General features: G+C 35.4%; 4 protein-coding genes and 1 long non-coding RNA gene across 13 annotated transcripts; 3 read left to right on the top strand and 2 right to left on the bottom strand.

Moving 5' to 3' along the window:
- Nucleotides 1–15832: 15832 nt before the first annotated feature.
- Nucleotides 15833–25529, bottom strand: LOC144431377 (uncharacterized). Of its 5 annotated transcripts, none has more exons than XM_078119445.1 (10): nucleotides 24257–25529; nucleotides 23586–23677; nucleotides 22415–22502; nucleotides 22189–22283; nucleotides 21853–21930; nucleotides 21104–21198; nucleotides 20327–20549; nucleotides 19483–19686; nucleotides 18879–19048; nucleotides 15833–18371 (listed from the first exon to the last, which is right to left on the bottom strand). In XM_078119445.1, exons 8-10 carry the CDS (start codon nucleotides 19640–19642, stop codon nucleotides 18351–18353), a joined length of 351 nt encoding a protein of 116 aa, XP_077975571.1. In that variant the 5' UTR covers nucleotides 19643–19686; nucleotides 20327–20549; nucleotides 21104–21198; nucleotides 21853–21930; nucleotides 22189–22283; nucleotides 22415–22502; nucleotides 23586–23677; nucleotides 24257–25529; the 3' UTR covers nucleotides 15833–18350. The 5 variants fall into 5 exon arrangements, with proteins under 5 accessions (XP_077975571.1, XP_077975569.1, XP_077975570.1 ...); XM_078119443.1 differs by having other exon boundaries at nucleotides 20327–20482; XM_078119444.1 differs by having other exon boundaries at nucleotides 20327–20482; nucleotides 23586–25529.
- Nucleotides 25530–26722: 1193 nt separating this feature from the next.
- Nucleotides 26723–41211, bottom strand: LOC120332387 (P-selectin-like). 2 transcript variants are annotated; one of them, XM_078118986.1, is made up of 21 exons: nucleotides 41133–41211; nucleotides 38476–38560; nucleotides 37812–37915; nucleotides 37484–37571; nucleotides 37035–37132; nucleotides 36543–36630; nucleotides 36094–36191; nucleotides 35340–35418; nucleotides 35034–35131; nucleotides 34556–34637; nucleotides 32898–32998; nucleotides 32526–32607; nucleotides 31993–32084; nucleotides 31081–31168; nucleotides 30865–30959; nucleotides 30528–30606; nucleotides 29781–29875; nucleotides 29015–29170; nucleotides 28241–28444; nucleotides 27634–27804; nucleotides 26723–27119 (listed from the first exon to the last, which is right to left on the bottom strand). In XM_078118986.1, the coding sequence occupies exons 1-21, from the start codon at nucleotides 41194–41196 to the stop codon at nucleotides 26944–26946; spliced, it is 2223 nt and encodes a 740-aa protein (XP_077975112.1). In that variant the 5' UTR covers nucleotides 41197–41211; the 3' UTR covers nucleotides 26723–26943. The 2 variants fall into 2 exon arrangements, with proteins under 2 accessions (XP_077975112.1, XP_077975114.1); XM_078118988.1 differs by lacking the exons at nucleotides 37035–37132; nucleotides 37484–37571.
- On the top strand, nucleotides 33586–37801 carry LOC120332391 (uncharacterized). Its single transcript, XR_013479850.1, has 3 exons — nucleotides 33586–33711; nucleotides 36579–36703; nucleotides 37520–37801. It is a non-coding gene; the product is annotated as an uncharacterized LOC120332391 (long non-coding RNA).
- Nucleotides 41212–56272: 15061 nt separating the features above from the next.
- On the top strand, nucleotides 56273–60357 carry LOC120333137 (alpha-tocopherol transfer protein-like). 3 transcript variants are annotated; one of them, XM_078119347.1, is made up of 7 exons: nucleotides 56276–56943; nucleotides 57226–57322; nucleotides 57801–57903; nucleotides 58837–58916; nucleotides 59287–59385; nucleotides 59591–59701; nucleotides 59948–60086. In XM_078119347.1, the coding sequence occupies exons 1-7, from the start codon at nucleotides 56765–56767 to the stop codon at nucleotides 59948–59950; spliced, it is 672 nt and encodes a 223-aa protein (XP_077975473.1). In that variant the 5' UTR covers nucleotides 56276–56764; the 3' UTR covers nucleotides 59951–60086. The 3 variants fall into 3 exon arrangements, with proteins under 3 accessions (XP_039256424.2, XP_077975473.1, XP_039256422.2); XM_039400488.2 differs by having other exon boundaries at nucleotides 56281–56943; nucleotides 59977–60357; XM_039400490.2 differs by lacking the exon at nucleotides 59591–59701 and having other exon boundaries at nucleotides 56273–56943; nucleotides 59977–60357.
- A 2594-nt stretch (nucleotides 60358–62951) lies between these two features.
- Nucleotides 62952–66069, top strand: LOC120333136 (alpha-tocopherol transfer protein-like). Of its 2 annotated transcripts, XM_078119348.1 has the most exons (7): nucleotides 62952–63068; nucleotides 63256–63623; nucleotides 63900–63996; nucleotides 64494–64596; nucleotides 65239–65317; nucleotides 65711–65809; nucleotides 66030–66069. In XM_078119348.1, the coding sequence occupies exons 2-5, from the start codon at nucleotides 63445–63447 to the stop codon at nucleotides 65295–65297; spliced, it is 438 nt and encodes a 145-aa protein (XP_077975474.1). In that variant the 5' UTR covers nucleotides 62952–63068; nucleotides 63256–63444; the 3' UTR covers nucleotides 65298–65317; nucleotides 65711–65809; nucleotides 66030–66069. The 2 variants fall into 2 exon arrangements, with proteins under 2 accessions (XP_077975474.1, XP_039256421.2); XM_039400487.2 differs by having other exon boundaries at nucleotides 62986–63623.
- Nucleotides 66070–72089: the final 6020 nt, after the last annotated feature.

Raw genomic sequence — 72089 nt, 5'->3', positions numbered from 1 at the left:
GTTGTTACCGATGGAATGGTTTTTATACTCATAAAATGATGGGAGAACTTACAGCGCGCATCCTGTCCCCGTAGATGGGGTGACTTGGTCCCGCAGTAGCTTGCCCCGGTTGTCAAAATGACCACGCGCCGCCACTGCAATCTTCATCAGACATCTTGCAATCTGAATAGCTTTATTCTGTACTAGAAAATTGTCCACGGTAGAAGGCAATTAATCTTTATTTGAAATTGTCGACAGTAAGAGACAATCACATATATTTGAAATTGACCGGGAGACGATCTAAATATCTGAAATTCTCTACGTAAAAACGTTGGAGATAAATCTATATTTGAAATTGTGTAACGCACGGATTGGAGTCTCAAACTGCGCTACGTTTATACCCAACCACTGTCAAGTACCACTTCCCGGTTTTCCTACAATTTGCAATGCAAACTCGTAATATTCAGTCCCGCACTCACAGTCTTGAACCACTGAACTTTTGAACCCCAACACCTCAGAAGATCACACCAACTGAAAGAACTTTGTTGTAATATTCCAACTCGAATACACGACAGAACAATATGGCGATAATACTCCCACGTAGAGAATAGCCATTTTGTAGATTAAACAGTCAAAGGTGTAAGTTATAGTTTGAAAGCATAAGCTTGATTTCAAATATTGATAGATTCCGGGATTAAATAACTGAATAAAAAAAAACAATTGGTAAATATTAACACACAGATAAATCCCAGCATATTCTAACATAATGATTCCTACTAAATAGTGAGCTAACAGTAATCTAAAACGACTCATAATACATACACTCCTCTAAATCCTAAAAAGACCGGCAAAGTAGATAATAGCAGGTTGCACCATAACTAGCTCGCCTCGCTCACGCACAACAGAGAGTAATACAAGATACTAACTACAGAGCAAGCGTCGTCGTCGGTCGATTGCCGCAGCCAATGGCGTGCAAGGTAAACACATATTGCACCATAGCTAATTTCACTCTCTCGAATACAATAAATTTTGCGCACTTGATTAAAGGTAATTAAATATCCTATAGGCTGCCCCTTTTCATTCTAGCGGCATGATTTGAAAATATATTCATGTCATAAAAATACGTAATTAAAATCTATATTTGAAATTAAATTAAATTGTTAAATAAGTGCTCTGAAATCACATGCTGCTGTTTTTCGTATGCCTAATTTGTGGGAAATTTTAAAGCCATAGGCGCTGACTATGTACATTACTTACACTGATCGTAGGAACTTGACAATGTAACACTATCAGACAAACCACATCTTTTAAATTTGTTTGTAATAGTATATGGCACAGGAAGTGTATACTATTATAATAGCAGTAGTGCATCCTGGCTCGAATTAATTAGATTAAAAACGGGATTAATTAGAAACTTAGCCTACTATACCCGATAAATAACGATATTGTACAGTTGTCATCTCAGTTTTTTTTTAATTCCAACTATCAATTTTGCTTCGTAGAACCGCGGTATTGATGTTTCAAAAGTGTTTTAAACCCCTGATTAAACGTAACAAGTGCCTAATGTTGTTCCATTATAAGTCCGATGGTGCCTATTTAATGATGATACCAACTCGAGGTTACTTGTTATTTTGCTGTCACTAAGAAAAAAATGCGAGTGAGTCAATGTAGCAGACATTCCATTAGTTGATAGCGGGCTTTCTTTGATCAAGGACTTGTTAATATGGTGAAATAATAAAAGCAATAAAATAATGAAAAGCCATGGAATTGTAGTACTTATCGTCGTAACTACCATACTGGTACTTGGTGGGTTCCTCATAGATAACACTCTAGTAACTACTTTTGCGGCGTCTGCAAAATTTCTGGACATCATTTTGACGACGCCTATTTCTTCCGCCGATGCAGAGCGAACATTCAGCACGCTGAAGCGTATTAAAACGTATCTCAGAAACACAATGAAGCAAGATAGATTAAATTCCTTGGCTGTTTTATCCATTCAAAGAGACGTTATTTCTGGGATGCATGACTTTAATCAGCGCGTTATTGAGCATTTTGCTTCCAAGAAACCGCGGCGTGTTGCACATATGTTCAAGCAGTAGAAGTCTAGCAGCATATATATCTATGAGTGAGCGACGCATGTCCTTATCTTTGCATTACCGTTTCTTTCTTCATAGTTACGTTTTAAACCTTATTTTAGGTTTTGTCTGCTTTCCCGAAGTTTCTGTTAATATGTCATTGTATTTATCTGGGTAAATATTGCCTTTCCTTTTGTAAGAGGTTTCAAAATAAACTATGTCTATATTTATTAATCCCTTGACTTGGACCGGTTTTAAAGACACTTTCTTATCGTTAAAAATTGTCGCTTTTGCCGATTGGTTGTTACCGATGGAATGGTTTTTATACTCATAAAATGATGGGAGAACTTACAGCGCGCATCCTGTCCCCGTAGATGGGGTGACTTGGTCCCGCAGTAGCTTGCCCCGGTTGTCAAAATGACCACGCGCCGCCACTGCAATCTTCATCAGACATCTTGCAATCTGAATAGCTTTATTCTGTACTAGAAAATTGTCCACGGTAGAAGGCAATTAATCTTTATTTGAAATTGTCGACAGTAAGAGACAATCACATATATTTGAAATTGACCGGGAGACGATCTAAATATCTGAAATTCTCTACGTAAAAACGTTGGAGATAAATCTATATTTGAAATTGTGTAACGCACGGATTGGAGTCTCAAACTGCGCTACGTTTATACCCAACCACTGTCAAGTACCACTTCCCGGTTTTCCTACAATTTGCAATGCAAACTCGTAATATTCAGTCCCGCACTCACAGTCTTGAACCACTGAACTTTTGAACCCCAACACCTCAGAAGATCACACCAACTGAAAGAACTTTGTTGTAATATTCCAACTCGAATACACGACAGAACAATATGGCGATAATACTCCCACGTAGAGAATAGCCATTTTGTAGATTAAACAGTCAAAGGTGTAAGTTATAGTTTGAAAGCATAAGCTTGATTTCAAATATTGATAGATTCCGGGATTAAATAACTGAATAAAAAAAAACAATTGGTAAATATTAACACACAGATAAATCCCAGCATATTCTAACATAATGATTCCTACTAAATAGTGAGCTAACAGTAATCTAAAACGACTCATAATACATACACTCCTCTAAATCCTAAAAAGACCGGCAAAGTAGATAATAGCAGGTTGCACCATAACTAGCTCGCCTCGCTCACGCACAACAGAGAGTAATACAAGATACTAACTACAGAGCAAGCGTCGTCGTCGGTCGATTGCCGCAGCCAATGGCGTGCAAGGTAAACACATATTGCACCATAGCTAATTTCACTCTCTCGAATACAATAAATTTTGCGCACTTGATTAAAGGTAATTAAATATCCTATAGGCTGCCCCTTTTCATTCTAGCGGCATGATTTGAAAATATATTCATGTCATAAAAATACGTAATTAAAATCTATATTTGAAATTAAATTAAATTGTTAAATAAGTGCTCTGAAATCACATGCTGCTGTTTTTCGTATGCCTAATTTGTGGGAAATTTTAAAGCCATAGGCGCTGACTATGTACATTACTTACACTGATCGTAGGAACTTGACAATGTAACACTATCAGACAAACCACATCTTTTAAATTTGTTTGTAATAGTATATGGCACAGGAAGTGTATACTATTATAATAGCAGTAGTGCATCCTGGCTCGAATTAATTAGATTAAAAACGGGATTAATTAGAAACTTAGCCTACTATACCCGATAAATAACGATATTGTACAGTTGTCATCTCAGTTTTTTTTTAATTCCAACTATCAATTTTGCTTCGTAGAACCGCGGTATTGATGTTTCAAAAGTGTTTTAAACCCCTGATTAAACGTAACAAGTGCCTAATGTTGTTCCATTATAAGTCCGATGGTGCCTATTTAATGATGATACCAACTCGAGGTTACTTGTTATTTTGCTGTCACTAAGAAAAAAATGCGAGTGAGTCAATGTAGCAGACATTCCATTAGTTGATAGCGGGCTTTCTTTGATCAAGGACTTGTTAATATGGTGAAATAATAAAAGCAATAAAATAATGAAAAGCCATGAAATTGTAGTACTTATCGTCGTAACTACCATACTGGTACTTGGTGGCACCTATACATTCCGGTAATTTCGACTATAAACATTATAGCGTTGGACTAATTCCCCAGGCAATTAACGACAGTGTGCAAAAGAAAACGTAAGTTTACAGTAAACACTTCCGACACTATCGTCGTAACTACCATATATACTGGTACTTGGTGGCACTTATATACACCGTTCATTCCGAAGATAAACATTATCGCGTTGGAATACCTCCACCAGGCATGCGTGAACGTCAACTTTGAATTGGCGACAAATGTTCACATAAACAGCCAACAATTTTAGCAGAGATTCACTTCTGTAATAAAAGAAACTGCTTACGACCACATCTGCATTTCGTCATACATTTCAACAAATCTATCCATATTTCCAAAGACATGATGATGCTCACATTACTTTGATGACTCGGAACTTTCATTGGATAATATTTGACAGCGCATATCAATATCTGTTTCAAGATGCTCTGAGGAAACAACTGTTAAAAAATTGGTTGGTAATTTAATGTTTCCAACGCAATAGCCCAGTACTGATGGTGAACTTCTTCATATTTACGCTTACTCTTCTGTTAAACAGTCTTTTTTTCTTTGGACAAACGAGCGTTTCCGATTTTTTGTATCTAACTATATAAGTTTGTGTGAAAAAACGTGGTGTCTTGCACTGTAAAACTTGAATATCACGAATTGGTTATATATTGAGCAACGGAAAACGACTATTTAAACCAGTTTTTCCTAACCTTTATATCATCGTGGATCGGTAACATCAAATAAAATGACCGTCGATTTGATATTGAATTAGGTGGAACATAAAATAATAAACATGTGGTTCAGTATAACATACTGTAATGTTTTTGACCCCAAAATACAGTTAAAGCAACAAATGATCAATTACACTCAAATATTCACGTAGACAGTGAACAAGAGTGCAAAATTATGAAATATATGAATGCGTTCGATGATGACGTTTTATACGAGAGATTCGATTAAGCGTAAGGTTTTAAAAACATTTTATATGATAGAAGCTGGTAAGGAATGGAGAAAACTTTAGTGTTCAATGGCTAAGAATGATACGTCTGGAACGGGGCTATTCAAATTCGTTCGAACGACCCAGCATATGGTAATGGCAAAAGTAAATTAATCTTTTGTACAAAGCAAAATGTTACTAATACAAAAAAGTTAGATCTGAAAAAAACATCCCTGCTACGTTTTTAAATAACAAATTAGTAATTATGAAAATTTGAATATTCAGCGTAATCTGCATTTCTATTGCTCACCATAATCATAACTGTAATTACTAATTTTTCTATTTCGATCGGTCACGGGGATGTTTTTTTTTTGGTGGGGCTTCGTACAGAATATCCAAATTGATTTTTCACACTTCTTATAATTTGCAGTGTAGAGATCCAGCGAGCCACCTTTCTTTCGGGTTCTCGAAAATTTAAAAGCCACTTCAAGGCACCATGATCAGTGCGAATCAAAAAGTGCTTTCCCTCCAAATAATGGCGAAAATATCGTACGGATTGAATCACTGCCAACAACTCCTTTTCAGTGGTACAGTATCGGCGTTCCGTCTTGAATAGAGTTCTGCTGGAATAAGCAATAACACGTTCTTCCCCATCTTGCAATTGTGATAACGCAGCACCAGTACCTGCACCACTTGCGTCGGTGTCCAAAATAAACTCTCCCTGAACCAATGGAAAAGCCAGGATAGGAGCAGATGTCAAAAGACGCTAATGATTCCAAATGCTTCCTGACAGTCACCACTCCACTCAAATTTCACATCGAAAGGCGGCGCTATAGTGGAATAACCTGGTACAAAACGTCTATAATAGTTGGCAGTTCCCAAGAAACTTCTAACATATGATACCCCCTGAGGTGTTTCCCACTCGACTATAGCTGCTACATTGTGAGAGTCACAGCGAACACATTCAGCAGAAATTTCGTACCCCAGGTAGGTAACTGATCTACGAAACAACTGGCTTTGAGTCGGCTTGAGTTTCAAACCAGCACTCTGAAGTCGAAGGAAAACTTCCCGCAAACTGCTCAATGAAGTGTCAAAATCGGATCCGTGGGCTAAAACATCATCCAAATAATTAGAACATCCTTTCCCGATAATTCCACCCAACACTCGATCCATCATCAGCTCGAAGGTTGCAGGTGCATTGTATAGACCAAAGGGCATGACTACAAATTGATAGTGTTCTTTTTCCGGAAGACTGAAAGCAGTTTTCGCTCTGTCCAACGGATCAATTTCCACCTGCCAGTAGCCGCTAGCCAAGTCAAGCGTCGAGAACCAACTTGACCCGCTAAGGGACTCCACGATGTCATCGTTACGAGGTAAAGGGTAAGCGTCCTTGTACGTAATTGAATTAAGTAAACTGAAATCGATACAAAAACGAGTAGTGCCGTCTTTTTTTTGATATCAGAACAATGGGTGACGAGTATGGGCTGTCACTCAGCTTAGTAACCCCTTGATCCAGCATCTTGTCAACAGCATCCTCTGCTATTTGTCTCCTCGCCCAGCCCAGACGTCGCGGAGCCTGCCGAATAGTCTGCGGTGTTGTAGTTACTATGTGATGGCGAGCAACCGATGTACGCCCGAGTTCTCCATCGGGGCCGTCAACTATGCCCTTAAACTCTCTTAACAAAGAAGACAATTGTCGGTAATGATCAGCCGAAAGTCCTTCCTTCGATGTAATCCATTGAATTCTTCCGACTTTTCAGAGACTGGCGTCACCATTGTTTCACGGACAAAGTATGGTTGAGCTATGCCAATTAAAGATCCTGTTGGTAGAACAGCATCATAGTCCGTCTCATTGTTTATCCAAACGTTTACCTCCATCTTAGATGGGTCAACCAACGTCAGCCAACCAACCAACGTCACCAAATTGATGTTGCCTATCTCCACTGGCTCAACAACGGCTACTATGTTAGGTCCCTGGACGGGCCACGGCTGCTGTAGCCGAGCGAGTACAACAATTTCAGAGCGGGCCGGTATAACCACATTCTCCTCTACAGTCACACGACAGCAAGGAACCGATGTTTGGTGCTGCACAGTAACATCTTGTTCCTCAAGAACAAAGCGACCCGACGAGGGATACAGAACACAGTCCCATTTGCCAAGATAGTCCATACCTAGAATGCCCATCCGTGACCCTAGATCAGCGACAACCAGCTTTCAATCGTCAGGTTGACATCAAGTGCACCATGAGACACTAAGGACTCACCACTTGCAGTACGCAGTGGTACTTGAAAAGAATGCAGTTCTGGAATGTCCGAATTTTCCTGTAACATCGAGTAAACAGCGGTGTCAATGAGCGAGACACCCGCACCGGTATCAATCAAAAACAAAATAGGCACGTTATTGACCAAAGCCTTGACATGCCATTCATTAGTCCATGTAAGAGAAGAAATCATAGTCGAGAGAAGTGGGTCCATATCATCATCTAAAATCATGTTAGCAGGGAGTGCGGACCTCATCCCTGCTGTTCCGAGTTTAAAGACTGGTTGGGAGTGGAAGCACTACTTACTGGTCTTTTATTAGTGGTCTGGGAACAGTTTCGGCTAATATGCCCTGGTTGTCCGCATCGGAAACAAGTCGGCTCACCCGTGTTGTTTGGACAATCTCGAGTCCAATGACCTCATCCCTGCTGTTCCGAGTTTAAAGACTGGTTGGGAGTGGAAGCACTACTTAGTGGTCTGCGAACAGTTTCGGCTAATATGCCCTGGTTGTCCGCATCGGAAACAAGTCGGCTCACCCGTGTTGTTTGGACAATCTCGAGTCCAATGACCCGTTTGCTTACAGCGGGGACATGGTGTAGACGGTAGTGTAAGAGCTTGTGGACTGCGACAATCACTGATCCTATGCCCCACCTGTCTGCATCTGAAACAAGAGGTACGATAAGTCGGAGATACGTGGGATTTCGACGTTTCCGCAACTAAGGCCTCCAGTTGTGCCAGGCGGTTTAAAATCTCCAGGATTATATCAGCTCCAAATGTCACCTCGGCCTTATCGCTAGAAATCTTTGCAACAATAGCCCTTGGTTTGATCACCTCTTTGGCGGGTTCCCATGACTTCTCATAATATTGATATCTGGTAGCCAACGACATTGCATCTTCCAATGTGCCGGGTTGCAAAAGACCAATGTGCAAACGAACTTTGTCGTCTAATCCTCGCAAAAATTGCGATTTTGCCAATTCATCTCGGTCAGCGGGTCTCAAGTATGGATAAGCTCGCCTAGCAAGCTGTCTCAATGCAACGCCAAATTCATTATAGGTTTCTCTTGCCAACTTTACGCGCTGACTAAAAGCGGCTCGAAGCTCTTCAATACTTCTTCCAATTCAAAATACTTCTCAAAATGGCGTACGATCGACACAAAACATTCACGCTCATCCATAGACAATTCTAATAAATGACTCAGGGCATTGCATACCATGCAAAGGCCTAATCCCCTTCCTATCGTGTCCATATCCCAACCATTAGACTTGGCTATAGCTTTAAAATGGTACAGAAATGAGCCCCAAGGCTCCGATCCATCAAACTTCTCCGGCTGCCTTTCTGGCCTGAACATAATCCCACATGCACTAGTACAACCATGGTTAACCGAATATAGTTTGCTCACGCCTTTTTCGTCTTTGTTTATTTATGTAACACTGTTCTCTCGTTACGCTTGAGCGATGCGTTATGGTATTCCTGGCGCGTGCGGTCCTGGGCTATCGGTGAAGATTTTATGACAGTATAGATAGGATATTTTTATGGAAAATTATGGAGCGATTCAAGTTTGGAGAAAAACTTTATATCTATGATAAAAACACTGTATAGCAAGATTAACGCTGCTATTCTCACGAATGGATACTTACTGACTTATCGGAGAAATTTAGGATCGAGTAAGAGGATTGGAACACTGACTACTGGATTAATAATGAAAATCACAGATTTTATTTTGCGACCTTTAAAGCAAAACCAACTATTTGGAATTGGTGGGATTACCGTATCTAAAGATAAAATAGGAATTCTTGGTTAGTGAATGGGAAATACTGAAAAAGAGCAAGAAAAATATTTTGAGAAACAGAAATATGACCATGACTGGAAAAATTATTAAAGCCAAGACTTTTATGTTATAAAAGGTATGGTACCTATCTGCATTTGAATGTGTCCCAATGGATATTTCAAAAAATGTCACTGAACTAATTTGGAATTTTTTAGGGAACAGTGGGATGGAAAACGTAAGTTAGTGACTAGGATAATATATTGCTGTAGAAAACTGTATTGTGGACTAGGTTGTATGGATATGGTAACTCAAATTAAAAATATTCAAATTAAATGAATATTTTGGTTACTAAAATGCAGTGGCGGCGCGTGATCATTTTGACAACCGGGGCAAGCTACTGCGGGACCAAGTCACCCCATCTACGGGGACAGGATGCGCGCTGTAAGTTTTCCCATCATTTTATGAGTATAAAAACCATTCCATCGGTAACAACCAATCGGCAAAAGCGATAATTTTTAAAGATAAGAAAGTGTCTTTAAAACCGGTCCAATTCAAGGGATTAATAAATGTAGACATAGTTTATTTTGAAACCTCTTTCAAAAGGAAAGGCAATATTTACCCAGATAAATACAATGACATATTAACAGAAACTTCGGGAAAGCAGACAAAACCTAAAATAAGGTTTAAAACGTTACTATGAAGAAAGGAACGGTAATGCAAAGATAAGGACATGCGTCGCTCACTCATAGATATATATGCTGCTAGACTTCTACTGCTTAAACATATAAGCAACACGCCGCGGTTTCTTGGAAGCAAAATGCTCAATAACGCGCTGATTGAAGTCATGCATCCCAGATATAACGTCTCTTTGAATGGATAAAACAGCCAAGGAATTTAATCTATCTTGCTTCCTTGTGTTTCTGAGATACGTTTTAATACGCTTCAGCGTGCTGAATGTTCGCTCTGCGTCGTCGGAAGAAATAGGCGTGGTCAAAATGATGTCCAGAAATTTTGCAGACGCCGCAAAGGTGGTATACTAGAGTGGTATCTATGAGGAACCCATAGAGCGCGCAAGTTGATGCGATGTTCAAAAAAGTTTGATTGGTGTATATGCATCGCAATTCATTTTCCAATTTACCCACATTTATCATGGGGTAAAATTTGGAGACAGTAGCCAACAAATGGATGGAAAATTGACGTGCAAATTTTGAAAAATTTTTGGGGTTTATCAAAGAGAACGCGGCAAGGTGTTCAGTGCGCAGACGATCGCCTATTTGATTCACCAGAATGTCACAGCATTCCTTTGCAGACAAAATCAAACGCTGCGTTGTTTGCCCGCGGCGTAAAGAAGCACTCCATGTGTCGTCGTATTTTATTGTTTCCCGGATACGAGATACAGCTTCGCAGAAGTCTGAAATACACGACTGCACAGACGCTCTATCCATTAGCCTTGACTGCAATGCGCCGTATATCCACGTGAATGAATATTGTGGAGAAAAAATGAAAACTCACCATCTTCTAGCAGACGCTTCAGACCTGCCGCCTCCCTCACAGAGCGTTCGTCCCAAACCGGAGAGCTCTGAATGCCATTGAAACACTCAATGAGCTCAGACCTAATCGGACACGCCCTGCACCACACGTGATTGAAAGTTCCAACGTGTTGGTGCACAAGCTGGGAGACGGCGGCTACATATCTGGCGAAGGAGGTCAGAGCGCTTCGGCGAAACGGAAAAAAATGAAGAAAACCCCGAAACTTTTGCAAAAAATATACGGACGAGAGGGGTATCAAGACACATATTTTTAATAACGAAGTTAAATTGGTGTGCATAACAATGTAAAAAATGCGCATGAGGAAAATCTTCTTTTATATAAACTTGAACACCATGTCATAAGTTTGAGCTATCAATTTTGACTTCGCGTTGTAAGGCTGTAACACTTCTTTCAGTACAGCCGATATCCCGCAAGCCGTGCGATCAACGATTGGTACAAAGCTGTGAAATCTCTCGGTAGGTTTACCATCTTTCGCGAACCGAAAAATCACAGCCAGTTGGGAAACGCACGTGATGTCAGTTGTCTCGTCAGACTGAATCGAAAGGAACTGGCAATTCTCAATTTCCAGAGCCAATTGTTGTAAATAAATTTTATACATTGAGTCGAGCAAATCATTTTGGATATTCTTAGATGTCCCTTTCGAAACAGTTGCGGCATCAAGATGATCTCTCAATACTGTATCTAGGGATGCGGTGTATTCCATCATATCCAAAATACCCCTCTATTAGAAGAGCCAGCCCGTTCATCGTGCCCACGGAGGGACAGCTCGTGACAACCAATGAACTTCTAAACATCTATCAATCGACCGAGAACATGGCGGTTTTTCTCGACGTTTTGGTTGTGCCGACGAATAGGAACCGCGCGTCCTTCATCCAACTGTGCTGCAATATTAACTTTTCCGAATGTTCGGTATTTTACTGCATTGTACAGATGCTCCATAGAAGATTGATAATCCCTGGCACGCTCGGAAAGATGTTTAAGATCTCTAAAACCAAATTTACACCAACGTGAGTCACGGGCGGTAGCAAAAAGTAGACAATAAAAACAAAAAAGTGCATTTTTGTCCTCGATGTAACACAACCATTCGTGTTTTTTTATTCCAAGTTTCTGCGCAGAATGTTCGCCGACGCTTTCCTCCGTCATGGGATTGTTCCAGTGAACAATTTTTTGGTTGATAAGGCCCAAGACGTTGTACCTCTAATTTTTGTTCCAGCGGCAGCTGCGAAAACGGAGTGCGAAGTAGTGCATCAACCTTATTCATTATGAGGTCTAAGGCTAATAAATGCGAAGCCGGAAAGAAGTGAGAAGCTCAAAAGGAATGTGGAAAATCGAAAGCAAATGGACTGAAGGTCTCTAACTGATTCAAATAGCGAAACAAGCGACAAAAACGAAGGCGAGGAAACTATCAACTCTTCAAGCAACCAACGAACGAAAAGGAATGCGCGAATATGTCAACACGTTGTTGTAAGAAACGTCGGCATTGTGTCGTCATAATTTCGGGGCTAGCCCGGATGATTTAGTGACAGAAACAGAAAACAAACAAGACGCGGCGAGTGGAAGATAAAAGAGAGAATACGATATACAATGAGCAACCGGGGCAAAATCGGCGTCGCCCCGTCGACGTTCGGCGAAGGCTTTGCGAGCGAAAAATGAACCATGTCGGGAGAATATGGCTAGTGTAGACAGTCTGTGCAACCGATATTGAGGTATTTTTCAAATATTTTTTATTATACCGAAAAGCCCCGGTTGGCCCTATTGACGCGCCGCCACTGCTAAAATGTAGTAGAGCTCCAGAGCAAGTGTATTTATAAATAATTATGGCAAACGGCTGGTAACCTCAAATTTAAAAACGCTTCATCTTTCTAATCATAATTTAAAAAATAGTAAAATTCCCAAATTTTATACAACCATTGTTTAACATTTTGCAAGTTTGAACTTTCAAGAAAAGTTGTATTTGATAAAAATTAAATAGTGAATGAAATATTATGGTGGAATCCTCTTATCCCATTGTCTATTCACCCAGAACATGTAGGGAATTGGATAAAAGGAAATATCATTCATGTTAGAGACATTTTTCAAAAAAAATTGTGTTAATGTTGCTCCAAATTTCATTGGTCATGTTGAGTGGAACTCATTGTCTATTGATAGTAAAATTGTTTATGAGAGAAGAATTTTTCGATATCATACTGTGTATAGTAGAAGATTTACTGATAGAATAAAAATTGTTATTAATAACAACTCTATGCGTATAATGTATGAAAAAAAATACTGGCATAATGGACACTGGATAATTTAATTAATAAGGAAGTAATGCATATCTCTCAGGTGTTCCTAGCACCTCGTTATTTCAACATTAGGACTATAATTTTCATACAAAATGTGTTACCAATAATAGGACTAATCAAAATTATATTCGAGCAAGAGGATACTTACCAATCAACCTTGCGAACAATGATCAAATGCAAGCTAAAAGCTGCAATCAAATATATGGAGAAGAAAGAAAATTGAAAAGAAATGAGCGATGAATCATTGATGTGTTACTTGATAAATCTGTTATGCTTAAGTTTGTATAGTGTTATTTCATTTAATTTTCAAAGGTATCTATTTATTGTGGATCAGTGACATGAAATGTTTCCTATTCCTAACAAATTTTTTGAACAAGTCTCTTTTTCCATGCAAATTAATTATTGATAATGGTAATATAATTATATATTGAAATGATGACATGTATCAACTATACTTGACTTTAAATGGGCATGGATGAAATGAGTGCAGTATATATTTTTGATTGATAATTTGGTATTTTATGTCTTTATAACTTCTCTGTTTAATATGACTTTTCAATTGGGGGTAATTAAATAAATGATTAATAATCATGATCTAATTCAGAAACTAATATGAGAATACTATTTTATTTGGGCGCTATCTACCGTAATAAAAAAAATTATGTTAAGCAACTTGAAAATGCTTTGCCCAGGGTCACAAATGAGCTCTGAAGCTTGTTCAGCAGAGAGGGGGGAGGTAACACCACGTATGCGGAAGCGAATGGTTGGACAACAGTGTGCAATGATCCTCTCGCGAGTAAGAAATCAAGAAAAAAAATCAAGTGAGTCGTTCATTCACGTGTTTTCCTTGCATAGCGATTCTGCCTATCTATGCAAGGATAAATCCCAACACAGTGGTCGAAACCTTGTCGTGGTGTGTTGGCTTGTTACCAATATCGACCGGCAGTTTAAATACAAACATGTTACCTCCATAATACCATCTATTCAACCCTCATATTAGGAATAGAATAACTATCCCTTTTCGAAGGGCCAACATCTTATTCGAGTCCGCAGTGGATTCAATTGAGATACAGTTTATTTCGGCCAAAGCATTGTTTTATTAGCGAATTGAAAAGAAAGCAAATAGATCCCAGCATATGTAAAAAAAGCTTTTTTGAAAATGTGTAAGACAATATTCGAACCAACAGGTTAACACCGTATAACATCACTCTTTCTATATTATCGGACAATTCTCCATCACACTGCTTTTCAAAGTGTATTACAAAGTTTCTGAAATATTGTCCACCAGAAACATCTGCACTAAATATTATTGGGATTTTCACAAGCTTCTTTGGAAAATTTAATGTAGATATGCTGAATAAATAACAAGTATTCTGGAGATGAGCACAAGAATGGAAGTGAATCTGATCCTTTGTTCATGAGGGGTACCAACGAGCCTTGAGAATTGTGGCAGGCAGTCTCTGGATGACCGCGGAATTCTTTTTTTTTTACGAAATTGCACCTCCAAGGAATTCTAAGATATCATTTCCAAATCTAGTTATTTCACTCGCAATTTTGTCGGGCGTTTTTCTTTCTTTGTTATCAACTTTTTCTATGATTTCGTTTGATGAATTTGCAGCTTCTGAGCCTGTCAGAACATGAAAGTTGAAGAAATATTTTGTTTTACAACAGTACTTTGGTATCTGACCAACAAATAACTCCTGATTTTTATTGCATCCATTCTTTTAATATAGATACTCTAAAATTTGAGAGCTGCATATTCGAACCTTATCTTAAGCTCTGAGGCCTGAGGGGCTGACTGCATACCAGATAATCTGGAAATATACAGTACCAGTACTTCTGTAGGCCCGGGAATATCTAAATTCTTAGTACTGTGCTATAATCCTGGTATAAACTTTCAATTACTATTCAATAAATCGCAAAAAAGCAGAATTACTATGCCCCTACTCCCACTTTCAGACTTTCACAACTTACGGTACGGTACCGACGCAGGGATGACTGACAGATGCCACGACCCCTACCTTATCCTAATGCCTCAGTATATATTTTCAGTTATTTCCATCAATAAAACCATTCCAAATACGCAAATAAATTTGAAAGGAAATCTTCCACCATAAGCTTCAGTATGTAGCAAACTGATGACGTAGTAACGCATCGCTCATGCGTAGCGAAAGCGCCGTGGGCGAACTATATTCAGTTAACCATGGTACAACCCTTTGTCATAGGGGTAGAAAAACCAACCGGATACCTGGGCATGATAGGTGGAGACTCCATTTCCGGCATCGGTCTACTCCCGCAGTTGTTGTCAGGTGGTGTAACTTTTGACTCAGTGTGCTCTGCCTTGCCACTCAGGTCCTCCTTCATCACATAACTCTGTGGTGCCATTTCGCCTGCCCCTTCAGCCATTCTTCCGGATTCGTTCAAACCGACTTCGGCAGTTTTGCTTTTCACTAATGTCTCAATCACGTTTTCCTGAAGACCATGCAGTGTCACTTGCAGCTCCCTCTTGCCAATCTCTCACATCTTGACTAAGTACCATCACACTGTCATAACACTGTTTTACATCATTCCCAAGTTCATCTACTGCTCCTTCGATCCCTTCTACTCGCGCTTCCATTGTTGTCCATTTAGCCTCCAGTACCTTCATTCGAGCAACGAAGTCATCCTCTCTCTTCATTTGAGCGTTCTTTCTATTTTTGCGTGGCATGTTATGTTTAGAAGATGTCCTGGCGCGCTCTCGCCAAATTTTGTAGCGTACCGGCAGTCTATGTAATAATTATCCATGTTCAGAATATCTTCCAATATGACCTGACGTCAAGTTTCCTTTCAATATTCACTTCAATTTATACTATTTTGTTCTATTTATTAATTACAATCTTAATACAACCAAACACTCCAATGAAATCAATGAAACAAAAAGCATACAATAAAAATAACAAATACCAGGCAGTACAATATGAGAAAACAATAAAAATTAAAGACGGACCCTGAAATCGAAGACAACTTTCAATAGCAGCCAAAATAACCCATATAATCCGGTACACTAAACCAGCTACTTACAATTTGCAAAATAGTCTGAGAATAAGATAAGATTTTTTAGGAAAATATTTTATTTCGATTCATTCGCAAAAACAAAATAAACATATATACACAAAAGATGAAGGCGAAGAATCTGGAAAGTGAACAAAACCTAATAAAATAGGTTTAAAACGTATTAAACGCGTTCACTTACCAAAGAAGAAAGAAACGAGTCACAAACACAAACAAATAAACATGAATATTGACGGCAGTCATTACTCAGGCGTTTCACTTGGTAATCAGGTTGCGTGCAATCTTTTCAAAAACAAAAAAGTGAATTATATATCCGCTGTGCGTGTGATGCGGCATGTAAACAAACAGTCCGAAAAATCCTAGTAGGAGGTGCGAATGCATGTTTCCGTTCCATGCTCAAACATATATCTAGTAAAATCTACTAAAACGTTAACACACCAATGTAAAAATCGATCGTAAAAATCGAATTTTCAAATATCAGTTCGTGCAGTTTAACCGTAGTAGTATATATTTACGGTTTAACATTTGTATATCCGGTCTTCTCCATATTTGAGCAGAGCATAATTTCGTCCATCACAAAATCTTCCATTTTGCACCCATGTTGCACATTTCCAGTCCATCATTAAAAAATCTGGTATTTCTGTTATTTGTTTATTGATGTCACTAAGTCTGGGTTTCACTTCTCGAATGCATATCTTCGGCTCGAGGTAGCCACGTCCGCACGCGACGGCGGTCGGTAATAACCCATGACGGGCACTTTAAAACAACCACAAACAATTCCACAGGTGCACAAGATTTGAACAGCGCTGTTGATAGCCAATTTCAAGAATAAACTAAAAATACAACGCCGAAACAACTGTAATTGCACTGTACCGGTACTAAAACAATAATATCATCCTACTGTCTAGCATCAAAATATCTAACACTCCCAATCCAATAGTCATAAAACCAAGAGAAACATCTTTGATAACCTACTTGAGACTTAGAGGCACTTTTACAGATATAAAATACCATTAAACACTCGAAATCTAACTGGAACAATCACAACTGCACTGCTGCAAACCACAGCATAGACTAACAGGATACTTAAAAACAGATCGACAGTGTCACAGCGCCCTCAGGGTCTTCAGTGTTAAAAATACAAAATATGGCAATATTATCACATGACATCATTTAAAAGACAAGAGAGCTATGCTCAAATATATGGACACGTAGCGCCACGCAATGGCAATAATTTTGATGACGTCATAGCGAAAAAAAAAGTATTAGCCTTCTGGAGAAAAATTTTATCTTTAACCACTGAAAGTTTCAAAGCAATTGGTCCAGTATTCGAAGAGAAAAGCGACTTTTTAAAAACGTTTCATAGAACAACAACAACAACATAATATTGAAACGATCGTTATGTCCACTACGTGTCCAATAAAACAAGGGTCGTCACACAAGAAATACAATGGTACTGTACAGTAAAATTCTTTAAAGTCTCTGCTGGAAATATGCTTAGTTCTAGCACGACTGGAGTTCAATATATTACCCATATAAATTGCCGAATGTTCATGTATTGTAAACTTTCTGCAATAAAATCATTCAATTTATTTAATATATCATTCCGTAAAGAATAAGTTGCAAATGTTACAAAGTTGAAAAATCGAATAGTAAATTTTGTTTCAGTAGCAAATTTGTTTCCATAGAAAAACTGGTTCACGTGAGCTGCTGTTGAGTAGGGCTGGGCATTTCGAATCGAATATTCGAATCGAATCGAATAGTAAATTATTCGAATCGGTTCAGACTGGAATTTCGAATCGCCGCCATCTTGTTTTTATCTTTCCGCTAATGGTCGAGGTGAATTCCCCAATTTTTTTTCATTGAAGTCATATTTTTTCAACGAAATTCTAACATATGACTATTTTCTGTAGTGAGTTATTGATAAAACGTGTTTGTTATTCTGTGTGAACGCTCGGTAATCTATCTGAGTGATTTATTTTATGTCATCAGTAATTCATTTGTTGAGAGGACCAATTACTATGATAAAGTCGCTTACAATTTTATATTTTCAAGTATTCGAGATTCGATTCCATTCGAAAAAATTATTCGATTCGATTCTGAAATCACAAGGTATTCGAAAATGCCCAGCTCTACTGTTGAGTCCAAGTCACCAAAAGCAGATGCAGAACAGAGCTGATTGAAAAAACCCAATAACCATTGTATTGATTGCAATCAACAATGGGACGATTGGTCTTTTGGTCGTAGAATTCAGGAGGACATCCAGGACACCGGACTCGACAATGAGCTGTACTTTGGATAAGAAGCAACAAAGCATCCTCTGCTACAAAGACCAACCACGGTTATTCCAGGCTTACAAGTTGCTAAACACAAAATATAATACAGTTATAAAACCAGATGTGAAAAAATATATTATAAATAGAAATGAACAAATTGCACAATAGCACAAAAATATTGAAATCTTTTCAACCATTTGAGCATTAATTCAAGAACGAAACGATACCAAATGCACTAATCTTTTAACACTTTATTGTGGTTTAATTTTATAATGTTGCATGGGTACGCAAAGTCAACATTTGCCGAATTAGGAGAAAATACAATAATATTTTTTTCCTATATTGACGTTGGATTGGTTATATTATAGAAGTAAAAAATATATGAAATAATAAAAATTTATGTAAAGGTCACTGATTACCGCTGAATACACCTGTAATTTTGGGCAAAAAATTACAATTGTAACAACTGCGTGGGCGGAAAAGCATACTTCGTCATTTGAAGTCAAGTAAACACAGGTAAGGTATATATAGTGGAGAACATTTGTATATACTGGTTTCAATAACTTTAAGTTGAGGCAAAGACAAAATAAATACCTTCTTCTCTGCACTGTACTCTTCGTCCAAATCGATCGAAAAACTGTAATAGCATGTTGGTCCGCAACCGTACACACGACACTGAGCTTGTGGGAAGTTTGCACATCCAACTCCGTCACACATATATCCAGCACAATTTGGGTTTGGTGGAGTGTGAGGTGGACAACCACCTGAGCAGTTACAATATGACAAAGTAAGCTAAAGTAGTTACAGAATTGCACTGAACACAAATATATTTTACAGACATAAAACATTTCCCACGGCTTCAGAGACTGGACTGACAGAGAAAAAGATAATCTATTTTATTATTTTTTTTTATATAATGATAAATTATCTGTAGTAGAATTGGTTGGAATGAGCGAACCGGGAACTTGTATATTTGATGATAAGATATAAACAAGATAATTTATTTTAAAGAATTTATTCTGAGCCATGGTATAAGAAAATGACAACACACAGGACCAAATTTCAGCTATAATTGATGTCACGTTTGTGGGAGTATCGTCACAAATGCAATCATGCAAAGCTAAAGTACATAAATCCATTAAAAATAACTTTTTATACAAAGAAAATAAGTTAGAAAAACATAAAACCAGTCACTTACAATGAATACTTTCTTTCTTATTATAGGGGTTATAGTAATGTGCTGTACATTCATTGCAGCCTGTTCCACAAAACGCATTGAGATATCTTGGACAAGTTGAATAATAACATGCATTGAAATTTTTACCACATCTTGGGCATACTGGTCCGGGGCGCTTCATGGAGGTAGCCAGCAATAGACCAAGCAATGCCTTTTTATCTAAATCTGAAAATTTGTAAAAAAGAAATATGTTATAATTCAGTTAGAATTTATATTATTATATCTATTTATTTTCATAAACCTAGTTTCGCTTGGCTCGATAAACTAGGGCTAACACAAAGTAAACTCAAAGGTTAGTCCGCAGGAGAAATGAATCGGATGAATTTGAATCCAAACTTTATGTGAAGTTTGTGGTGTATACATATGAGATCACCTCGTATATGTGGTATTTCAGAGACCTTTAAATTTGCGTTGTTTTATCTGAAAGCATTTGCGTTATTTTATCTGAAAGCTTGCTACCTTTGGCTCTTAAATCAAAGTTTAGCTGCTATGCTTCATCATAAGCATAATAATAATATTAATAAGTGCCAAGAGATTTGGAAGACATAGGATTTTCAGTAAATATCTATACCATTGGTGAAATATATTTGCTCTTTAGAGTCTCAGATGCAATATTGGTTACATACATAAATTTAATTTAAGTCTCAAAAACTGCATCAATTCAAAATATTAATTAGGCATTTATTTAAAAAAAAAATTGAGCACAATCAAATCAGATTAACGTTTCTGTGTTGCGAGCCATTTTCAATTGCATTTTATAGTAAAGAACACAAAAAGATAAATACCGAATTGACGTTTTACTTACTAAGTAAGGGCTTTTTGGAAGAAACCTTGATTTTTTTGCATGTAAGTCCACACGAACTTTGACAACAAACTTCGGATTCATCACAGTCAAGATTGTTGTTACAATTATCAGCACAAGCTAGAGGATCGAGTGCATCTTCACACTATGGATCAAACACTGCAAAACCACACATTAGTAGGCTAATTACTGTGGTATATTTTTACAGCATAATGAAAAAATAGAACTGTACATGAAGGGTATAGTATCAAATCACGAATGGAATTTCTAAGTGAAATGGAATTTCAAAGTGAAATGGGAGGAGTGGTATAGGATATCCGGTAGCAACATCTTCAATGCATTCAGACACAGAGATAAAAGCATTGAAAAATATTTATTGGACAAAAAGGTTACGACATGATTTCTTTTAACAAAGCAAGGTAATTTTTCAAAAATGCTTTCGTTTCGACTCTGAAACGACTCTGACCACCACTGACAAGAGATGTAACCCGAGCAACTTCAGTGTGGAAGCGCAAAATGCCAATAATTAATATCATATGAGATTAAAATTAGAATAAACATCAAATAGTTTGAGTTAACCCACTATGACAAAAACATTATCTTGGACCTTGCTAAACATTATTCCAATGAAGGTTGTAAGGATACCTACGTCTTACTTTCTGATCTTAAGATGACCGACTCCGAAAAGCATATTTCTTTAATTCATACACAAATGAAATAAAATTGCCCTGTATGCTGAAACCCTGGGCCAAGTTATTAGTAAATTAGAATAATACTTACTCTTGCATTCTGGTACTGGATTAGACCATTCTCCGCTGGCTAAACAGGTTATCTCTTCAGCTCCATAGAGTGTGAGTGGAAAACTGCACGTGAACCTTTTCAAAAACAATACACAATTGGTTGTAGTCGTGGATTGCTTTTACAGTGCTTATTAGTAATTACATAACGTGAGTTGGTAGACTTTGAAAACTATTTGTATTTGATCACATACCTTTATCCAAAATGCCATGTAAATTGGAAATACAAAATACAAATATTGGGTTTCGTGATAGAAACATAAAACATCTATATTATCAGAATCAACACCAGCTGTTAACTAAATTCAATTTAAATAATAGATTATATTAATCAATTTTAAAAAGAAATTTGTTTTACAATCGATGTGTAATAGAGAAGAGATTACAAACGTGTTTTGTGTAATACCATTCTTAAAAAATAATATGATTAAATGATTGTATTTTAAAAATGGTTCCACATATATATATATATGCATTAACACAAGTTTCTAATTTCTCAAATAGTTGGTTCTGTATTTATGTAGTCATCCATACATGCAAAAATCTGTAAACATTGTGACGAATTCTGTATAATTGTTAATCAATTTTTAATTAAGAAGTGAAATCAAGCTTGTCTCAATGAAATGCAAGCCTAACAAAGTTGTGATATTTGCCTAATATCTTGAAAATTTAAAAGGTGTCGAAAGCAATAATCCACAAAAACGACGAGACAATGCATTGATTTATACTTACATGCACGTGCTGCTATATTCGTTTTTTCTGTGCACTTAACAGTTCCATCATCAAAAGACAGGGATGAACAAAAAACGTCTAAAACCAAGTTCGATTACTTTGATAATTTGCTTTGTTATCTTTTATCTATCCATAATTTTCTTTGTTGTTCATTACACAAATCGGTTTTATGATTTTATGGAGAGCTCATATGTATTTTAATTTAATCACTTCTAAGATTGCCTGATTGATGATATATCGTAATTGTTCAGACACAAGCATAGTAAGGAGTAAGGGGTTACGAAGCTTTAATCAACTTATTTGGCACTAAAAAATATAGAACATGTATATAAATACCCTTGCATGTCGGTACAATACCATCCCATTCTTCAATTTCCTGGCATTTCAAAACTGCCTTTCCCGTCAAATCGTATCCATCGTCACAAGTAAAACTTAAACAATTAAAATCAAGAAAATATTAAAAATCGAAATAATTATTTTTGGATACAAAACAAAACTATGGCCTATTTTGTTAGGTAGTTATGTAATATTTAACTGAAATAATACTGTTTCTGTTACTTACCAACAAGTACTATCATAACCAAGATCAGGGGGGTCACAATAAATTGTTCCAGGTTGATTGCTAAAATCGAGAGCGCCGCACTTGATTTCTGATAAAGTAAAGATTATTCAAGTATATATTGAGATGTTTCACACGGAATATCTTGTGTAAAAATTGATTTAAATAAAAAAAAATGGTGTTGTGATTCAGTACTATAGGGGATTAACGTAGCCTCCCAACTCTGTGTGTTCACACTCCCGTGGGCACATGTTCACTAAATGCCATAAGTACTTCTAGTTGTGTGGCACAAACATTTTTGCATATGTTATTCCTAACCCCCACATGGCTACGTCATCCAAAGATTACGTCACTACGACGTCACAATCACGCCATAGAGCTTGCCAAAAAGGGTACAATTGCTCGAAATGGCATCTCCGCTGACGATAACGCACTCGTTCGCTAACGCTAGCGATCTCTCTTATATCGGGATCGTTACGCGGAACAACGAGAGAAATAGCTTGCTTGGTTTTGAGTGTTCGTCTGCACACTTTGTACGATGATTCGTATACTTTGACAAACCTTATTTTGTCACTGTGACGTTGAGGTGATTTGATTTTTGGATGACGTAATCAGGTGGAGCTTAGAAATGACATATGCGAAAATGGTTATGCCACGCCAACTAGAACTACTTGACGGCGTTTAGTGAACTATCCCCGTATATTATAATGCCAGATGTCCGCAAAATTGTAAATTTGCACAATCAAATTGAATCCACACGGATATATTAAAATATACAATTGAACCTCATTAATACAGTTAGTTATACGGTCGAAATCCAAAAACATTAATCCACACAAAACTTGAAAAATCTTATATTTTAACTCCCGGACGTAAACCCGGAAACACGTAGCAAATTGCTCGATACAATAAACGTATTGCCCAGGCTTTTCGCTTCTCGCGATAAGTCTTTACCAAGGAAATTGAGCACTGAATATTGAACTTAAATACTATTGATACAAATGGGTTAAATAACATTATAGTCCATAGTTATATCCACATTCGCTACACTACAGAATTTGTTATAACAACAATGCACTTAGAAAACTGGATATCAACCCACTAATACCTAATATAAAGTTTTTGATTTTAGAAAATTGCAATGCAAGATTATTTAAAATAAAACCAGGCTTACTAGAGCATTCCAGAGAAGGTTGGCTCCATTCTCCATTGAAGATACATTCCGAATTAGATTGCTTTGGTTTGTAACCCACGTAACACACGACACTGAGTACAAAAAAGTATTATTATATTTTGTCTAATTATTCATCCAAAATTTTAGTTCTAGTACGCAGTGAGATGCCTAATACTTTTCTATTTTTTCAAAGAAATATCGACATAGTTACATAAATAGACCTAATCATAGAAGCGGTATGATTCTTTCACCAATATAAAATTGAATATGCTAAATATGTATAGATTGTCTTGCAAAATTTCTGGCATAATTAATTCCAATGTCTAAATAAAGGATCATCATTAAGAAGAGTAAAACGATATTATTAAGGAAGACACGTACTGAAAGTGCATATTATAAAATTTTGAAATTTAGTATATACCAATTCGGGCGCTCCGAAAGTATTCGTACCAAGATGACGCACAATCTGAACAATTCTAACACGGTACACATATTATGTTCAGGTCGTGCGCCATCTTAGAGCACCCCAATTCCATTGCCAACAAAATTATTTTATCAATAGTAATACTAGGCATTTCAAGTACAGTGCTTTACAAAATTATAAGACCCACCGTAAGCTTACAGTAATCAACAAAAAGATAAATAGAAAGAAAATATGAAGAAGGACTAACATGTTTAATCCTTGTTATAATCTTCATTGCATTGCTCTAGGGCTGATTATGATTAAAAAATAAATACTCTATACCAGCGGTTCCCAAACTATGGGTCGCGACCAACTGGTAGGTCGCAAAAGGAATCTTAGTGGGTCGTAAAAAGATGAAGAAAGTTTTGATTAATTATACTAGTTATTAGGATCGGTGGCGACTTGAATACGTAAATCTTCAAAAACAAAATAAATTAAATTGAATTTAAATTCTAATCTGTGAAAGTTTCCTTTTTACGATCTTCTCAAAGGGACAAAATTTGCTATACAAAGGATGACTATGTGGCTTTTTTACGCATAGCAGTTTTGTACAGCACTTCTTACCGTGTTTCCCAAAAATTTAGACAGGATTTAGATTTATTTTCTTTGAAGAATAACACCATGGTTTTTATTGGAAGAGGTCTTTTGTGCTCATTTATCAAAAATAAAATTACATTGTAGAAAATCACGAGATTTTTCAAAAACATTATATAAAACCGACATTCAATGTTTTTATTTGTATTTGCTATACAAAAATTAAGTGACAAATATCATAATTGTGATTGTGACATCACACAATCCTGAATAATGATGATCTTCACCTTACTTCAGGTCATTGAACCTTTCCTCTCCCACACATTTTAAATTTATTTTAAGGGTAGGGTTTAATTAAAATCATTTTAAAAACTCAAATTAGGTCTTATTTTCAGGCCAGGTCTTATTTTCGAGGAAATACGGTAGTTTTGCAATGATAAGCCATTGCTGTGTTCTGTGTTATGACATAAAAAGTTAAATGGGTCGCCATAAGCTGTGGTAATAAATAGTGGGTCCCAACTCTAAAAAGTTTGTGAACCACTGCTCTATACACATTACTATGCTTCTAATAATATTAACCGCGTCTCGCCAAGAGTGACAAACAGAACAAACTCTGTACTTCTGTTGTTGCCTGGAAAACGCTACTATCTTATGCCTGTACCTTCCCTTAACGCAAATAATATTAATTGCAAAGGAAAATGTATTTATGCCTATCTAAATCGTACGATTGACGTAAAGCTTGTAAAATATTATGCCTCGCTGATTAACAAATAAATACGCTCAGACTGTGAAGTAAACTTAATATAAATGTCTGTTACCATCATTATTAGTGTATTTAAGTTAATCCTTCGTCCGGTACTTTACATTGGAGCGTTTTCGCCTGCGGGGCATACTAGGCCCCAGTTTTGAATTACGTAAGTCTGTTTATGGTAAAATTATCAACTGTAACCAACGGATTTAACACCAGACCAAAGATAGACGACGATATCGTGATATATTATCGATAATGGGTGATTGATCTACTACTTTTATCCTCAGTTAATGACGCCTGGAAATATACGGTTCATGCATGACTGTCAACAGATTACTAAATGATAAACAGATTCTTTCATGGTCAAGTTCGAGACTCTGATTATGCCAATAATTGGGACTATAATTAAATAATTAATCTTTCACATGTGGCAATTAGTGGGGTTTAAAAAATTGAACATTGATTATCGCATTATGTTAAAAATACAAATCACCGATTCATGGCTCAAGCTCAAAGCTATACGATTAAAAATAATTGAAAATTACAGAAAAATTGCCTATGACTTGAGTTGATATAATAAAACTGTATCAAAAGGTTGCCTATTATCGACAGGGAAAGGACTCGGAATTATCTATTATTTTATTTCGCGATAATTCAACACTAATGTTACACTGATCTGGAATTTAAATTTACAAAATGGACGAAGTTAAACTTTTGTGATAGCATCCAGTTTCATTGTTTTTGTACAATTTAGTATTCCAAAGAAGAGGGTAGTATAACTTCTTTAGCAAATTGGTATACACCTACGAAAGTCATCGTCAAGGACTTACTGTGCGGCGTGCGCTTCTGTTAACCTTGGCAAATGCGAATGCGCATTTATGCCGCATTGAGGGAAATAACTTCTGATTCTCGGTTTAAAATTTCGACTCCCAACTCAAACTACGGAAAACAAGAAAACCTGCGCATGCAAGCCTTCAATATACTGTTGAAAACGCTCAGTGAACTTGATGCTTATCAAGTTTTTCGCCTCCGACTTCTACGCCATATAGCTTGGTTTATGTGGTATTTTTTACAATCGTTAGGTGACAGCAAATTTCGTTTTCTGTATCATTTTCCCTTCCTCGTTTATTCTTAAGTTTACACTGGTTCCACTTTCTTGAAATATGTATTTCACACAGAAAGTACTAAAAAATTGTACTAATTTATTCTCAATTATTTACCTTATATTTGCGTTATTTCGTATTTCCCTCATTAAATTTTAAAGAAATATAATTGTCTTTTAGCGTAACTTTCTCTCAACGTTGTGCTATTTGCTTTGCGCTATTTAAAATCTTTGTTGGAAATATTCTTAATTCTAGATCGCTCGGAGTTCAATATATCACCCAGTAATAAGTTGCCAAATGTTCATATATTGTAAACTTTGTGCAATAAAAATATACAATTTATTGAATATATCACTTATTAATGAATAAGTTGAATAATCCAATAGTAAATTTTTGTTTCAGAGCGAATTTGTTTTCAAAGAAAAACTGGTTCACGTGAGGTGGTATTGAGACCAAGTCACCGAAAACAGAAAACAGATGCAGAACAGAAACGACTGTAAAACCACATTACCCATTATATTGATTGCAATCAACAATGGGCCGATTGGTCTTTTGGTCGTAGAATTCAGGAGGACATCCAGGGCACCGGACTCGACAATGAGCTGTGGGATACTTTGGACAAGAAGCAACAAGGCATCCTCTGCTACAAAGACCAACCGCGTTTATTCCAGGCTGACAAGTTGCTAAATATAAAATATAATACAGTTATAAAACCAGATTCGAAAAAATATATTATAAATAGAAATGAACAAATTGCACAATGGCACAAAAATATTGAAATCTTTTCAATCATTTGAGCATTATTTCAAGAACGAAACGTTACCAAATGCATTCATCTTTTAACACTCTATTGTGGTTTAATTTAATAATGTTGCATGGGTACGCAAAGTCAACTTAAACATTTGCCGAATTAGGAGACAATACAATAATAGTTTTATCCTAAAGTTGACGTTGAGTTGGTTATATTATAAGAGTAAAATTATATTAATTATTAAAAATTTTATGTAAAGGTTTCTGATTACCGCTGAATACATCTGTAATTTTATGCAAAAAAATACAATTGTAACAACTGCGTGGGCGGAAAAGCATACTTCGTCATTTGAAGTCAAGTCAAAACAGGTAAGTTATATATAATGGAGGATATTTGTATATACTGGTTCCAATAACTTTAAGTTGAGACGAAGACAAAATAAATACCTTCCTCTCTGCACTGTACTCTTCGTCCAAATCGATCGAAAAACTGTAAATAGCATGTTGGTCCGCAACCGTACACACGACACTGAGCTTGTGGGAAGTTTGCACATCCAACTCCGTTACACATATATCCAGCACAATTTGGGTTTGGTGGAGTGTGAGGTGGACAACCACCTGAGCAGTTACAATATGACAAAGTAAGCTAAAGTAGTTACAGAATTGCACTGAACACAAATATATTTTACAGACATAAAACATTTCCCACGGCTTCATAGACTGGACTGACAGAGAAAAAGATAATCTATTTTATTATTATTTTTTTTATATAATGATAAATTATCTGTAGTAGAATTGGTTGGAATGAGCGAACCGGGAACTTGTATATTTGATGATAAGATATAAACAAGATAATTTATTTTAAAGAATTTATTCTGAGCCATGGTATAAGAAAATGACAACACACAGGACCAAATTTCAGCTATAATTGATGTCACGTTTGTGGGAGTGTCGTCACAAATGCAATCATGCAAAGCTAACGTACATAAATCCATTAGAAATAACTCTTTATACAAATAAAATAAGTTAGAAAAACATAAAACCAGTCACTTACAATGAATACTTTCTTTCTTATTATAGGGGTTATAGTAATGTGCTGTACATCCATTGCAGCCTGTTCCACAAAACGCATTGAGATATCTTGGACAAGTTGAATAATAACATGCATTAAAATTTCTACCACATCTTGGGCATACTGGTCCGGGGCGCTTCATGGAGGTAGCCAGCAATAGACCAAGCAATGTCTTTTTATCTAAATCTGAAAATTTGTAAAAAAGAAATATGTTATAATTCAGTTAGAATTTATATTATTATATCTATTTATTTTCATAAACCTAGTTTCGCTTGGCTCGATAAACTAGGGCTAACACAAAATAAACGTTAATAAATAAAGTTTGCGGTGTATACATATGAGATCACCTCATATATGAGGTATTTCAGAGACCTTTTAATTTGCGTTGTTTTATCTGAAAGCTTGCTACCTTTGGCTCTTAAATCAAAGTTTAGCTGCTATGCTTCATCATAAGCATAATAATAATATTAATAAGTGGCAAGAGAGTTGGAAGACATAGGATTTTCAGTAAATATCTATACCATTGGTGAAATATATTTGCTCTTTAGAGTCTCAGATGCAATATTGGATACATACATAAATTTAATTTAAGTCTCAAAAACTGCATCAATTCAAAAAATTAATTAGGCATTTATTTAAAAAAACAAATTGAGCACAAACAAATCAGATTAACGTTTCTGTGTTGCGAGCCATTTTCAATTGCATTTTATAGTAAAGAACACAAAAAAATAAATACCGAATTGACGTTTTACTTACTGAGTAAGGGCTTTTTGGAAGAAACCTTAATTTTTTTGCATGTAAGTCCACACGAACTTTGACAACAAACCTCGGATTCATCACAGTCAAGATTGTTGTTACAATTATCAGCACAAGCTAGAGGATCGAGTGCATCTTCACATTTGGGATCAAACACTGCAAAACCACACATTAAGTAGGCTAATTACTGTGGTATATTTTTACAGCATAATGAAAAAAAAGAACTGTACATGAAGGGTATAGTATCAAATCACGAATGGAATTTCTAAGTGAAATGGAATTTCGAAGTGAAATGGGAGGAGTGGTATAGGATATCCGGTAGCAACATCTTCAATGCATTCAGACACAGAGATAAAAGCATTGAAAAATATTTATTTGACAAAAAGGTTACGACATGATTTCTTTTAACAAAGCAAGGTAATTTTCAAAAATGCTTTTGTTTCGACTCTGACCACCACTGACAAGATATGTAACCCGAGCAACTTCAGTGTGGAAGCGCAAAATGCCAATAATTAATACCATATGAGATTATAATTAGAATAAACATCAAATAGTTTGAGTTAACCCACTATGACAAAAACATTATCTTGGACCTTGCTAAACATTATTCCAATGAAGGTTGTAAGGATACCTACGTCTTACTTCCTGATCTTAAGATGACCGACTCCGAAAAGCATATTTCTTTAATTCATGCACAAATGAAATAAAATTGCCCTGTATGCTGGAACCCCGGGCCAAGTTATTAGTAAATTAGCATAGTACTTACTCTTGCATTCTGGTACTGGATTAGACCATTCTCCGCTGGCTAAACAGGTTATCTCTTCAGCTCCATAGAGTGTGAGTGGAAAACTGCACGTGAACCTTTTCAAAAACAATACACATTTGGTTGTAGTCGTGGATTGCTTTTACAGTGCTTATTAGTAATTACATAACGTGGGTTGGTAGGCTTTGAAAACTATTTGTATTTGATCACTCACCTTTATCCAAAATGCAATTTGAATTGGAAATACAAAATACAAATATTGGGTTTCGTGATAGAAACATAAAACATCTATATTATCAGAATCAACACCAGCTGTTAACTAAATTCAATTTAAATAATAGATTATATTAATCAATTTGAAAAAGAAATTTGTTTTACAATCGATGTGTAATAGAGAATAGATTACAAAATTGTTTTTTGTAATACCATTCTTAAAAAATAATATGATTAAATGATTGTATTTTAAAAATTGTTCCACATATATAAATATGCATTCACACAGGTTTCTAATTTCTCAAATAGTTGGTTCTGTATTTATGTAGTCATCCATACATGCAAAAATCTGTAAACATTGTGACGAATTCTGTATAATTGTTAATCAATTTTGAATTAAGAAATGAAATCAAGCTTGTCTCAATGAAATGCAAGCCTAACAAAGTCGTGATATTTGCCTAATATCTTGAAAATTTGAAAGGTGTCGAAAGCAATAATCCACAAAAACGACGAGACAATGCGTTAATTTATACTTACATGCACGTGCTGCTATATTCGTTTTTTTCTGTGCACTTAACAGTTCCATCATCAAAAGACAGGGATGAACAAAAAACGTCTAAAACCAATCTCGATTACTATAATAATTTGCTTTGTTATCTTTTATCTATACATAATTTTCTTTGTTGTTCATTACACAAATTGGTTTTATGATTCTATGGAGAGCTCATATGTATTTTGATTCAATCACTTCTATGATTGTCGGATTGATGATATATCGTAATTGTTCAGACATAAGCATAGTAAGGAGTAAGGGGTTACGAAGCTTTTATAAACTTATTTGACACTAATAAATAAAGAACATGTATATAAATACCCTTGCATGTCGGTACAATACCATCCCATTCTTCACTTTCCTGGCATTTCAAAACCGCCTTTCCCGTCAAATCGTATCCATCGTCACAAGTAAAACTTGAACAAATAAAATCAAGAAAATATTAAAAATAGAAATAATTATTTTTGGATACAGAGCAAAACTATAGCCTATTTTGTTAGGTAGTTTAACTAAAATAATAATGTTTCTGTTACTTACCTACAAGTACTATCATAACCAAGATCAGGGGGGTCACAATAAATTGTTCCAGGTTGATTGCTAAAATCGAGAGCGCCGCACTTGATTTCTGATAAAGTAAAGAAATTTCAAGTATATATTGAGGTGTTTCACACGGAATATCTTTTGTAGGTGTTGTGATTCGGTACTATAGGCCTAACGCACTCGCTAACGCTGGCGATATCTTATATCGGGATCATTACGCGGAAAACGAGAGAAATAGCTTGCTTGATTTCGAGTTGTTCGTCTGCGCATTTTGTACGATGATTCGTATACTTTGACGAACCTTATTTCGTCACTGTGACGTTGAGGTGATTTAATTTTTGGATGACGTAATCAGGTGGAGGTTAGAAATGACATATGCGAAAATGGTTATGCCACGCCAACTAGAACTACTTCACGGCGTTTAGTGAACTAGCCCCGTATATTATAATGCCAGATGTCCGCAAAATTGTAAATTTGCACAATCGAATTGAATCCACACAGATATATTAAAATATACAATTGAACCTCATTAATACAGTTGTACGGTCGAAATCCAAAAACATTAATCCACACAAAACTTGAAAAATCTTATATTTTAACTCCCGGACGTAAACCCGGAAACACGTAGCAAATTGCTCGATACAATAAACGTATTGCCCAGGCTTTTCGCTTGTCGCGATAGTCTTTACCAAGGAAATTGGTGCTGAATATTGAACTTAAATACTATTAATACAAATGGGTTAAATAACATTATAGTGCATAGTTATATCCACATTCGCTACACTACAGAATTTGTTATAACAGCAATGCACTTAGGTAACTGGATATCAACTCACTAATACCTAATATAGAGTTTTTGATTTTAGAAAATTGCAATGCAAGATTACTTAAATTAAGAACCAGGCTTACTAGAGCATTCCAGGGGAGGTTGGCTCCATTCTCCATCGAACATACATTCCGAAGTAGATTGCTTTGGTTTGTAACCCACGTCACACACGACACTGAGTACAAAAAAGTATTATTTTATGTTTGCAGAAATACAATCTAATTATTTCATCCAAAATGTTAGTTCTAGTACGCAGTGAGATGTCTGATACTCAAACAATTTTTAGAAATATCGACATAGTTACAATTATGAAATTTAGTATAAATATACCAATTCCGGCGCTCCGGAAGTATTCGTACCAAGATGACGCACAATCTGCATAACCCTACCACGGTACACATACTATGTTAAGGTCGTGCGCCATCTTGGTACGAATACTTCGGGAGCACCCCAATTCCATTACCAACGAAATTATTTTATCAATAGTAATACTATAGGCATTTAAAGTGCATTGCTTTACAAAATTATAAGACCCACCGTAAGCTTTCAGTAATCAACAAAAAGATAAATAGAAATAAAATACGAAGAAGGAGTAACATAATAAATTTAAAGCAACCTGCAAACTTTTTCGTATGTTGTACCATCATCGCAGGATGCGCTGCCACCTTCTACTTCTTCGTATGGACCACAGTCGACAGCTAAAAACAATGAAACGGTATCTATGTATTCTATTATAATTGATGTTGTGTAACACAGGATAGTTGGATATTGCAGTTTTGTCGACGGTACTACTTGCAACGGCGAATTCGTTGAATACTTTTCTTGCCTAATCTCTCATAAACAAAGAATATTCTTCATAGCAAAATCACGAATCAAAGTAAAATGATGTGTTGATGTGCGCGGCAATATGTGAGTTACCCTTTCCAGACTTGTTAACCCAAGCACCTACAATTACTATTTACGGCATATGTTAAAATTCTCTACTTACGGTCACACGAAGATGGCATACTGCCGGACCATTCTTTGTCCAATTCACATGTCATTGTCAGCCCAGGTACGTCAGGTTTGTAACCCACAGGGCACTCGAAACTAGTGAAAGAATAAAAAAATTTATAAGGAAAATATCTCCACCAGTAAGTACTATACTGTAGTTACTAACAAAGCATGTTCGTTTATTCCGTGTAAATTGAAAGCTCGTATCGTGATATAGACTGGAACAGGGTGGTTCAAACCCAGGCCCGCATCACATTTGCTGGTATAGGTAACAATTGGTGATAACCAAAAAATCTTCTGACACATTGTCGCGCCATTAACGTCGTTTAATTTACTTGTGACATGAAAAGAGGAGCCAGTCAGTCAGTTGAATGACTTTAAACTTGCACAAATAAATTTCTATCTTCTGCCTCGGGAAAATGAGGTAACAATATTCCAATAGCATACATAGAAAACTAAATATCAGCCTTCTAGCCTACTCCCTGTCGCATTGTGTCTCGAGTTAGATTGTTAACACTGCAGTTAGTTATTTTAAACGGCCAACATAGTTGTTGATTTTAAATTATGGATTAATGATTAGTTCGAACATTTGACTGATTACTTTTGGTGTGTTTACGTATGGTTCACTGCATAGCGATTATTTGCCGATTACTCAATTACTTCTTATGTTTAACTGTCTAGTACTTCAGTCTGTGTTTAGATCTGTTCACAAAAACTTGTTATTGGTGCTATTGTCATTGGGTATGAATAATCTGTTTCTTAAGTTTCTTACATTGAGGTTATCAGTTCTGACAAAGTCGCATTCAAATGTAAGTGAATTGGTATATTCTTGCTCTGAATTATGCCTGGTTGCGTGTGCTTATTTTAATAGTCATCTTTATTGTTTGTCAGGCCAGTTTGTCTTACTGATATCTGGATTAAATCAATTTGGGAGAAATCTATTCGTTTCATTTCGGGATATTAGTTAAAGAGACATAGTGGGCAAGGGTGATTGGTCAATGGGCAGAAATCCAAGTTAATGATAAATAATAATCAAATGTCTTGGGACTAATGTGGCCCGCGAACAACACAGAATTAATATTGTGGCCCCTGTCGTAGACAATTTTGGAACACCCTGGCTAGGATAGGAAAATTCCTTCACTAAAAATGTATTCATTATTCTGAACTGTAACACGTTGATGTATATGTCAATTTCAAAGTTTGGTTGAGATTCTTACTTAAGTGTTTAACATTATTATTTACCTTGGGAAGTTAATCAGACTATTATAAAAATAGTGGCAACCAATAACCGTATTTCGGCGCTCCAGAAGTATGTGTACCAAAATGGAGGTAACTAATTTTGTTCGCCTACTTCACATCAAGTTGTGTAACGGAAACCTATGGATATGGGGTATATTCATTTGACTAACACGAACAGTCCCCGTACTCGTAATATAACTAAAATAAGGAAAATCGGAATAAACTTATGCCCTAACCCAAACCTGGTACATATACTACGAGAGTACTCGTATTTCTATCCAAAATATAGAGATGAAAATGATAGATGATAAATTTTAAGATCAATTTGAACCGCAGCTTTACTGGTAGAAAAATCAGCATTAAGAAATTTTATCTTTTAATACTGGCCAAAGCTAGTAACATTAAATATGTCACCTGCACGTTGTCTCGTAATCATAGTTGTTTGGTTCACAAACAACGCTTCCACCAGGAAACGTCAGTGACTGACACATCCTGGCTGTAAATGAGAATTCACAATAGATTAACGTCAACGAAATTTAGATTTATATGTAGATTAAACCATACATCGGAATGAGCGATCGGAATAAATATTATACTTAATGTTAACCAGCGCATTACTTTTTATTTGTGCAATGGAAATTTTTTCGTTCATAAAATTTTTCATATACGTTACACAAATAAGTGCGGTTCATCTCATATACACAAAACTGATGTCCTCGTTAGTTTTATTGGCGGTAATGTAGCATCATTAAAGCAAAGCAATATGCCAACACGCAAATTGAATACGGTAATGTAGCATCATTAAAGCAAAGCAATATGCCAACACACAAATTGAATACGGTAATGTAGCATCATTAAAGCAAAGCAATATGCCAACACGCAAATTGAATACCTTCACACGTAGGTACAGATGCAGACCATTGCCCATCTTCTTGGCAAATAATAATACGTTCGCCTGACACTATTTCTTCTCCTTCAGGGCATTTGAAACTAAAGAATAGTTGATTATCATATATATATAAATATACTGAAATGATATTTGGATCTGGATTACAGTTTGTGCAGAAACAAATGTGAAGTTGGGTCAATGTATCAAAATATGTGCATTTCTCATATTCTTTTAAATAACGGTTGGTTCAAAGCAAAGTTCAAAACTATCACATGGGAGTGCAAATAAACACTATAATAAATAACTCACGTGCATGCATGAGGATGAGGGACTGGGGGGCCCGCCGTACAAGTTATTTCGCCTGCAAAGGTCAAATCCTCGCATAGGGCTGAAAATGAAGAGTTTTTTTAGTTGCTTTTCTGGAAATTCAACCAAAATGATATAAGAAATAAAATAGAGTAGTAAATAAACATTTTCAACAAAGTATTGTATACTTCACATCGTGTATGCATGGATATTTACTCAAACACACAAAATTAGAAGTGTGATACGATTTTTCCGAGTGTTGTTTACCCTTTTGTTTTTCTGTTTGTTTTTGTGATTTGATTATTGCTGGATAATAATGATTTCCGCCGAACGTGAAGGTAGGGAAGCATCGTCTGCCACTGTGGCAGAATCGTTTTTTTTTTGTCTGGGAAGGTTCTGTTCGAGTTATTATTGTCCACTTTGAGTTGTATTTCTGATATTTGACAATTAAAGCCGCAGTCGAACCTCGGAACCTCTAATTTTAGCGTAGTGGATGCTTTTAAAAGATAGAAGGAAAAAGCTGCGTCAGAAGCAGCAGCAATTTAATTGCAGTTTTCTTTCAAACAATTCGTATTTGGTAATGGAACTTTGAGATACTGAAACAAGGAAATGGTTTCAAAACCTCATTAGATTTATCTACAATAGACAAGGGCAACTTTTATTCTTCAATATCAGGATTAAAAAAAACAAATGGTAGAACCGAATACGATGTCTGATCATTTGAACATTTTCCCAACGTCTAAAGCAAAATCTTTACGTTCACAAGCTGTTGGTAGTACACTGTCCCATTTCTTATCTTGCTGACAAGTTACAGCTGTATCACCGTTTGCTTGATATCCTGCAGAGCACGTCGTTCTGTATAAAATTAAACGTTAGCTCTGATAAAAATTACAATTGGATATATATATCAAAATATAATAAATTTTCGAGCAAAACGAATAATTCGAATTTTTTTACCTCAAAATTAAAGTATTTCGAATGAACACGAATTAATTTAGTTCTCATAATATAGGCCGTTAATTTGCAGGTAGATTTCTGTTTGAAAAGTATTCGGATCTTACCCAATTGAGCAAAAAAATTTATAAGCAAATTGCAGATTGAAAAAAAAATGTAATGACTTCATGACAGAATAATAATTGATTGATAAAAAAGATTGTCGTTCAAATTATTTTGTGGAATATTTTTCTGATTATTAATAAAACTCACGTGCAAATGCTATTGTATTTGTTTTCATTGTCACAGGATCGTGTTCCGAATTCATCATCAAAATTCGGAAATGGAGTACACTCAATTGCTAAAACATATAAACCATGGAGTTAAAAGCTGAAATGTCAACATACATGATTTACTAACAAATCTTCACAAAAGTCAGTATTACCACATCATGTTTCGTACAGAGTGTAGAGAAACATTCAACTTTAAATCGTTCTCTGTTCGTGTTAGTTATATTTCACTTCAACTTATTATATAAGTTTATAGCAATTTAATTGCAGTTTTCTTTCAAACAATTCGTATTTGGGAATGGAACTTTGAGATACTGGAAACAAGGAAATGGTTTCGAATCCTCATTAGATTTATCTACAATAAACAAGGGCAACTTTTATTTCCCATTATCCAGTTTAAAAAAACAAATGATAGAACCGAATGCGATGTCTGATCATTTGAATATTTTCCCAACGTCTAAAGCAAAATCTTTACGTTTACAAGCTGTTGGTAGTATACCGTCCCATTTCTTATCTTGCTGACAAGTTACAGTTGTATCACCGTTTGCTTGATATCCTGCAGAGCACGTCGTTCTGTATAAAATTAAACGTTTGCTCTGATAAAAATTACAATTGGATATATATATCAAAATATAATAAATTTTCAAGCAAAACGAATAATTCGAATTTTTTTACCTCAAAATTAAAGTATTTCGAATGAACACGAATTAATTTAGTTCTCATAATATAGGCCGTTAATTTGCAGGTAGATTTCTGTTTGAAAAGTATTCGGATCTTACCCAATTGAGCAAAAAAATTTATAAGCAAATTGCAGATTGAAAAGAAAATGTAATGACTTCATGACAGAATAATAATTGATTGATAAAAAAGATTGTCATTCAAATTATTTTGTGGAATATTTTTCTGATTATTAATAAAACTCACGTGCAAATGCTAGTGTATTTGTTTTCATTGTCACAGGATCGTGTTCCGAATTCATCATCAAAACTTGGAAATGGAGTACACTCAATTGCTAAAAGATATAAACCATGGAGTTAAAAGCTGAAATGTCAACTCAACATACATGATTTACTAACAAATCTTCACAAAAGTCAGTATTACCACATCATGTTTGGTACAGAGTGTATTGAAACATTCAACTTTAAATCGTTCTATGTTTGTGTTAGTTATACTTTAATTCAACTCATTATATAAGTTCATTTCATTTTTATAAATGTGATTAATTTACACTTATTGTAGTAAAACTACATACGGTTGCATCCAGGGGGCTTTCCGTCCCAATATGCGGAGTAGTATGGGCCGATACACTCGATGCTTGTTAGTCCATCGAGCAAATAACCGCCTGAACAGGTGTATCTATAAAACGACAACACATACATTTTCGTAGTCTCTATATAATACTGAGTTTACCAATCTAAATAGTTGTTCATGGTGAAAAATACCTTCAAATATCACAGAACATCATTTTAAGACAAAGAGTATTTGTGGAGTTGGTTAGTTGGTTATTGCTGTTATTGGGTTAATAATGAAGATGTGGGTATGCATCTGCAATACCCTATTTATTATCTCTTTTTACCAGATTTCGGAGCCTGTTTGTCTGACATGTAAATTGATATGAATTTTGCAATATGTATAATAAAAATTTAAATGTTTGTATGGACGGTACATTTACAGTTTCATTCTGGAATCCTATATTGGAGTAAAAAATTAAAAAACGGATAAAGTAGTTTTCAAAAATAAAAATTCATCTAACGTGAAAATAATGAAAGCAGAAAAATCAACAATAAATGCTCTCAAAAGTAGACATGAGACAGACCAAAATGGTTTAGTAAAATGAGATCAGAAATTGCTGGTGAACAATGCCTGCAACAACATTGCGCGTCTAACCATACTTCATCGAACTAAAATATACTCACGAGCAGACACTCCCGTGAAAGTAAGATTTGGTACAATCTTCAATGAGTCCCGGTTTTGAATATCCAGTTGGTGAACAATGATGTCCTGGATAAATTGATAAATTTGCAAGTAAATTGAATATTAATATTTCATAATTTTTTTCGACTTTCTGTGACATCTGGTCAATTTTAAATATTAAAAAGTATAATGCATATGGCTTCTAGGGCAAAAGCAGCAGACAGATCAAGTGTAAAATAGTGGGTGCAGGCCTTGATCGAAGAAAACGAATCGAATACAGTATGGTTAAATGATAAATAGGAAACCACTAAATCTCAGCTGTTGCTAAATGTTAGATTATTGAACAAAAAATGTAGACCTATAGATCCTTTTATAAAATTGTTAGTGTGGTTTATCATGTCTTTGTTAGTTTTTAAACTGATAATGATAAAATCATTTTTATGTCAAACTGTCAGTTTGAAGTACTCAAATTGAACGTGTTTTGATTTATATGACAGATGCGTAACTCAAGTGTCGAGTATATTTCAGGACTACCAGTCACAATTATCCACCTAAATATGGATAACAAAATCATTATTTTCAATACCGCTCACCTTGGGGTATCGCGCTGAGATATTTAGATGTACTTTTCGAATATTATAGAAAAATAAATTATAATATGATTTGAAGATCGGATTTTGTATAATATGTCATCAATGTTTTAGTAATTTTGCTCAAACCCTAATATACTACCAGCTATAAATGAGAAAAAAAGAAGCGAATATATATGCCAGTTTTTATAAAAAGATTTTTCTTACAAATTTTTATAAATTCCACAAATACAGTTGTGAATTCTCGGTAACGATTTTAGCTATATTAATGGTTGTGGTAATGTTTTGTTGGAAAATCACATGAAAAAACGTAAAAATCAATCAGATGTAATCAGTTATTAACCCTCTACTATGGTAGTTTACTTTAGACACAACATCTCTCAAGATCGAGTTTTTTTTTCAAATTTTGGGGCATTAGGTCGCATAAGTAGACTATTATTGGAGAATTACTTTTTAAAGTTATATACCCAAATAGAACACTAGCACACGTTTTAAACAATCCATGAGTGAAGATTTAGGGACTAAAAAATTTGAAATGACTTATGCAAAATGACCTCAGGAAAGAAAGCGCCCGAGAGGAGTTTTACAATTAGAAACTGCTAATACGTGTTTTATGGTGGAAATGTTTGAGTTTAACTCGAGGCCATATCACCATCAGGTTATAAAGAATAAAGGTCAAAATTAGTTCAAGGCAATTTCCACTCATTTAGTGACGCAATACAATCAAATATTCACCATTCAAATACCCGATTTTATTTATTTCTAATATTTTCTTGAGGCAAGGTTTTTGTGTATATCTAACTTTTCGAAATGATACTACTACTTTAAAACTACACAATTCAAAAGTACTGCTGCATACTAAAAACAAATTAATTTCTGTAACGTTTTGTCTGACTAAAATTAGACTTCCTCAGACAAGCAGTTTACAACAATGACAAGAAAAGAATAATCATGCGGTTTAATTTGATTTAAACATTATGCATGATATGCATACAAATCCACTAGTGCAAAGGCATTGAGAAATAAATGGAAGTTATAGTCGCGCGCAACCTCTACTACTACTTTAAAAAACTGCAGTTTGAATCGGGTCAATTGAATTTTTTTTGCAAAAGCAGCCTACAACCCCATCGCTCAATGTCCGGACCAGACAAGGCTAAAAAATCAGTCAAATTAGTACTCATATCTCATTTAGTAACTTTCGCTTTATTTTACCTCAGTCTCAAAAATACTGTAATGAACATTAAACTAGGGGATTATACATTTTGTCATTCATCTGCAACATAATCTTATAACATGTAAACAAGTTGTAACTTGTCCACTGGAGCAATATAAATTAACTAGTGGAATATTAGACATTTATTTAGCATGAGCTGCTTCTACCATTTAACCCGCTGACCATTGGCTCTAATATATTACGCGATACCACACAAAAACACTGTCGTACACAGCTATAAAAATCCAGCACCACTCGGCATTTTAGCGCTATATGAATCATTTTCGAGCATTTCACGGGGAAGATGTTTTTCACGTGTGATTGGTGATAAATCAACCTTTTATATCAGGAAAAAGATTTTTTGCGCAAGGTGTCATATCACGTTATCCAGTTCTCCGAAAATAGCATATTCAAAACAAAACCAATAAAACTTGCCTTAAAACAATAGTTTTTGAACCTATTTGTGACGACCACTAAAATGCGCAAGAACTAAAGAAACCGAAGAGAATTATGATGGTGCACACCGTAATGGTAAATGCATGTATGGACGAGCAAAATCCGTCTAAATGCGGGCTTGTTCATCTATAGATGCCCAGGTAATTATCTATACCGAGAGGAGCTAATGGCTGTTAATCAATACCAGGTAATACAAGAATTACCCAAATAGCATTGCAATCAAGCAATTCATTGCTTCTAAAATCAATATCGAAATAAAAAAACAAATTTGTGTAGTAGCATATTCCAATCCATATATTATTAAATTTTTTAGAACGTATTTATTTTTTTTAAATGGATGAGATCATTTACGTATTTAAAAAAAAATGCATTGCCAAAATTGAACTAACTAAATACCAACCTTCTGTTAGATGCAAAACTAAAGCAATCAAAACGTAGGACACTTCCCAGAACTTCTTCTCCATGATATTAGGCTATATCATGCTCGTTATCAACTGAGACGTCGTTTATAAACTCCATTATAATGCCAAAAAAATTTCTTCCATGTGCAATTTTGCTTCAGGCAAATCCAAAAATACGTTGATTTCATTAGAATTTCTCATGGGAAACGTGAAAAATATAGGTAATTTTTGTACATGGAAGACATGGAAGAATTTTTTTTGTCATTAGAACATATATATCACTCATTTGGTTTTCTGTAGAAGCGCACTTCCGGCGGTCAGGACATGTCAATAGCAAAAATAGTGTTTAATGCGGCACAGCACATATAAAAGAAGTCTTACAGAAACTTTTACACTCAGTAAAGTGCACGGCATTTGTAGCCATTTCCAAACATGGCGTAATCGGTCTGTATTGATTTGAAGGCAAAAATGAAAAGCCCGAAGCCCCGAACAGTGAATATGGAACGCTGCGCGATGGTTCTGTGGAAGTTCTGGACAACACTTGGACGAAGGATTTATCAAAATGACCAGTTATTTCAAAAAGATGGTTCATATGATGTTGTATGTTATATAAAAAAAATACGGTGCACTTTGCGGTATTGAGTGGTATTATAACGATATTTACAGACGTTCTCAATTTTCATTCTTTAGAATAATGTAACAGTTTTGAATCAAAATTTAATTGATTAAAGGTAATTAAATCTCCCATAGGCTGCCCTTTTTTCATTCTAGTGGCATGATTTGAAAATATATTCATGTCATAAAAATATGTTATTAAAATCTATATTTAAAATTAAATTGAATTTTTTTAATGTGAAAAGTATTTAAATTTAATTATAACTGGCGAATAATAATATACAATGTTTCGAAACTTAAATAAGTGCTTTGAAATCACATACTGCTGTTTTTCGTATGTCTAATTTGTAAGAAATTTTATAGTCGTAGGCGCTGACAAGGTACATACATTACTTACACGGATCGTAGAAACTTGACAATGTAACACTATCAGACAAACCACATCCTTTAAATTCGTTTGTAATAGTATATGGCACAGGAAGTGTATACTATTATAATAGCAGTAGTGCATCCTGGCTCGAATTAATTAGATTTAAACGGGATTAATTAGAAACTTCGCCTACTATACCCGATAAACAACGATATTGTACAATTGTCATCTCAGTGTTTTTGTTTTAATTCCAACTATCAATTTTGCTTCGTAGAACCGCGGTATTGATGTTTCAAAAGTGTGTTAAACCCCTAATTAAACGTAACAAGTGCCTTAACAATCATTTTGTTCCAGTATAAGAGTCCGATGGTGCCTGTTCAATGATACTAACTTGTTACAGGTATTTTGCTGTCACTAATGAAAAAATGCGAGTGAGTCAAATGATAAATAATGAAATGAAATAAAATGAAAAGCCATGAAATTGTAGGACTTATCGTCGTAACTACCCATACTGGTACTTGCTGGCACTTATACATTCCAGTCATTTCGACGATAAACATTATAGCGTTGGTATAATTCCCCAGACAATTAACGGCAGTGTGCAAAAGAAAACGTAAGTTTACAGTAAACACTTCCGCACTATCGTCGTAACTACCATGCTGGTACTTAGTGGCACTTATATACACCGTTCATTCTGAAGATAAACATTATAGCGTGGGAATAGCTCCGCCAGGCAGTCGTCCCATATGCGTGAACGTCAACTTTGAATTGGCGACAAATGTTCACATAAACAGCCAACAATTTTAGCAGAGATTCACTTATGTGATAAAAAAAAAAAACTATTTACGACCACATCCGCATTTCGTCATACATTTCAACAAATCTTTTTTTTTCAAATTTTTGACCACAGCAAAAATCCACATTTCCAAAGACATGATGATGCAAATACCCACATTACTTTGATGACTCGGAACCTTCATTGGATAATATTTGACAGTGCATATCAACATCTGTTTCAAAATGCTCTGAGGAAACAACTGTTAAAAAATTGGTTGGTATTAATGTTTCCAACGCAATAGCCCAGTACTGATGGTGAACTTCTTCATATTTACGCTTATTCTTCTGTTAAACAGTCTTTTTTTCTTTGGACAAACGAGCGTTTTCAATTTTTCAAATCTGATTATATAAGTTTGTGTTAAATGAACGGGGTGGGTTGCACTGCAAAACTTGGATATCAAGAATTGGTTATATATTGAGCAACGGGAAACAACTATTTAAACCAGTAATTCCTAACCTTTATATCCCCGTGGATCGGTAACATCAAATAAAATGACCGGCGATTTGATATAAAATTAAGTGGAACATAAAATAATAAACATATGGTTCAGTATAACGCACTGTAATGTTTTTAACCCCAAAATACATTTAAAGCAACAAATGGTCAATTACACTCAAATATTCACGTAGACGGTGAACAAGAGTGCAAAATTATGAAATATTTGAATGCGTTCGATGATGACGTTTTATAAGAGCGATTCAATTAAGCGTAAGGTTTTGAATACATTTTATATGATTATGTTTACTTTATCTATCATCTGATAGAAGCTGGTAAGGAATGGAGAAAACTTTAGTGTTCAATGGCTAAGCATGATACGTCTGGAACGGGGCTATTAAAATTTATTCGGACGACCCAGCATATAGTAATTGCAAAAGTAAATTAATCTTTTGTACAAAGCAAAAAGTCACTAATGCAAAAAAGTGAGATCTGAAAAAAACAGCCCTGCCACGTTTTTAAATAACAAATTAGTAATTATGAAAATTTGAATATTCAGCGTATATTTGCCAAGAATAGCAATAGTACCAGCACATGCATATCGGGGTCTTATATGAACAATGTTTGAAAACAACTACTCGAATTAATTTTGTCTTATCTCATTCCATCTCCCTTCTTCTAAGCGGCGATTCGCCGACTTATATATTCGACAGCACAGATGGGCCGCCAAAACGTGTCACATCGTTAACACTCATTACTTATCGATTTTAATCGGTAAGTATGTTGATAGGTATATATATGTCTGTCTGTATGTATGTTTGTCTGTTAGTTGCACGCGATATCTCACGAAAGCAATATTGAAGCTGCTCCAGATTTTGCATGTGCATTCATCTTATCTCGGACCAGAAGCCTATTTATTTTGGGCTAATTAAGTCGTATAATTAGCGAGTTATTAACTAATTAGTGATGGAACACAAGGTGTCACTATGGAGTGAGAGCTCTGTTTTGAGGGATCCCCTAACTTTCGATCGATAAGTCTTCGGTCTCTGACCGATATTCTCGTTTTGTTGTCGCCCCATCTGTTTAGTCGATCTAATTAAGGTTGACACTACAGGCTCCACTGTCGCGGCATTCGCACGTTTAAGTGACGTTATATTAAACAACAATAGAGGGTGGCCCACTGATACCAGCAGTGACTCGTCCTTTTATGGTAGATTTTTATAACCGTAAGCTTGGGAAAACATCGACTCCACTTAAGCGAGGCAGGCCATTAGGCCTGATCAAAGTGACTATAAACCAAAGGAGGACATGCATTGGTAACGTTATAAGCGGTCGTGTGACGTCACACCAGCCATTTTGTGTCCAGGGTTCTATCGCTCTATGAACCTAACTAAGTGATTTAAACCTGCGATCGTTAATACAGCTGAATAAAAAAACGATGCTCAATAATTCGAACCAAACTTTGCAGCGGCAAAACGAATGAACATTCTTCTGAAAAATTAATTTTATCAACACCCAATAAGACCAAAATATTAAACAAAAAGATACACATTTTATTATAAAATTATTATGAAATTTCTGATGTAAGTATCGCTACTTGCACAGAACCTATTTTAACAAACCGACATAACTACAATACAAATTATACTACAGAAAATTGCACTATTATTGCGGTACATATCATGATATGCGTATCGCAAATTTTCAACAAGGTGTACATTGCCAAAATAATATTAAAAAAATATACTACATGCATGGAATGTAGAATAACTGCGTATATCAAGTTTACCAGAACATCTAATAATCTGGAGTGTATAAAATAATATATTATCTATTTGACTTGAGCTCTTGCCGCAGGTCTACTAGCATACCGTTTTTCAATAATTTTATTTGTCTCCTCTTTTGCGTGAATATTTAACCTTAAATTGAGGAAACGTTTCAAAATTTTAAAAGCGATATTGTGGCAAGATGAGAAATTATATTTTAAGCAAGTTAACTGTCAGAAAAGTAACAGGCGAACATATATTATGAAAGGCATTAATATTGGCGCGAAATATAGTTTATACTTCGCGCAAAATACGATAGCTTTTGTGGATGGGTGGCATAAATATTGGGTTAAACTATTAATTTTCAAATATTTAACATAGTGTAAGACCGAAAAAGAGTTAGTAACGATTGTGGAAATTCATCGGGATTGACACTTGCCATAGAAACAAACAAACAATTTGAACCCCGTGTCTTTATACTAGGGTTCCCCCGGAAACATCAAGGCTAATTTTCCACTGTTGGATATCGATAAAATTACAATTAAGTTTTATCAACGAAAACGTAGAAGACCTGATGGCGTCGCTAGATAACCTAGTGGGTATTTTACATTTTCCGACGCAAAATAATCGAAATATCCTGCCAATAATAAGTTGATAAGAGCTGCACCTTTGTACCTTATAATGTACATGCTTCGATGAAATTAATTAGGCCGCACAATGTGCTAGTCATGAGATCGTTTACATTCTAAGATTTTTGGAGCAACTGTTGCAACAGCTCGTTAAATTAGGAAAATTTTTTCCGAGAAAATTCATTTCATCAGCTTCTGGAATGATTAATGCAAAATGCAGGCTTCAAACTTTCGGCATGGTCTGAACAGGTATCATAATACCAGTTCAAATAGTACCTAATTTAAACATATGCATCAAGTTAATGACGTTTCACACTTGCGAAGGAAAGCGATATATATTATATGTGTTTTTCTTTTCATACGGAACGTTGCGAATTGCGTTACGTAATTGCGTAACGAAGTAATTAGGGAACGTTGTTGTTCAACTCAAGTTGGCGTAGTGGACATGTCAAGTATTGGAGAACATTGAATGAAATAACTTATACAATTTTACTGGTGCACGATAAATTCTATCTAATGTCGAAAGCTATCTTTAACCTCTGCAGATGTGTCGATGTCATATTAGGTTAAAACAGGAACAAATCGAAGATTTTGTTATTTAATTCAAAAGCTTTTCAGAAAAATTCCACGCTGTCCAATTTCGCCGATTTTTGCGACATTTTATCTCCATCTCATAATTATAATTAGTCTCCTAGATTGTCTCTCAAACAATATAAAACTTATCTGCATATAATATAAGGTTCGTGAGATATGAGGTTTCGAAGTTGCATAACTCACACGGGGTGATAAGATAACTATCGCAACTTTCACGTAACCGCATGATACCAGTATGATTCCACGAGGCAAATAGCAGAAGAAAAATAATGAAATAACCCGAATAAAATGCAAAACAGTAAGAAATCTTCAAACAAATTGACGAACGAGACCTTCTGACGAAGCTAAAACAAACCGACGCTGTTGCGTTCCCCCGATTCGCTGGACACAAAATGGCGTCCGATATGCATCGTTGAAACACATGTCTGCACTTGGTTTATAGTCACTTTGGGCCTGATTACATGTCCGCTGGAACCACCACTGTGAAGCTAGTAGCAAACCTTCTTCTAATTGTGCGCAGCGGTGCGTTAAGTCTCGTTTTTGTGCTCATTGAGGAGTGATATTACAGTTTTGTGCTTATTGAAGGGTGATGGAGTAAAACGTAGGCGATTTACCTGTCTACATTTTTTCAGTTGTAAATAATGACACGCCTATAATTCTGCCAAGAATTTTAACCTTTTCGCCTCGCCGCACACAAAGGTCAAATTCTACTAGCTTCACAGCGGTGCTGGAACCGGTCTAGCAGACCACATATTCACGCTTCAGTAGTTCGACTGCGATTCAAATACGTGCTATCGGTCCAGAACATCAGACCTCCTACAGAGGAGGTCTGGAAGTAAGCTGCACTGGTCTTGCTCAGTTGCTTCGCCGTGCTACTCGATAATCGTGAATCGCCGTGATCGAAGTGGTACCGGTACGGAAGTTGTTTGCTATTTCATCTCTGGTAAGTGAGTTGCTTTTTTCAGCAAATAAAAATTTAGCTAGATAGTGCAAGTTTAATTTAAACCCATTCCGCATCTTTTGTGTCGCTGTTGAACACAAATTTGGAATACCGGTCAGGGTTGCCATATTGGCTTTTTTAACGCCAAATTTGCCATTTTTAGCTTTTTTCAAACGCATTTGGCGTCAGAATTTCCGTTTGGCTTTTTGGCTTTTAGCTTTTTTCAAGTCTATTCTAGTGTCTATTATTAAAATCATATGAAATACAATATTCAGTGTGTAACAACTGAACAATAGCCTATTACCTGTACTTATTAGCTACTTATTATTAGGATTTCGTGGTGCATCGATTTCCTTGTTTGTTACATTAACTCTTAACCATACCCAATAAGAAATAATTGCAGTTTCCGCAGCTGCTCAGACATATGTTCAAGCAGGGTTGTGAACATTGCCTCGTTTTTACAGTTATGCGTGTTATTTGTCAGTTTTACGTTCTGTTCACAAAAAATAGTGGTATAACTTAACTTTCATAATGCCTGATATGGTTTATGTGATTAACTACGCTAAAATTACTGAATTAGATATCAGTGGTCCACCTGTGAGCGATAAGATAATTTTTTAATAAATTTGATGGTTTATAAATTTTAAGAGTAAAAAGATATTCAATAGTAAAGTAGGATATAGGGGGAATTTTTTAAGGTAGCCTATATCACAAGTTTAAGTAGAAACATGTAGGTATATTACATACTGACAGACTGAAGCGGCACCCTGTATTGTATATATTGAATGGTAAAATAATGCTGTCCGCTTGATATTTATTTTACTTTTTACAGTTCTATAGGAACTTTAATTTCTATTTGAGTGCCTCACTAAATGAACTGATGGCTCTACATCATCATCAGTACGTTGCCGAGGGCTTAAAATCTGACAAAACATGGGACTTTTGTACTTAGTAAAATTGTTGGCTTTCTCCTGGTTTTTGTTTTGTCTTGATTTGGCTTTTTTTGATCGCTGGGGTCTGGCAACCCTGATACCGGTACTGGTGGGATTCCGGTGTGGAGTATTGGCATGACAGGTTGTTTTTTCGAAACAGAGAATTAATGTTCAAAGATCCATTGATATAAACTGAGCGCAGTACGACTTCTGTTGATAAACTTCAGTTTGCATTGGGGATTTTTTTGGAATTTCATCATACAGCCATACCCTGGCACCGGTACCCTTACTGTACATAGGCCTACCGGCACAAATTCAAAGCTTCAGTGTCGGTAACGTTGCAGTAGTAGGGCGAGATTAAATAATGAAAGTGCTTCTGTTTACATATGATGAGCTCACTTCACACAAAGTGTTTGATTGATAAAATGCAACTGTTTTAATTTGGTTTCCAGAATTTCAGTAGACTACGGGTAACTGTAGGCCTACCGTAATTTTTTGAATGGGTCGTGTGGCGTAAGGTGCCAGTACTCTGCAACGTTGAACGCTGGGGTCTGGTATAGTTTAGCACCACATCCACTTCTAGCTGGCATGGCTCAATTTTTGCATATGTCAATTCTAACCCCCACCTGACCGCGTCACCGAAAAATTACGTCATTCCGACGTCACAGTGGCATAATAAGGCCCACCGAAGTATGCGAATGGTCGTCCAAAACGCGCAGACGATAACCCGAAATCGAGCAAGCTATTTCTCTCGTTTTCTCGTCGCAACGATCACGATAGGAGAGAGATAAAATCGCCGGCTTCAGCAAGTTCTTATCGGCGGGGCAAATGCAAAAATCGTTATGCTACGCCCACTGGAAGTACTTGTGGTACTAAACTATACTAGACCTGAACGCTGAATAGTCGGCCGAAATGATTTAAGTCGTCTATGTTTTATGCCCCCAAAAAGCTCTTGTACAAGACGACCAATCCTATCTTTTCAACTGTTGTAACGTCGCTCCTCAAGATCTGCCTTTCAAAATCGGTAACAGCAAAATGACTTGCAGCTGACCATGCAGTTTAGAGTGACTGTTCTGTACCATTGACCGACAAACAATTCCATTATGACAAGGTATTACAAGTCATCGTTGTATTAAAATCTCCAGTTCGCTGTATCAAATAGGCACGGTGGTAAACACCTGGCCACACATGATTTTTTTGCAAAAAAAAAAAATGTATATGAACGAAGTACACTAGCATGCAAAAAGTACATAGTAATCAAGAATAAATATAATATCACAACAACTGCTATATATCATGCACCAAACTAATATTCCGTTGTCAGTCATTCAATATCCAGAAACGTTATGGAGATATTTAGAAGAATTTTGAAAAAATAACCTATTTTGTTTTTGCCGATGGGTTTCAGAATCTAGTCCCATTTTTAGATAAGGGAAAAACCAATATATAGATTACGAATGTTGCTTGGTGCGAGCGTCTCCTGTCGAAATTTAAATGAATTTAAAAACAAATTATGCTTTTTTTGAGTTTATCCTAAGATTTGTACGTAACTGAACGATGCATTATTAGGAAATTAAAAAAGAGGGGCAATATTACATAGTAGAATATAACTTGTGTATCTTCAAGATTTGCCAGTATGTGAGAGTAAATTTCTTTCTTATTTACTTTCAGTTTCAGACCAATCGCTCATTCACTTCCTCATGAAGCATTAAAAAGATGTACATAAATTCTCAGTTCGAAAATCATATACAAATACAATCCTTGTCGATCACCAACGTATTTTACCATACTCGCACTGCTTTTGATTGTAGTTTTGTGGACGTAGGCCTACTTAGAATTGCCATATGTCGCTAGTTCACTTGAGTTCAAGAACTTCAACTAACTTGTTTGCTGAATTTTCGTTGGCATCATCATACTAATCAAATTGCTACTCATGATGACATTTGAAGGCAATGTGGGCAAAGATTAACACTCACTTAGAGACCATCTTAAAATGTTTTATATTCATGAATTGTAATAGAAAACCATTTCTAGTGCATAAGAGTTCTGGCTGATCAACAAATTTCTAGAGATGCAACCAATTTGTCATTTTTCCCATATTTACTGTGTCTACTTTTTTCCAGATTGACCTTATGCTTTTCTGGCAATATTTACTTGTCTTATCCTCATTGAACCTTTCATTCTTCAAATAACAGATTTCCTTCCACATGTTTTTGAACGACTCAAAATTATGTTATATACTATAAACTTTCCATTTTAATGTTCTCAAATTTGCTTGCAAAGTTTTCTATTTCTAGATTTTTGACAGACTTCCGTACACGTTCAATGATCTCCTGTCAGCATCGTATTTTCCCAAATCTGTGATTAGGAAAACAAGTATATCTTTCTAACAAAATATTCGACTAGGTTAAAAACACATAATGGGTCACGCATACTTTATTTGATCTAAAATGCATCTTGAGCAAAAAAGAATTTTGTTGAATTGGGTTAAGAAAAATACAATATTGCACCGTTTTGAATGTTTCATATTCATTTATCGATATAGATAGGACCTTGCTTATGGAATTACCTCATTTTTTTTTGTTAGCTTCCAAGCGAAATCTAAATAAGGTATTCAGTAATCAAGCATGTTGTTAAGAATATGGTACGTGTTGGTGAATCAAATGGTTTACATCAGATGCATATTTAGTTAATTTTCTAATTGAGCAATGATAGGATGTAGAGAATTGATTGGTTTGAATACCTTAATTTTTAATGCTCAAAACGAAACTCAATCAGGTATTCCTAAAACAAATGGATATTTGACATTAATATAGTTGTTCTATAAATTATATTCACCTTCAAGTAATGAATTGAACTTTGGCAACTTCATTCAAGAGCATACAGTGATTGTCCAATCGTTCAAATAAAACTATTGTTATACAATTTATAACCAAATATTCACTGGTACAACGAAACAACATAAAGAAATTTTTATATATGGGTTATGGTTAACGGGACAGATATATCAGCCCACCCTGAAAAAAAAACTCACTCCTAATAATATCACAGAATGAAGATAAAATTACCTTGGCTTTCAGTTGCGTTTGTCTTTCACTGTCCTCTCCAACTAAAGTTGGGATGAACAGGAATTGTCACCAGGTTATTTCCCACCAATCTGCCGATGAGAATTTATGAGCGCAACATGTTGGCTATTCCGAACAGTGTCGCTGTTTTACCGTAATATCGTTCCGCCGCTAACTTACCTTTACTGCAAAATCCTGTTCTGTCCCACTGTAGAGGACTATCACGAATGCTCCATATATTTTCATGTCTTTCAGAATTAGTATTGAGATACTTTGCATATAAGTGATAACATTATCCTAAAATATTTCTTTGTATACCATATCTCAGAGCCTTTCTACTACATAACAAGAGAGCAATTCTCAAATATATGGACACGCAGAACAATTCTCCAAGAAATCATATTCGGTGACTTACCAGTACCTGTATAAAAAACGCACCACATCACAGGAATCAAACAGACAAAAACACGGTGGTAGCAAATTGGTTGACAAAAATATTATCGACATATTGGAAATGCGCACCCCCCAATTCTTCCTCCTTTAAATGTAAAAACGCGAAACCTTTAAAGATGGTTAAAAGAAACACAACTCTACCCACCTGCCAAAGTTCATCTTCTTATTTCTTTTCAAGCTTTTGACAGCTACGAGTTAGTTCAGTGTCACCGCGCTACCAGAACTTCTCTATCTTTGAAAACATTGGGCTTATAATTGCATTTCTGACCGTCATATATTTTAAGAACACGATTATTTCGAACAGAACTCAAAATTATAAACAAAGCACCACATCACAGCAAATAAACGGACGAAAACACGGTGGTCGCAAATTAGTTGACAAATACTGACATAACACAGTATCAGCATTTGCAAAGTTATAACTGTATGATTTAAATATTTATTCAGTTCAAAATTTTGTTAGGCAAGGATACCTGTACCGGTATGTCAATTTTAGTTTTTGTCCGAAGTAGGCAAATCTGGTGAATGAAATTCATTTCACTACCGCTACTAGGCATTCTGACATTTGATATATTCCAGTATTCGGATACCGGTACAAATTTTGGTTTTCGTTCGAAGTAGCCAAATCTGGTAAAGGAAATCCATTTCACTACCGGTACCAGGCATTCTGACATTTAATATATTCCAGTGTTCGGCACTTACCGGTACCGGGTAACAGCGTATGGTACCGGTGTTAGAACTCAGACAACGCAGTTACCGGTACGGTATTAGGAATAAAATATTTAACATGTTTCCTGTTTATAATACAATAACTGAATAACCGTATTGGTCTAGTTACGGTCTACATACCGGTACATACTTGGTCTACATACCGGTACTGGTCTACAAGACATACCACAGTCTACAAATATACTGACACCAAGCAAGCAGTCCATGATTTCGAAAAACAAATACCGGTAGCGAAGAGCGAAGCAGTATTTCCCTTTGACGCCACCGGTACCCACAAAAATTCCGAGTTTCGCGTAGAAATAATTTACAGAATCAAACCGGACAGCCAGTGTTCCTATGGATAATTTTTTTTATTTTTATTTTAGACGAAATATCAGATTTCATGCGAAATTTAGAAATAAATAAAAGTAATAGCCTTCTGGCAAAAAAATCAATCTTTACTCACTGAAAATTTCAAAGCAATTGGTCCAGTATTCGAAGAGAAAAGCGATTTTTTAATGATAATGACGAATAAAAAAACAAGAGAGCAACGCTCAAATATACGGACACGTGGACTAGAGCGAAGCAGGGTTTACCTTTGACGTTACCGGTACCGTACCCTCAAAAAGTTCCGGGTTTTCAGTCGCAAGAATTTTCACAGTCAGCCGTCACGCTTGGCGGATTAAAACCCGTGTTCCCATAATTAAAAAATAATACAGCGCAATTTTGGATGAAATATTAGATCTCATAAGATTCATAGAAAATTCAGGAATAAATGAAAGTAATAGCCTTCTGGCAAAAAAATCAATCTTGAACCACTGAAAATTCCGAAGCAATTGGCCCAGTATTCGAAAAGAAAAGCGATTTTTTAATGATAATGACGAAAGAAAATAACAATAACAACAAAATTTTGAAACGATCGTTATGGCCACTAAACGTGTCCAATAACAATAACAACAAAATTTTGAAATGATCGTTATGGCCACTAAACGTGTCCAATAACACGTCCCGCCTCCTTATGTACGAACTGAATTTACCTTTGATTTGAATCGATAACTAAAACCAACTTCTCATCGCTCCTGGCCGAGCAAACATAAACTATATATGACGTCATATGTCTTATCTGCAAGTTTGCATATTTTATTAGGGTTAAATATACTATAACAGTGTCCCAAGTCCCAGAAAAGTTTCCGGTGAATTATTGGAATACAATATGATTGATATACAATAGCGAAATTTTTTTCCTGGTAATCCTCCAATCCTGATTAAAATATAACCTCGTTAGAAAAGAGAAATTCATGATATTTATTTGTAGCCACAACTTAGCAAAAATAACTACAGGAGAGATAGCTGGGACTTAAAACTGTCGTCAAAGACCAGAGTTTTTTTGCTAGAATTCCAAATCCAACATTCTGTGGTGATAGTTGAGGGTAATGTTGGAAATCACGAAAAGTTTCAGACTTTTTGCTCAAGAGATTCTTAAATAAAATAAAGCCCAAACAATTTGGGCGGCAGCAAAATGTGGCCCAAATATTTCCGTCGCCCGAATACAGCGAAAATAACATCGTGTTGTCGACCAAATCGATAAAATAGGAATATATATATATATATTGTGACATTCATCACATATATCAATGCATACATGATTTTCAAGTAAATCCCCAAAAATATGATTGGCCGATTACACCAGGTTTATTTGATTAAAGTAAGAAATTGTGCAACGATCGCCCTTTTGAAATAATCCGTGATTTTACACATTATCTAAATTGTGATAACATCTGCTAACTAAAAATTCAATTAATTTGCTATTGAAGAGACAAAAAATCAAATGATCGGAAAATTACCACTCAATTTATATACAAGAATTGTGATTAATTAAATGAGAAGATGCCTTAAAATTAACCCTTTCCCTGTCCTGTGCATTACATGTGATACACATGACATATTGCTCTGACGTCCGTGCATCACATGTGATGCACAAAAGCTAGTTTCTTGAATCGCACAGAAAACGTTCGAACTTATCGTAGAAAAGACTTTTATTGCTCAGAACGTGTGTAGCATGTGCATTTCACCATATCTACATGTACTGCACAAAACGAATGCTCTACATTGGCACATACAATCATGAGGGGGGAAAATATGCGAACGAAAGCTTTTAATTAAAAATATCAGCCCAACGTCAGGGGCCTGATCAATGGTTCTCATGTAAATCACTAAAATATTTCAAGCAGAAAGATTTTAGCACTCCACGAATTCTGTAGAGACTTGTTCTGCTTTTGCTGCTGCCTCTTGTTGTCGGTCAGAACTTATAGAAAAAATTTCATAACAGCGATGGCATCTCTTCCTGGAGTTTTTTCCATCTGTTCTTCTGGGGATTTAGCCTAGACCTAGAGCATGAGATTTGTTTTTGGCCTGTGTGTGAAACGTGCTGTCCTTGTTGTGAGATATTAAGAACTGAAGAAAGACTTCTATTGGTGCAACATCATTATTGTCGCCATGCACAATATTTTAACTTTAGTCACCCTCTACCTGAAAACACAATTTGTGCTTTTGCTGTAACGTCTTCTTTCCAATATGAACAATTCTGTATTTGCGTTTGTTGGGGGTAGGGGAACAGGATTGGAAAAATTCACTTTTGGATTTGAGAAATTTGGCAACATCCACTTTAGTCACTGTTCGACCCCACTATAATCAGCATCAGTTTCTCCCTTACGCTTTCCATAATATCTAGCAGTATTCATACAAGTAATTGCCACTACAAAATTAATAAGTTTCGCAAATAACCCGCACAAACAAAGAAGTTTATATAAAAAGTTAACAAAAAGCACGTGAAAAACGTGCATCATATGTGATGCACAGAAAATGTAATCAATTTTTTTTTACAAAAATGTAGCGTACATTACATATGATGTACACCTTCCTATGTGCAATACACATCTCATGGTCTCAATTATAAACTGTCAAATTTTCAGCATCCTACTTCAACTGAAAGTTTAAAAAGTACTCTGGACACATGAGTAATTAGTAGGAAAACCCCCTGGACAAAGAAAGGGTTAAAAGTGTTAATCATATGAAACGCAGAACAATATTTCAGAATGTGAATTTGTTCAATTCGCACACACTGGATTTCTAATGATATAATGCTATATATCATTTCTTGATTTTATTTTGGATGTCCGATTTTGTGTACAAACTATTATCCTACCCCGCGGCAACGTATTTTAGAATATTATCAAGAGAAATTTAAAACTCGAAGTTATAGTTGAGATATAGCAAGGTTCCGTACATGAAGATTTAGTAATATTTTTCTTAAAACAGTGGCATTGCCAGTGGATAAGAGGTGATAGAATTGTCTCATCTAGCATGGCATAATATAAATGGAACAGCAAAATTTTGGGTGCATATTAGATCCCTTGAAACACAGAGGGAATTTAGGAATGCAAGCAACAGCCTTCCAGCGACTTCAATCATCTTTAATTACTGAACATTTGAAATCGATTCGTCGATTAATTGTGTGAAAAAGGAAACAATAGAAATCAACCAAACAATAGGCCTGCGAGAATTGTCTGTGAAAGTTGATATCACATTGTTTCCTGCGAATTTATTTTGGTGCATTTGACATTTTATTGGCAAAATAACGGAAATAACAAACTCAATATGATTTGCGTTCAAGCAAAAAGTTTCATCTGTTCTACATTGCTATTGGATAACTTAGTAGCACGATTCAAACTCAGCTAGGCATAAATACACACCCATTGATAGGCGTCGCTGCTTGCGTAGAGAAGTCGAAGCCTTCATTTCTTTGTTTATGACTGGGTAAACAACATTGTATTCAGCAAATAAATACGGCGTTGCGACACTCTTTGCATGGTAATGAAATAGTATTGTTGCCAAACTGAACCGATGTGTATGGTAGAAAGTGGATAGGTATAAACAAGCGATTATATAGATGCGAAAATATGGTGGGTATCGTCTTTGAGAGTATATTCTTGTGTATTATACCTTAGTGTGGTTTCATAGATTACCAGTGGGCCTTACAAAATTTAACGACATTTTGCTGCTTGCCTACGACAACTTAGAATATTCTAACACTCCACCATGTTTATGCAGCCTATCAGTTAGCAGAGACGCTTAAATAAGTTAGCATTGAAAATAGCAAATACTCGCTAAAACACTATGGGGGATGAGAGAAATAATATCGAGCAATAAATATTTCTGTAAATGATTAAATATTTGGAAAATAATATATATATATGCAGAAAGCGTAGTTTTGGATAGTTCTCAACATGGCTTCAAGATACCAATGTTCGCTTCCAAGCGACGTACTAGAAAAAGCCATTAAAGATCTTAACGAGCCTGAAAATATTGATAAACGCCTCGAAAGCATTGATAATTTGAAAGCTAGGTTCAAGGAAAAGTGCGACAAATTTGAGCTTCTGGACGAAAGTGATGAATTCTTGTTACGGTAATCATAAATATAGAATTTGTATCGTCGTTGAGATAATTCATTCATTGCAAACTCATTAATGTATAAAACTATTCGTGAAACTATTCTGCAGATAGCTGCAAACGGTGAAATAACTTAGCAACAGTACGTTTGTCTTCGACAAGAAGTGTGAATTATTCCACTAAGCTGACGACCCATAAGTACTGTATATTTTGAACATATAAAACTGCTTTGAGTCTCGTGCGTCTAATGTATCATCTCCTAATACTGTATTTCTCAATTCATCTACTCTTATTTCAGATTTTTAAGATCTTGTGAATTCGACCTAGAATATTCGCTCAAAACTTTGGAATGTTATCATAAAATTAGAAGCGAATGGCGAGAAGTTTTTGATTTGGTAGGTTCATGGATGGCACTTTCATGCAATCATGCAAAAGACTGACTAATTTGTAATCGCCTATTAGTTTTTGCTAAATTTATGCAGGCGATAGCATGTATTAATTAAGAGTTAACCCATGGTAACCCCGATAAAACAGAATCAATAAATTTCTCATTTGAAGAAATTTAAATTTTATTCACATATGATCATCTGTTTGTGTAGGATCATTGATTATACACATATATATGTGTATATAAAAGTTTCGATAATCTGGGACGCCGTGCAAAAAAGTTTGGTTCATTCTAGAATATGTTGCAAATGGTCCCCTTGGAGTCGGAGACAGGCTTGCCGCCTTTGCGCAAAATTGTCAATCACTCTTACGCATTTTTTTTGCAATTTTCCCAATTTTTGCTACAGTTGCCGCATTGAGTTCACCAATTGTTATTATTAGTTAATGGAATAGCCGTGTTTGAAGATATAATTTTTTTTTGTTCAGGTTGAAAACAAGAAAAACATACGGAAGTCATTTGCTTCAGGACCACCGATATTCTGGGGTGGTAGAGCCAAAGATGGAAGCTTTATTTTATTACAAAGACCAGGTTATGATTGAGATTAATCCGATATTACTTCAATAGTTTTAGTTTTGCATTATTTTGTATTCTTGACGTTTACAACCTTAGGTGAACGTAATATGTTAAAACAATGGTGTAGCCTAATTAAGTGTTTTACCTAATTAGTTTCACAAACCGCATCCTCCCTCAAACGGGAACGCTTCGTTCCTCTGGTGGCAACAACAAAGGCCTTCTTTTGCTTTCAGCTGTATTTTTTATTTTAATAAACGTTGGGCATAAAATAATAACTTAAGTAAACCAGTAAAAGCAAAGATAAGGATTTAAAAAAAAAACGTGACCACAAGTGTTGAGAGGAGGCCACGGATCATTAACGTTTGAAAACCACTGGTTTATGCTATATCTTGTAGTTTTTCAAAACTTTGTTCGGATTGACTCTTTGTTTAACGCAGTCCATGAAAAAATTTGTTATATAATCTTTGTGAAACTTCGTTTCCCAAATTAATATCAGCACATGCTTTAATAGTATACAAATTATAATTGTATTAGATATAACTTCTATAGAATTCAAAAGATACAATGGGAGATATAGTAGATAAACCAAGTATAAAACTGACTTCCTGGGTGACCTCTGTTGTAGTCTAATTACTTATCGATCTTCAGATCGGTAAGTATGTTGATGGGTATTTGTCTGTTTGTCTGTCTGTCTGTTTGTCTGTTAGATGCACGTGATTTACATGTGCATTCATCTTATCTCGGACCAGAAGCCTATTGATTTTGGATGAATTATGTGGTATAATCAGCGATTTATTAATTAATCAGTGATGGGACACGCGGTGCCACTATAGAGTCATGAATCAAAACCGCAGTTTCGATCGATAAGTCTTCGGTCTCCGACCGATATTCTTGTTTATTTTTTATCGTTTTTCATATTTAAAAAAAAAACAATGTGTCTGATTACAGGACTTGGGAATTCGTTGGCCAAACTTATTGCTTCCGTTTTTCTCTCCTATGAAAAAATGATTGAAAACGAGGAGGCCCAGGTACTCAATGATTCTACTGATATTTATTAGATCAGAAAATTTACGTTTGCAATAAACGGCAAAAAATTAGCAATGTCAGTTTCGAAGAGATTATTTTCAACTTTAGTTAGTTTCAATGGGTTCAAATTGGTGTCGGATTTCGATTTGATCAGATGGCGAATTTATGTGTTTATTCTATAGTTGACAAAGTTAAAATATATCAGTATAATCTTCCTGAAAATATGTGGCAAGTTTTTGCAATATTGGATAAATATGAACACACCACCAATGCATGTCCTAACACCTATCGCAAAAATCATGATATGATCAACTCCAAACTCATTTTAAATCATCTCATATCAAAGTTCATCAAGGTACCTTTTTTTTACAGATATTTGGGATAACAGTAATTGTCGACCTATCGCACTTGGGTTTTAGAATGGGAATGCAAATGGCTTCCATAGGTAAACGATTTCTTCGAATGCTTCAGGTAAATTTTACATATATAAGTAGCTGTATCACGTAAAAACGTATCAGAATAAATACTGATATATTTTCTGTGTTCATTACCCAATAGGCCTCGATTAGAAATAGGTGATAGAACAAAATAAATCAACAATGTTTAACAAGGCTCATGACATATACTCCCTAAAGTTATCTCTGCTTTCAAATTATTAATAACCCATATGTTGCAGGAGGTTCTGCCAATCCGGATCAAATCCATTAATATTGTAAACGAAGCTTATGTGTTTGATGCGATGTTTGCTATTGTGAGCAATTTTATGAGCAGTCACATCAAGCAAAAGGTACGTTGTGTGTAATTCACGTTATGAAACCTTAAAATTAAAAAAAAATAGTTTTATTACTCCGTTACGAAGGTTATCTTATCTTAATTTACACAATTCCAAGTTTATATAAAACAGTTTTCCATTTTTGAATCTTCACAAGATGTATGAAATATTTCGATTATATAAATACGATCATTTGTGTTTTACTAGATAAAACTAACACTTTTTCAACAGTTCATCTGTTGTCAAAATTAATCTTTTCAGTGATCAAAAATGTTATGTCATTTTATCAGATGAGATTTCATCGCCATAATCTTCATGAACTTCACGAATCGATCGACGCAAATTCGTTGCCACCATTTTTAGGGGGAACCGGGCAGGAAATAGATATTGAAGAGTGGACTAGAGAGGTTATTGACACATAGTATGAGCAAAAAACTTCAAATTAAGCTTTTGATTTATATGATAGCTCGGCATGGCCAAAACACAAGGAAGATCGCGTTTTCAACAAGATATACAGCACGGCACAGTAATATATTAATCGAAGACATGCACTGTGAAAATTAAAGGGTTTTTGTATATTGAAGCATTGTGAAGTATTAGCATACAAATATAATGTTGCCGTTTCAAAATAAATTAACCTTAAATATAAATTCCATGTTTGAGCAACGGTATCATATTTTTGTACATATATATTTGATATGTCTCATTTAATCAATCTTCTGGGAGCATGCAAATCTAGAAGCTTCAATATAAAAGGTTAAATATACAGTTAATAATATTCACATAGATTTGAATTATTTCGCAAATTCTCCGTAATGCGTAGTAATGTTTTTTTTCATGTGATTGAGTCTAACATTATCAATGTGTATATTGTAAATGTTAAAAACGAATTTTCTGAGAGAGTTTCGATGATAAATATTTATATCATATTTAGCTTATATGGATTGCATCTTCGATATATATATTGGAGGAAGTAGTGTAGTGTTTTGGTTTAAGATTCATTTCAAATTTAGGCTACTCAACCATAATCACAGCACTGCGTGATAATATCCGTTATTTTCTCTGTAAAATTTGAGAATGGTACCACAGCTCAGTCAGCCAGAAATGGACCCAATAAGTGCTGGAATCTAAACCAAGTTTGTGTGTTTAAAAATTTGGAGATGTCATTGTTTCATTTTTTTCTCATTTTTTATTGACATTAATTTTTGTGCATACTAATTCAACTTGTATTCTGATAACAAAACTAACATATGCTAAGCGTGTATATTCACTTAAAGTAATTGTTAAGGTATTTTAGTTATCATGCGCCAACCTCTTAGCTACTATCATAGAAAGGCTTTTTATACATTACTCCCTACATAACTTTCTTCGCCACATGCAACTGGTGAATCAAGTTAATGCAACATGCTTATTATAGTATTACGTAGGCAACTAAGTTATTCCTACGATGCCAGCATTCACATAGGAATTAACCAGAAGAATGGAATAGGCGCCTGTGATTGCAGACGGGCTTGGATCATATCTTTGTAGACAATTGCTAAGTGGAATGAAACTGAATAAATCGATGTCAATTTATATGCAATATTATCGACTTAATACATCACCTTATTATTCAATATTAATGGTCCTAGGACAGGGGTCGGCAACCTACGGCCCGCGGGCCGTATTATTAGAATAAAATGTTACAAGTATATAATTTACAATTACTCGTTTAATGAGCCTATAATTTAATTATAATTCAGACAAATGGCAACCAAACGCAGAAAAGTTGTTGCTAAGTGCAAATGGTTTAATGGCGCAAAATGATATTCAAATGGTCAGTCTTCGTGCGCTGCTTGAAATTTAACTTCTGATATGTGTGAAATAATGTGATTCATCGGTCATCCTTCGGTTTTTTACTTTCTAAAAATATGTGCCGCCGCCAATGACTGGAGCGACAAAAGGTTGACGACCCCTGTCCTAGAATCTTCAAATATTTTTCCTTTCTTGCATCCATTCGCCTTGAGATTATTTGTCTGAAATTTAACTCCTTGGGCCAATGAGAATATTCTATCTATAGCATAACTGCCACATAAAAATGCTTATTACTCTCTTTTTTGTACATTGTTTTGTTTACATACCAAAATAAGACATATCTCCTAACACGTTAGATTTTCATGTGGTATATGCAATAGTTTTTTAGATCACCTGATCGAGTGGTGCATATTGCCAATCATTTTATGCCAATATTATTACTGGACAACATTTAAATATGGATTGTTTTGTTATTATGTTCTTAATAAAATTATTTTCTTATTATACATATACATATTAGAAGAATATAAGAATAGTTTCATTACCTGCAATATTCTTGAAAAGCATTAGGGCAATGCTCAAATGTATTTAAACGAAGCGTATACTATAGGTCAAATAAAATGTCACCTAATGAAATAAAATAGTGCTTCTACGAATTAAAAAAATAGCAAAAGTTTGACTGAAATATTGGTTCCTATTTGGCTTTATAGGTAGTTTTAGAATGACATCAAATCATATTGGAGACAAATTTTTGTGCATTGAATTAAAAACCTTTCTGGGGTCAAAGGAGGCACGGAAACATGGACATATGCAAAAAGGGTTTCAATAAATGAGACATAAGAACACATATTTTCACGAGTAAATTATTCGCAGTAACTCATTGTTGTCAGCAAGTTATAAAATAGTAGTGACCGTTGGCACAAATGATCACGAGAAAAAATATGAGGAGGTGTCTATGTAAATTTCCACGAGGGCAAATATTTTCGAGGGCACAAATATAAGCAGGTTCAAATTTTCCAGATGCTGGATTATGCAACGACGCTCTTGCCAAACCTTGAACTGAGATGAAAAACCACAGAGAGCATTTGAAAATGAAAGCAATAGTCTTTCAGTGACTTCAATCATCTTTAATTGCTGAACATTGCAATCGAATTGTTCATTAATTGCGTGGAAAAGGAAATTTCTCCCAACAATAACAATCAACCAAACAAAAGGCCTCCGGGATTGTTTGTGAAAGTTGATATCACGTGCAAAATAGCAAATTAACAAACTCTTACTAGATGATTTGCGTTCGTGCAAAAATTTTCATCTGTTTTTACATTGCTATTAGATGATTTAGTAGCACGATTTAAACTCAGCTAGGCAAAACCCACACCCAATGATTCGCGTCGCTGCTTGCGCAGGGAAATCGAAGCGTTCATTTCATTGTTGCTTGACTGTCTGGGTAAACAACATTGTATTTAGCAAATACATACGACGTTACGACACTTTTGACATGGTAATGAAATAGTATTGTAGCCAGACTGAACTGATGTAGATGGTAGGAAGTTGATGGTATATATAAATAAGCGATAGATGTGAAAATATGGTGGGTATCTTCTTTGAGAGGAATATTCTCGTGTATTAAACTTTAGTGTGATTTCATAACTTACCAGTGGGCCTTTAAAATTTAACGACAAATTGTTTCTTGTCTACGACAACTTAAAATATTTGGACACTCAACCATGTTAATGTATCAGTGCGTAAAGAGCAATAAATCGTTTTTCAACATTCAGATACCAATAAGCTGGCGGGGACGCTAAAAAAAGTTGAGCAAAAAAGGAAATAGCAATTACTCGCTAGAACGCTATGAGGCATGAGAGAAATAATATCGAGCAATAATTATTCTGCAAATGATTAGGTATTTGGAAAAAATATACCTGCAGTCCATGAAATAGAAAGCGTAATTTTGGATAGTTTTCGGCATGGCTTCAAGATACCAATGTTCGCTTCCAAGCGACATACTAGAAAAAGCCATTAAAGATCTTAACGAGCCTGAAAATCGTGATAAACGCCTCGAAAGCATTGATAATTTGAAAACTAAGGTCAAGGAAAAGTGCGACAAATTTGAGCTTCTGGACGAAAGTGACGAATTCTTGTTACGGTAAGCATAAATATATATGGAATATGTATTGTCGTTGAGTGGATTCATTGATTGCTAACTAACTCACTAAACTATGGGAAACTAGTCTGAAGATATCTGTAAACGATGAAAAGACTTAAGCAACATGAACATCGTTTATCTTTAACAAGATGTGTAAATTACCCACCAAGCTGATGACCCATAATATTTTAAACATATAATAATGCTTTGAGTCTTGTGTGTCTAATGTATTATCTTCTAATACTGGATTTCTCAATTCATCTACTTTTATTCCAGATTTTTGAGATCTTGTGAATTCGACCTAGAATATTCGCTCAAAACTTTGGAATGTTATCATAAAGTTAGAAGCGAATGGCGAGAAGTTTTTGATTTGGTAGGTTCATGGATGGCACTTTCATGCAATCATGCAAAAGACTGACTAATTTGTAATCGCCTATTAGTTTTCACTAGATCTATGCAGACGATAGCATATATTAATACATGGTGACCCCCATAAAACAGAATCAATAAATTTCTCAATTGCTTCTACGAAAATTAAAGAAGTTTATTTAATTTTGTTTACATATGATTATCTGTTTGTGTATGATTATTGATTATACACATATATATGTGTATATAAAAGTTTCGATAATCTGGGACGCCGTGCAAAAAAGTTTGGTTCATTCTATAATATGTTGCAAATGGTCTCCTTGGTGTCGGAGACAGGCTTGCCGCCTTTGCGCAAAATTGTCAATCACGCTCACGCATTTTTCGTTAGCCATTTTCCCCGATTTTTGCTACAGTTGCCTCTTTGAGTTCACCAATTGGTATTATTAATGGAATGGCCGAGTTTGAGAATATATAGGAAAAACATTTTTGCTCATTGTTCAGGTTGAAAACAAGAAAAACATACGAAAGTCCTTTGCTTCAGGACCATCGACATTCTGGGGTGGAAGAGCCAAAAATGGAAGCTTTATTTTATTAAAAAGACCAGGTGATGAATAAGATTAATATAGTTATTATTTTGTATTTTTGCCGTTTACAATTTTAGGTGGACGTAATGTGTTAAAAGAATGGTGTAGCCTAATTAAGTGTTTTACCTAATGAGTTTCACAAATTTCCTTCTCCCATAAACCACGTATCGTTCCTGTGTTGGCAACAGCAAAGGCCTTCTTTTGCTTTCGTCTGTTTTTATTTTTACTTTAGTAAACGTGGAGTATAAAATAATAACTGAAGTAAACCAGTAAAAAAAAGATAGGCTTTTTAAAAAAACACACGACCACAAGTGTTGAGAGGAGACCACGGATCATTAACGTTTGAAACCCACTGGTTTATGCTATATCTTGTAGTTTTTCAAAACTTTGTTTGGATTGACTCTTCGTTTGACGCAGTCCATAAACAAATTTGTTATATAATCTCTGTGAAACTTCGTTTTCCAAATCAATACCAGCCTTTTAATAGAATATATATAAGTTACAATTGTATTGGATATAACTACCATAGAATTCAAAAGATATAATGGGAGATATAATGGATAAACCAAGTCTAAAACTGACTTCCCGGGTGACCTCTGTTGTAGTCTTATTTATTTTTTATTGTGTTTCGTATTTGAAAAAAAAAATGTGTCTGATTACAGGGCTTGGAGATTCATTGACCAAACTTATTGCTTCCGTTTTCTTTCCTACGAAAAAATGATTGAAAACGAGGAGGCCCAGGTACTCAATGATTCTACTGATATTTGTTAGATCAGAAAATTTATTCGTTTGCAATAGACGAAGCAGAGTTAAAAATATCAGTTTCGAAAAGATCATTTCCAACTTTAATTAATTACTGTGGGTTCGTCAGAAATTATTGACGGTTTTTGATGTGATAAGATGGCAGACTTGAAAGTATATATGTCTGTTATTATATTGTTCAAAAAGTTGAAAGATTGGGATGATGGTCATAAAATATGCGACTTTTGCGATATTGGATGAATACGAATATAATCACAACACCAATACATGTCCTAAGATATATCGAATAATTTGGTGTATCATCAATTCGACATACATTTTTAAATCATCTCATATCAGAGATTCATCCAGATATATATATATTTTTTACAGATATTTGGGATAACAGTAATCGTCGACCTATCGCACTTGGGTTTTAGAATGGGGATGCAAATGGCTTCCATAGGTAAACGATTTCTCCGAATGCTCCAGGTATATTTTACTATAACTAAGCTTTATCTCGTAAAAACGTATCAGAATAAATTATGATATATTTTCTGTTTTGATTGACCAATAGGCCTACATTAGAAATAGGTGTCAAAACAAAATAAATCAACATTGTTTAGCAAGGCACACGAACTAGCAAGGCTTCAACTAATCCCTCCTTAATGTTATCTTTGTTTTAAAATTATCAATAATCCATATGCTGCAGGAGGTTCTGCCAATCCGGATAAAATCCATTAATATTGTAAACGAAGCTTTTGTGTTCGATGCGATGTTTGCTATTGTGAGCAATTTTATGAGCAGTCACATCAAGCAAAAGGTACGTTGCGGGTATTTCACGTTATTTAGGAAAACCTTAAAATTTCAAAAAAATAGTTTTAATAATTTGTTACGAAGATTATCTTATCTTAATTTGCACAATTCCTAGAACTAGATCATTTGAATCAAAATTTCTTTTTGAATCTTCCCAAGAGGAAAAAATATTTCGATTATATAAATACAATCATTTGTTGTTTTACTAGATAAAACTAACACTTTTTCAACAGATTATATTAGAATATTAAAAATTAGTCTTTTTCGGTGATCACAAATGCTATTTTATTTTACCAGATAAAATTTCATCGCCATAATCTCAATGGACTTCACGAAACTATCGACCCAAATGCGTTGCCACCATTTTTAGGAGGAACCGGGCAGGAATTAGATATTGAAGAGTGGACTAGAGAGGTTATTGACACATAGTATGAGCAAAAAACTTCAAATTAAGCTTTTGATTTATATGATAGCTCGGCATGGTCAGAACACAATGAAGATGGCGTTTTCAACAAGATATACAGCACGACATTGGAATATTAGTATAGAAGACATGCACTGTGAAAACGAAATAGGTATTTGTAAATTGAAATGGTGAAGTGTCATAATGTTCCCATTTCAACAAAAATGAACTTGAAATAAAAATTCCATTTTTTGAACAATGGCATCATATTTTTCTACATGTATATTTGACAATATATGTCTCTTTCAATCAATCTTCTGGAAGCATGCAACTATAGAAGCGCAACTATAGAAGTAGTGAAATATGCAGTTCATGATATTCACATAGATTTGAATTATTTCCCAAATTCTCCGTAATGTGTGGTAATGTTTTTTTCTTCAACTAATTGAGTCTAACATTATCAATGTGTTTATTGTAAATAATAAAATCGAAACTAATTTTTTGCTAAAGTTTTGCTGATAAATATATTTATCATAGTTAGCTTCGATGGATTGCATTTTCGATTTATATATTGATGGAAAGTAGTGTAGTGTTTTTGGTTTAAGATTCATTTTAAATTTAGACTACTCAGCCAGAATCGCAGCACTGCATGATAATATACGTTATTTTCTCTGCAAAATCCGAGAGTGGTACTACATCTCAGTCAGTCAGAAATGAACCAAATAAGTGCTGGAATCTAAACCAAGTTTGGGTGTTTAAAAATTTGGAGACGGCATTGTTTCATTTTTTCTCATTCTTTATTGATATTATTTTTTGTGCATACTAATTCAACTTGTATTCTAATAGCAAAACTGACATATGCTCAACATGTATATTTACTTAAAGTAATTGTTAAGGTATTTTAGTTATCATGCGCCAACCTCTATCATCGAAAGGTTTTTTATACATTCCTCCCTACATAACTTTCTTCGCCACAGGGAAATTGGTGAATCATGTTACTGCATCATGCCTATAGTATCACATAAGCAACTAAGTTATTCTTACGATACATGCATTCACATATGATTTAACTAGAAGAAAGGAATTGGCGCCCCTGCTTACAGACGGTCTTGGAGCACATCTTTGCAGACAATTGCTAAGTGGAATGAACCGATTAAATCGATGTTAATTTATATGCAATAATATCAACCTAATTAATACATTACCTTGTTAATCAATAATAATTGTCGTATAATCTTCAAAATTATTTTCTTTCTTGCATTCGCCGTCAGGTTATTGGTCTGAAAATTTAACTCCCTGGACAAATGAGAATACTCTATATAGCATAACAGCTACTCAAAAAAGCTTATAACTTTCTAAATCGAGCACATTTTCTTGTTTGCATACTAAAATAAGACATATCTCGTACATCGTTAGATTTCAATGCGGTAAATGCGACATATTGCCAATCATTTTATACCAATATTATTACTGGACAATATATAAATAGGAATTGTTTTGGTATTCTGTTCGTATTAGAATTATTTTTTTATTAGTATATATATATTATCCAAACAATCAAAACCTTTATGATGAAAACTATCCTGTATTTTCTACACGGTTACCATTATTGCCATCAGACTTTTTACTTGAATAGGAGATAAAATAGGAAGTGAAGGATTCTTGAGAGTAGTTTCAGTACCTTCAAAATATTTGAAAACTATTAGAAAGATGCTCTAATCTAATGTATATAAACAAAGGATATACAATGTTAGCATATGACATAAAATAGTGCTTCTACGAATTAAAAGAAAATAGCATAAGTTTGGTCGAAATATTGGCTCCCACTGGGCTCTTAGGTTGTTTTCACAATGACATATAATCATATAAATGCAAATTTTCGTGACAATGAATAAAAAATCGTTTTGAGGTCAAAGGAGGCACGGAAACATAGGAATACTAAAATAAAATTTTATTGAATGAAACATAACAGCCAATGGCGGCGCGTGGTCATTTTGACAACCGGGGCAAGCTACTGCGGGACCAAGTCACCCCATCCACGGGGACAGGATGAGCGCTGTAAGTTCTCCCATCATTTTATGAGTATAAAAACCATTCCATCGGTAACAACCAATCGGCAAAGGGCGACAATTTTTAACAATAAGAAAGTGTCTTTAAAACCGGTCCAATTCAAGGGATTAATAAATTTAGACATAGTTTATTTTGAAACCTCTTTCAAAAGGAAAGGCAATATTTACCCAGATAAATACAATGACATATTAACAGAAACTTCGGAAAAGCAGACAAAACCTAAAATAAGGTTTAAAACGTTACTATTAAGAAGGGAAAAATAATGTAAAGATAAGGACATGCGTCGCTCACTCATAGATATATATGCTGCTAGACTTCTACTGCTTGAACATATATGCAACACGCCGCGGTTTCTTGGAAGCAAAATGCTTAATAACGCGCTGATTAAAGTCATGCATCCCAGAAATAACGTCTCTGTGAATGGATAAAACAGCCAAGAAATTTAATCTATCTTGCTTCATTGTGTTTATGAGATACGTTTCAATACGCTTCAACGTGCTGAATGTTCGCTCTGCGTCGGCGGACGAAATAGGCGTCGTCAAAATGATGTCCAGAAATTTTGCAGACGCCGCAAAGGTAGTTACTAGAGTGTTATCTATGAGAAACCCATAGATCGCGCAAGTTGATGTGATGTTCAAAAAAGTTTGATTGGTGTATATACATCGCAATTCATTTTCCAATTTACCCACGTTTATCATGGGGTAAAATTTGGAGACAGTAGCCAACAAATGGATGGGAAATTGACGTGCAATTTTTGAAAAATTTTTGGGGTTCATCAAAGAGAACGCGGCAAGGTGTTCAGTGCGCAGACGATCGCCTATTTGATTCACCAGAATGTCACAGCATTCCTTTGCAGACAAAATCAAACGCTGCGTTGTTTGCCCGCGGCGTAAAGAAGCACTCCATGTGTCGTCGTATTTTATTGTTTCCCGGATACGAGATACAGCATCGCAGAAGTCTGAAATACACGACTGCACAGACGCTCCATCCATTAGCCTTGACTGCAATGCGCCGTATAATACATCCACGTGATAGAATATTGTGGAGAAAAAAGCGAGAAAAAATTAAAACTCACCATCTTCTAGCAGACGCTTTAGACCTGCCGCCTCCCTCACAGAGCGTTCGTCCCAAACCGGAGAGCTCTGAATGCCATTGAAACACTCAATGACTCAGACCTAATTTCGAACACGCCCTGCACCACGCGTGATTGGAAGTTCCAACGTGTTGGTGCACAAGCTGGAAGACGGCGGCTACATATCTGGCGAAGGAGGTCAGAGCGCTTCGGCGAAACGAAAAAAAATGAAGAAAACCCCGAAACATTTGCAAAAAATATACGGACGAGAGGGATATCAAGACACATATTTTCAATAACGAGGTTAAATTGGTGTGCATAACAATGTAAAAAATGCGCATGAGGAAAATCTTCTTTTATATAAACTTGAACACCATGTTTCGACCCACTCATGACTGCCGCGCCGTCATAAGTTTGAGCTATCAATTTTGACTTCGCGTTGTAAGGCTGTAACACTTCTTTCAGTACAGCCGATATCCCGCAAGCCGTGCGATCAACGATTGGTACAAAGCTGTGAAATCTCTCGGTAGGTTTACCATCTTTCACAAACCGAAAAATCACAGCCAGTTGGGAAACGCACGTGATGTCAGTTGTCACGTCAGACTGAATCGAAAGGAACTGGCAATTCTCAATTTCCAAAGCCAAATGTTGTAAATAAATTTTATACATTGAGTCGAGCAAATCATTTTGGATATCCTTAGATGTCCCTTTCGAAACAGTTGCGGCATCAAGATGATCTCTCAATACTGTATCTAGGGATGCGGTGTATTCCACCATATCCAAAAATACCCCTCTATTAGAAGAGCCAGCCAGTTCATAGTGCCCACGGAGGGACAGCTCGTGACAACCAATGAACTTCTAAACATCTATCAATCGACCGAGAACATGGCGGTTTTTCTCGACGTTTTGGTTGTGCCGACGAATAGAAACCGCGCGTCCTTCATCCAACTGTGCTGCAATATTAACATTTCTCAATGTTCGGTATTTTACTGCATTGTCCAGATGCTCCATAGAAGATTGATGATCCCTGGCACGCTCGGAAAGATGTTTAAGATATCTAAAACCAAATTTACACCAACGTGAGTCACGGGCGGTAGTCGTCCCGTCGACGTTCGGCGAAGGCTTTGCGAGCGAAAAATGAAACATATCGGGAGAATATGGCTAATGTAGACAGTCTGTGCAACCGATATTGAGGTATTTTTCGAATATTTTTTATTATACCGAAAAAACAACCGGGGCATTGCCCCGGTTGGCCCTATTGACGCGCCGCCACTGATAAAAGCACATATTTCCACAAGTAAATTATTCGCAGTAACTTAATGTTGTTAGCTAGTTAGAAAATTGTGGTGACCGTGGGCACAAATGATCATGAGAGAAAATATGTGGATGTGTCAATGTAAATTACCACAAGCACAAATATTTACGAGGGCACAAATATAAGCAGGTTCAAATTTTATAGATGCTGGTTTATGCGATGAGGCTCTTGCCAAACTTTGAACTGAGATGATTTCATGAAACCGATTTGCAGAAATCAGTGAAGAAATCAGTGTTAATGATTGAAATCTGAGAGATGACCATCGAGAGAAAAAGAGAAACTGAGGCAGATAAAAGAGCATGTGAAAAAAAATGAAAAAAGAATCGTCCTATTATGAATGGGAAATAAAAAATCAAGGGTGCGATAAGAGTGATATCGAGTTGACCAGTGGCGAGAGAGGAGCGATAGAGAAAGAGAGAAAGAGCAAGCGAAAACCAGGCACGGGGAATGAGTGGGTCTATTGAAAAGCCGGAAAGGGAGTATAATAATGAAATCAAAATCATTGTGCGAAAATTGAGTAGGCTAAGTCATGTAGGAGACAGGAAATAGCGGGGTTTTGTCCGCATCACCGAAACAAACAGCATAAAGCAATAATATTAATTGGTGGACGGGCCAAACCACAAAGATTTTCGGTCTAGAAACTACAAAGGTTTTTTCATGGGAGTGAATAACATTTTTATACGCAGTGAGATGATATCAGCAGATAATGGCTGATGTTTTTGAAATGGATAAGTAAGATATTATGTTGTCATAACACGTAAAATATCTCAGGTTCTGATGTATTAACAAACCATTATCTCTTTTGTTATCAGTCGCTTCTTATCTAGGGTTGTTCTTGCTATAGCAATAGCTCAAAATAAATCGTGATAATGCTGAGATATATATTGTCAATACACGAATAATCAGTAAACGGATTTTCAAATAACGTTGTTTTAGGGCAAGGTGGACTTTTTGTGTTTTCGTGTCAATATGACCCATATTTATCCACTTCGGGATTGTTGAGTACCGGTACTCTTCGCATTTAGGATAGGATTTACATATTTATCCTGGGGGAGGGGAAAACCGATAAGACGGCTTAATCAATAGAGATCCACGG

Source organism: Styela clava, chromosome 13 (genome assembly GCF_964204865.1).
Source record: "Styela clava chromosome 13, kaStyClav1.hap1.2, whole genome shotgun sequence".
In the NCBI taxonomy this organism is placed as follows: Eukaryota; Metazoa; Chordata; class Ascidiacea; order Stolidobranchia; family Styelidae; genus Styela; species Styela clava.
This window is presented reverse-complemented; position numbering and strand designations above follow the sequence as displayed.

What these genes read in the sequence shown, in the direction of transcription:
- LOC120333136 (XM_078119348.1), top strand. Translation starts at nt 63,445, where the DNA reads ATGGCTTCAAGATACCAATGTTCGCTTCCAAGCGACATACTAGAAAAA. An exon ending in GGCGAGAAGTTTTTGATTTG is followed by an intron (nt 63,997 to 64,493) that starts GTAGGTTCATGG and finishes CTCATTGTTCAG; the next exon opens with GTTGAAAACAAGAAAAACAT. An exon ending in TATTTTATTAAAAAGACCAG is followed by an intron (nt 64,597 to 65,238) that starts GTGATGAATAAG and finishes GTCTGATTACAG; the next exon opens with GGCTTGGAGATTCATTGACC.
- LOC144431377 (XM_078119444.1), bottom strand. Translation starts at nt 19,642, where the DNA reads ATGAAGCGCCCCGGACCAGTATGCCCAAGATGTGGTAAAAATTTCAAT. An exon ending in TAAGAAAGAAAGTATTCATT is followed by an intron (nt 19,049 to 19,482) that starts GTAAGTGACTGG and finishes GTAACTGCTCAG; the next exon opens with GTGGTTGTCCACCTCACACT. An exon ending in AGTACAGTGCAGAGAAGAAG is followed by an intron (nt 18,372 to 18,878) that starts GTATTTATTTTG and finishes TTTTGTGTTTAG; the next exon opens with CAACTTGTAAGCCTGGAATA.
- LOC120332387 (XM_078118986.1), bottom strand. Translation starts at nt 41,196, where the DNA reads ATGGAGAAGAAGTTCTGGGAAGTGTCCTACGTTTTGATTGCTTTAGTT. An exon ending in ACTACCAACAGCTTGTAAAC is followed by an intron (nt 36,631 to 37,034) that starts GTAAAGATTTTG and finishes TATATGTTTTAG; the next exon opens with CAATTGAGTGTACTCCATTT. An exon ending in ACCTCCCCTGGAATGCTCTA is followed by an intron (nt 31,169 to 31,992) that starts GTAAGCCTGGTT and finishes TTACTTTATCAG; the next exon opens with AAATCAAGTGCGGCGCTCTC.
- LOC120333137 (XM_039400488.2), top strand. Translation starts at nt 56,765, where the DNA reads ATGGCTTCAAGATACCAATGTTCGCTTCCAAGCGACGTACTAGAAAAA. An exon ending in GATTTCTTCGAATGCTTCAG is followed by an intron (nt 59,386 to 59,590) that starts GTAAATTTTACA and finishes CATATGTTGCAG; the next exon opens with GAGGTTCTGCCAATCCGGAT. An exon ending in GCAGTCACATCAAGCAAAAG is followed by an intron (nt 59,702 to 59,976) that starts GTACGTTGTGTG and finishes TCATTTTATCAG; the next exon opens with ATGAGATTTCATCGCCATAA.